Here is a 72089-nt window from a genome sequence, read left to right as displayed (position 1 = left end):
CTCCATCTACAACCAAATATTGAACCCTCCTTCTTCATTCTAATTCCCCTCCATCTGCAGCCAACTATCCTGCTCTCCTTTGTGCTGATTTTTCCTATCCCCCCTACAACAGTGATGTCCAAACTATGGGGCTCAGCTTGAAGACCAATTAGGATGAGATTGGGGGATAATGTCCATTTGCACCCTTAGATATACCTGAAAGCCCACCTTAAAGGTCTAGTAATAAGATTCATTGATACCTGTCCTTGTATAGCTATATATATTGCTTTCCTTTATGCAGCTAATTTCTCTAGCTCTGCAACCAAATTTACTGCTCTCCTTCCTTTCGGAGAATCATAGGAGTTGTAGCAGTGAGTCAGTAAGTTAGAAACCCAAGCCTTCTGTATGATCATGTGAAATTTTCTCTCTCATTGTTGTTATTACAGTTGGTACTTTGAAGTGGCAAACCGCAATGAAGCTGAAAGACTGCTCATGAGTCCTCCGAATGCCCATGGCTCATTCCTTGTGCGCCCAAGTGATAGAATCCCTGGGCAGTACTCACTATCTGGTGCGTTATTTCTCTCTCTGTGGGAAAAAGAATGTGAAATTAAAGGACCTTTTTTTTAACCCAGTGAGAAATAAAACTGCAGCAAAACTCCCATAAAAACCCATTCCTGCATTTCTACATACTGGTCACTTTGATTTATTATAAAATACATGTGTAAATTCTGCTGTTATTCTTGTGTGGTCACTTTATAGTTCAATCTGAGCTTTTACAGACAGGGATATTCAGTATTGTTTTGCTTAAGCCCACCTTTAAGGTCTAGTAATGAGATTCATTGTTCACTTACCCCGTGTACCCATTCTTTCTTTTACACCCCAAAAACTACAACAAGGCTGAAGAGTATAGAGGGACTAGTGGAGTTCGTATCTGATGTGCAGCTTTAATTAGGGCATATACATGAGTGCTATTAGCCCCTACATGCAGTTGGGGTGTGACGAGCTCACATTGCAGCCTTATTCTTTACAATGCGGGTGTGGGTGGTAATGCAAATATCCCTTCTCCTGGTGCCCTCAGATGTAAAAAGATGCACTGAAATGCCTAAGCCTCATCTGGGATTGATCCAACTTCACCCACCATTTAGAGGGGAAGTTCACCCTAGAATTACTGTATAAAAATATATTTTTTTCCATTATTTATATAGCCCTGACATATTTAAGCCGTGCTTTATAGAGATAATACATCAATTTCATCAGTCACGGCACCAGTAGAACTTATAGTCTAAAGTCCATATCCCACATTAGGGTCAATTTTATTCAAAATAGGACTTGGCATTTCAAGTACACAGAGGCCTAAATAGCCCCCCAGCCCAATAAATAGTGACTGTCTATGGCATCTAACATCAGCTCCTCTGTTATCTGCCAGAATCCACATATTGCCAGTCCAGGTCTGAAACCAAAGTACCAGGAGGAAACCCACATGGGGAGACAATACACACTCTTGCAGATCAGTTAGTATTAAACCCTTGGTCTTAGCTGTGCAAACAAGCAAAGTCTTCCCTCTGCACTAGGTTACTACATATAATATATATATAGTACAATTAAGACATTGATATGTTGAGATAACCTCCACCTTCTTTCCGTCTGTTTACCTACCCTTCTATCTGCTGCTTTGTAAACTGAAATGTAAGTGACACAAATCATAAAGCATATTCACCATGAGACTAGATCTCTGATTATTCTTTACTATCTATCTTTCTAATTATATCTCTTATCCTATATAAGTCAGCTCTGTTTGGTCATTTGCAGTAAGGCTGAAAACGGCAAAGAGCCCTACTGGCTGCTATGTGGTCCTACCTGAGTAAAACTGATGTGAATTCCAATCCCGCTAAGACTGACTTTTTTTTACTTTGTGTTTTCCATATACAGTGCGCAATGAGAACAAAGTCACCCACTTCCGTATCAGTGTCAGTGCCATGGGCAAGTTTTATATTCAGAATGAAAGATTATTTGCCTCCATTGAAGAACTCATCAGCTTCTATAAAGTAAACTGGAAAGTCATCAAAAGTCCGTTGGCCCAGGCTTGTGTCTCGGTGCGTATTGGTTCTTACTCCAGAAACTAATGTGTATTTATATATAAAGTTTTCCAGAAATATGTATTTCATTTACATCAATATCTTTTACAAGGGAGTTGCCTCGTACTCATGTGTCTATTTCCATTTTGGCAAAATGCTCATCAGTCCTACTCTGATTTGTTAAAGAAGCTATGGAGGCATTTTATTGCCAATAGATTAGCTGCAATAGTGCAAGCTAGAATGCTATATTTATTCTGTATAATGTTTTAATATACCTGAGTAAAAAGCTCAAGAAGCTCTCTGTTTGTTTAGGATAGCAGCTGCAGTATTAGCTTGGAGTGACATCGGTTCCTGCCCGAATCTCTCCCTGCTCACTTATAGCTCTGGGCTCATATTACAGCAGAGAAGGGGGGGAGAGGAGCAAACTGAGCATGCTCAGGCCCGGGGCAAGGAGGTTTAAGCTGAAAACAGGAAGTCTGATACAGAAGCCCATGAGTACACAATAGAAGGAAAGAAATGCAGTGTTTCTTTTGACAGAGGACTCAGAGCAGCATTACTTTGAGGGTTTACTGGTATATTTAGGTGGACCTTTCTGATGATAAGGCTTACTTAGTTTTAACCTTTCATTCTCCTTTAAAGGAGAACTATCACGAAAATTAAAATTGAATGTAAGCTTCCTCATACTGAAATAGGAAACTTTCTAAATACAATTAGTTAAAAATTCTGTACCGTTTCTGAAATAATCAAGTTTATCTTTACTATTCCTCTCTCAGTATCTGTTTCTCCTCATTCTGTCTTCATTCAGGAGTTGGGTGTCAGATGAATGATCCCATATATCTTATAGGGAGGCTCATTTTGCCTAGAAGATGTAGAGCTCACTCTATTAAGATTACCAGACATCCTGTCTCTCTACACGCAGAATTTGTGCAAAAGGCAGTTATTTTGTTAGATTTTGCTTGTACTGGAATTAGTTACTTGAGTGAGCTCTAATACATCTGGTAGGAGAAGATATATTATATCTAACTGTCAATGGATATCTGACACCCAACTGCTGCATGAAGAGAGAATGAAGCAAAACAGATGCTGAGAGAGGGATAGTGAAGATAAACTTTATTATTTCAGAAACGATGCAGAATATTTAATTGATTGTATTTAGAAAGTGTCTTATTTCAGTATGAGGAAGCTTATATAAAATTTAAATTTTTGCGATAGTCTTTAAGATATCTACAGTTATGCTTAGCACTAGCACAATTGTCAGGATACATGATAGTATGAGTTACCCTTATCTAAAATCTTCATTTAGAGTACTGCTACCTGGGGTAGTCTGCATCTAATTAAGTCATGTAAAGAGGAGGAAATAGGAGGAAGATTAATAGATGTGCCCCAGATCTCATAAAAAGATTATACTCTATAAGGTCAGATGACTGAAGCCCTGCATATCTAAATATTGCCAGCATATACAAGTTATATGCTGTATAATGTTATATATTTTTCGTGTAGTCGCAGAAGTAAATGTTTGTGTCTTATGTACATAGCTATGTGCAATATATCTAGAGGAGCTGCATTTATAAATCTCTTTTGTAGTCAATTGTGCAGTTGGTAGCTGTATTATTTATGAAGCCAGGGGGACAGAACATCTCAAATCTCATCTAGACAAAATTACAAGTGGATCCCAATATTTCTTTAAGAATAGGATCAGTATGAAGTACAGGTATGGGACTTGTTATCCAGAATACTCCAGATAACAGCTCTTTCAGTAATTTGGCAACTTAAGTGTACTAGAAAATCATGTAAACATTTAGAGGCAGATTTGAATTTTCACATTTTTTTAATGGTCAAAACTGTCAAATTCGACTAGGGAATTATCCAAACTCGACTGAAGTTTTTTTAAAAAATTCAAATTCAATTTTCGAGATTTATTATACTCTGGCCCATTAAAACTTTGAATTTGACTATTCGCTATTAAAACCTGCCGAATTACCGTATAAGTCAATGGGAGAGGTCCAGGGATCAATGTGGTGATGTTTGTAGCCTTCCTGACATTCAAGTTTTTATGTGAAAAAACTTGAATCGAGTTTTATATAATTTGAACCTAATTTCGATTTGGGTGTTCAAATTCATTCCAGTTTTAAAATTCAATTTTTTTAAAAATAAATTTCCCCCAGTCAAATTTCGAATTCAAGCAAATTTAAGGGATTTTAAAATAACTCGAAATTTTACCCTTGATATATGTGCCTCTAATTAATCCCAATAACATTAAATAAACCCAATAGACAAAGTGAGATGACAGAAAAGCATGCGACTGCATTACGGCAACCATGCTGATACAAGGACCTGAGTATGCACAAACAAGTGACCCCACTGAGAGAAAAGACTTGTGACAGTACTGCACTTTGGTGTCCCCTATACGGACTGGCAGCCTACAGGAAGCTCTGTTTGGCAATATACCTGTTTTTTATGCAACAAAAGCCACTGGTTGGGGATCCCTTCACTAAATAATGAATTTTAAATCTAGGCTTGGTGGGGTCATCCTTTCACATCTTCAATGGCAAAAAGGGTGTGGTTAATGAAGTGTACACAATTGGATTGAAGAGAGAATAGAAATATTTAAAAGAACAGGAGCCATGCACAATATGAATGTCATTGGATTGATGTTGATATCCTAAATTACCAACGATTTTGTGGATCAAAACATTTTGCAAGTGAGATCGGATGGACAGAGCCTGAAGGACTGGCAACCAGTTTGTATTTAATTCCCATACTATGATTTTGGTTTAAAGATATAGGAGAGACATTGGGGCCCATTTACTCAGCTCGAGTGAAGGAATAGAGGAAAAATAGTTCGAATTTCGAATGTTTTTTATGGCTACTTCGACCATCGAATAGGCTACTTCGACCTTCGACTACGACCTTCGACTTCGAATCGAACAATTCGAACTAAAAATCGTCTATTCGATAGTCGAAGTACTGTCTCTTTAAAAAATTCTTCGACCCCCTAGTTCGCCACCTAAAACCTACCGAGGCCAATGTTAGCCTACGGGGACCTTCCTAACAATTTTCTGATCGAAGGAATATCCTTCGATCGATGGATTAAAATCCTTTGAATCGTTCGTTTCAAAGGATTTAATCAGCGTCGGACTGGTACACCAGGGGCCCCCCAAAAATCGCAGACCAGGGGCCCACCATAAAACCTTAGACCAGGGGCCCACTCTCAGTACTAATATTCTTCCTCTCCTCATTCAACCTCTATTCTCCTAGTCTCTTTTCCTTACACACTATAATCTATTATTTCATCTATTTAGCCTCTTTGTTCTCATAGAAATAGGGAATGGCCATGAAATAGGCCAAAGTTTAGCAGCATGAGGGGCCACTGACACCTGGGCCCACCGGGAGTTTTCCTGGTATCCCAGTCCAACACTGAATTTAATCGTTCGATCGTACGATTATTCCTTCGATCGTTCGATCGTAGGAACATCGGTAAATCCTTCGACTTCGATATTGAAGGATTTTACTTCGACGGTCGAATATCGAGGGTTAATTAACCCTCGATATTCGACCCTAGGTAAATGTGCCCCATTGTGTACATACTGTTCCAGTACTTCTAAGGAGAAGAATAAAAAAGGGAGACGAACCAATGAGTATAATAGGGCAGATTTACATATGGTCGAATATCGAGGGTTAACTAACATTGACTTCGGTAGGTTTTAGGTGGCAAAGTAGGTGGTCGAAGTTTTTTTTAAAGAGACAGTACTTCGACTATCGAATGGTGGAATAGTCAAACGATTTTTAGTTCGAATCGTTCGATTCGAAGTTGAAGTCGTAGTTGAAGGTCGAAGTAGCCAATTCGATGGTCGAAGTAGCCAAAAAAATCATTCAAAATTCGAAGTTTTTTTTATTCTATTCCTTCACTCGAACGAAGTAAATGGCCCAACTTGTATGTAGGATCCAGAGTAGACTTGCAAGGATAGGTTTGATGAGAGTTGTGCTTGAATGAAGTAATATGTATATAAATAATGATGTTCTTGTAGGTTGTCTGTCAAATAGACGAGTGGGAAAGACCACACAGTGAGTTTAAGCTGGTAAAGGAACTAGGATCAGGGAATTTTGGAGTAGTTTGGGAAGGCCTCTGGAATGACAAATATGAAGTTGCCATAAAGACCTTGAAACAAGGTTAGTGCTTGGACTAATACATTTCTTGTCTTTCTACATCTTTTTGGATTACCAAGTGAAAAGAGTAGTATTTATCTACTAAAAAAAGGAAAGCTGTCAACTGTGTGATGTCCCTTGACCCCCTTTAAAAATTGGGAACAGTTTAACAATTTAAAAAAAAAATGTGGATGTGAGATTTTGAGTGCAGTATAAGTTCAGTACTATTGATGTATTTCAGTACAATAAGCATCTTTGGGGTCATAATATTTGTGCGATTCTCGATCTTGCAGACAACATCAATGAGAGTGATTTTAAAAAGGAGGTTGAAGTTCTCAAGGGCTTGTGTCATAGGAACCTGATCAAACTTTATGCAGTTTGCTCAATTGAAGACCCGGTCTATATAGTCACTGAGCTCATGTCTAAAGGAAGCCTCCTGCAGTTCTTGAGAGGTCAGTAGAAACACTCATTTTCCTCTAATAGGATAATATGACTTTTGTGTTCTGTCTATTTCTTTATTCTATAGACAGTAATGTACTTTAAGAGATCCTGAAAAAATGATTCTATATTGCAAATAAAAATTGTCACGCGTCAAAATTATTCGGGCGCCCATTGACTTTAATGTATTTCGACCAAATAGTCGCGCATATTGATGCTTGCATCAAAATTGACCAGTGTCAAAATAATTTTGACGCCCATTTCGAAGCCGTTTCGCGAATTTCGCAGTAAATTCACCCATCACTAAAGAAGACATGTTAGGTATCATGGTGCCACAATAGACCTTCCTAACTTTCAGTTTTCTGCCTGTGCAGGTGATGAAGGACATAATTTAAACAACGCTAAGTTCATGCACATCATCTCTCAAGTGGCAGATGGGATGGCATATCTTGAGAACATACATCTAGTGCATCGAGACTTGGCCGCTCGCAATGTGCTTGTGGGGGAGGAACTGTTGTGCAAAATTGCGGATTTTGGGTTAGCCAGACTACTTAAGGTCAGTCACCGTAGCCTCAGCCAAGCATAGTTGGGGCTACTGTCCACATCTGAAGAACCTAAAGGCAAACTACATTGTTTTCTGCTCAGTTGTACTTAGTATAAAACTTTATTATTCTATACTTTCTGATACTGTCTAGTAGAAAACAAACACAAGCCCCAAGTTACATCAGCACATGTTCCTTAGCCAAATGTGTCTTCTTGTAAGGGAATTTGGAGTCACAAAAAGTAATTAGAAGACATGAAGCTATAATCGGACTAACTAAACAAAATTGGTGAAAACGAAAGCCAGCTAAGTCATCACACAAATGTATTTTTATTACTATATATATTATTATGATATTTTCTAGCAACCTACCTAATTCATTTATTGTGTCAACTTTTTAGGATGATTATTACTTAGTGCAATGCAACAAGAACATACCAATTAGATGGACAGCCCCCGAGGCACTGACACATTGCAAATACTCCACAAAGTCAGACGTCTGGTCGTATGGCATTGTTTTATATGAAGTCTTCATGTTGGGGCAGCAGCCCTACCAAGGTGAGCATCAAAAGACAAAAGGAACCATTGTATTAACTCTTAAATCTTATCCTACGATCTACTTTTGGGGGGGGGGAAGATGAGCTTGTTGGTTACATGGTAGATCTTTCTTGTTTCTGAATTTCTATGTTTCTCCATATGGCTTTGCATATGGTAGAATATAACCATCAAAAAACAGCTTAATGGAGAAGGAATCTCTGGGATTGTTCACAGGGGTCTGTCTTGCATCGAAGTAATGGTACACAGGACAAGGAAACATTCATTCCAATCTTCTTCCATGCAAATATATTTTGCATTGGTGCCCATAGGTGATTTCACAAGGATGACAAAAGCAGGAGAGAACTAAAGTTGCCTAGGGCTGGCAGGGTTTGTTGGGGTGGGGCCTGCCTTGGTCACACATTTGTGTTAGCATGGCACTGTATTGATCTTCCATTTGTTTTTGTTTTTTTTTTTGCTTTAGATGTTCAACTCTGGGGCATTCAAATCTGAGTGATTTAGCAGTCACTCCATATGTCCCCACAAGTGGCCTTCAGGCTGGGAACCCTCATAACAAGGTTACAAATATATAGAAACACTGGGGTAATAGTCACCCTGCTATAGGGTACCCATGGCACAAATAGACACTTGCCCCAAATGTCACCCTAACTGGCCTTCAGACTGGGAAGTCTTAGCTCATAACAAGGTTACAAATATATATAAACATTGGGGTAACAGTCACCCTGCTATAGTTCAAGGAGTTCCCAGGGCACAAATAAGCTCTCACCCCTAATGTTACCACAATTTAGGTTGGGTCTCATTGGCTCATAAAACAAGGTTACACCGATTTGCAGATGTCAGCTGTGGATTCCAATGGTATTAACGAACCTCGATGATTATATAAATGCAACTGAAATTTTCATACTGCTGATTTCTATGCAAATTTCCACAGGAATGAATAACAATGACACGCTCGATAAGGTCAGATCGGGACACAGGCTTCCAAAGCCAGATCGATGTAGTAGAGCTATTTATAGCGTGATGATGGAATGTTGGGCGGAAAACCCTAAACAAAGACCAAGCTTCTACGAAATTGTGGAGAAACTAACTGCCATCCAGCGTCGCGTCCGATGACAATCATGGCATCTCTAAGTGGACGGCAATCTTTATTAAAAAGCAGTATTTGCACTTCATCCAGGAAAAAAATGACGTTAGTCTAGATTAAGTGAATACGAGAGCCTTGAAGAGCCTTGAAGATAAGGGAAGTAATGAAAGTTCTCTTCTTAGTCACTTCTTGGTCACAGTATTGGCACAACCTTCTAGTGAAAGAACAAATATAAAAAAGTGATGTTGAACTATTATCACTGTCACTTTATGCTAAGGCACATTTCTTATAAACCAGGGGTGGTTTTATTATGATTTTGATTTGCTCCGACAAAAGGGCACTGTCAAGACATCAGTAACTGGGTTTTTTTAGGGTTCCATTGGATGATTTCACTGTAAGCTTGAGCTTCTTGTCCATTTATACATAAAGCTGGTGCCATCCATTTATCGATATGGGGGCTTATGGATAAATGTTAAATGGCAACTGAACCTCGGTCATTCTATAGATGTGCCATTTTGTTCTGCAAACTCTTCATCTTTGTAGTGTAAGCTCTTTTGGGCACAAGGGAAACCTGCACTTAACACATACCTCCCAAATGTCCCATTTTTAGAGGGACAGTCCCTCTTTTGACAGCTCAACCTGCAGTCCCTCATTAGTACCTTTGGCAGAGAGACCAGAACAGCCACAGCAGCAGATAAGATACTTTGTAACAATTTTTGAGATAAGCAAATAAGTAATTGTAACAATATAAGATAACAGGTCCCTTGGGAAATGTTAGACTCACAGCTTAAAGGGCAATTCTCCTTCATTAGCAAAACTGTTATAACTGAAAAAAACACAGAAATATGTTCAAACTTTCATAACCTGGCAAATTTTGTAAAATGAACATGGTAATCAGGGGGTGTGGCAACAAAAATGGGCGTGGTCAAAAATTCTCCATGCTACGCACGCCAACTTTTTTGTCTCTCTTTTTATTTCCAAAATGTTGGGAGGTATATTATTAACATCGTAAGTAATTATTTAGTTAAGTGATTCCAGTTTCCTCTGAACCCTAAAACCCTTGTACATCCAAATAATAAACAATGTGGGGGTATTCCATGGGCTGCCCACATACAGCCACTGCCTGTATGGAAGACTGCCAAATGCACTACATATAGAGCAAGTGCACTCTATTGTAAAGGTGCAATGAGCTGTGCCATAGGGTGCTTTAAATTGCATAAAGGTTGCAGAGTAGGGCTGGCTGCACAGTCCAAGACTGGTACATGGAAAACAGGCATATTTACAAATACAAAATTGCACATATTTAACTGCTTTCACAAAGATATTTGCATTTGTACATATGCCTCATACCAAAATGGCAGTTGCTCTGAATAAGGTGCCAGCTGTAGAGTACAGAGAGAGCAATAACCCACAGACAAATAGACAGCGATTTGCTTTCAGTGGGCAATAGAAGGTTTGACACTTACACACCACGTTGGCCCTTATTTTTCACTCAACCTCAAACTCTATAAATGAAGCCGCTAGTATTTTAAACCATTTGTTGACTGAAATATGCATATATTTTGCTACCAATGAATGAATAAATTGTTTGCTTCCTCCAAATTCTGTGAGACTGACAAGCAGATTGTTTGAAAAATATATGTTTTTCAATTAAAATGTATTATTTGTAAAGTGGGATGTCTTGTTTATTCCTCCTCATTGTGACAACTGACCTGTTGGCTTAGGCTAAAACCCAGTAGGAGAATGGCTTACTGGGGAGTTCTATGTGCATCACATGGGAATGGAATGCAGTGTAAAATGAAAGGGATAGAAATATTACACAAGTCACTATTGTGGTTCTACCCACCGTCCAATAGGCAAGGGGAAGCTAATCAGGCCAAAACTCGTCTTATTAAAAGATCACGTGAAATGACTAATTATGTGTTATGGCACTAATAAAAACTAAAAAAAACACCTTAACCCATAAATAACAAATTGGAACAAACCGAGGGGAAGAGCTGAGAGGAAGAAAAGCGGAACAAACACACAATAAATATATATTTGGGCAATTCTTGCTAATTCAGTAGAGCAACACTCAGTGTCCAATATAAAGGCAATATAATAAATATCTGTAGAAATAAGTCAAATCAACTGGATTTGCTGTGTTTTTTCCTTGAAAACGTTTCACCAGTCATCCAACTGGCTTTCTCAATCCAGAATAATTTGTGAATAAAATCTTTTGGGAATATTTACTCTGGAATGTTGCTCTAATCAGCATAATCTGTTTATTATAATCCGCAATGATGTCATGAAGTTAGGCGTTGATTGTATTAGCATGATTGGAGGTTTGAGGTGTTATTAAACCTTCTAGAGGTGCCAAAACAGCATTGTATTTGCCCTGGAAGGTTTAATAACACCTCAAAGCTCCAATCATGCTAATACAATCAATACCTAACTTCATGACATCCTATCTGATTATAATAAACTGATTATGCTGATTGGAGCAACATTCCAGAGGATATATTCCCGAAAGATCTTATTTAGAAGTTATTCTGAAAAAGCCAATTGCATGACTTCAAGAATATACACAGCAAGTCCAGTTAGATATACCATGATCTGGATGAATGAGAATCTTCACAAACAAATATAATAAATAAGCAATAAAGTCCTTCAAACCTGGCTTCTCTCTTACCAGGTTATAATAAATGTCTGTGTTCTCTGCCCCAGGTGCCTAACAAGAGTGTGCGGGCCCCCCCACCAAAAACATTTTTGGAGGACCCGGCTCACATAAGTGCACCTGCTCAAGTCACATAAGTGGTAACCACCTTTGCTGCGTTCGCTCAGATGCGAGCGTGTCAATTAAAAGAAAGAAGAAATCGATGAGGAAGGGAATTTGAACGCTATAGTCGGGGGCTCTCCTTTTCACGGGGCCCCCCTGTGACCATGGGGTCTGCTTTCACTATAGTTTTGCCATTGCTCACCCCATTATAGAACATCAAAGCAATAACCTGGAAAGGCCCACTAGCAAATTGCAATCTCACCCAGGCAATAGTTATTGCTATTATGTTCAAGGCCACCATCAAGGAGGCACAGGGTGGCTGCACTTCCTGGATTAGCTGGGTCCCCATTGAGTACGAAGCCAAAGCCGCCAGAGGAGCTGAAGGAAACAGCCGCAGTCTTTATAATAGTTAATAAAGTACTGTAGATGTACAGGAAGTGCATAAAATATCCTTCCCAAACTGCCAGTCTGCTTTTGTTACATGAGATGATACTGGCCTCTTGTGGGGAAATGCATAATGCACAACTCAACGGATTCAACTGAACAATTCAACTGATGCTGAATAGTCTTCTATTGCCTTCAACATAGCCTGCAGTAATAATGATAAATCAACATCAAGTAATACACTTAGAGGCATATTAATTATGCTGTGTAAAGCAAAATTCGCCAAAAAAAAAACGTGTAAAAAGCTGTGTAAAATGGTATGTGTTATTTTTTTTATGCCATGCAAATGCTAGATTTGTCGCTGTTATTTTACATTGCTTCCGGCAGAAGTCACTAAGAAAAAGCGCGTACACATTTTACACCATTTTTTACACGGCGAAGCCTGGTAATGTGTGGTGTATTTTTTTTTTTATTATTATTATTTTTACACAGCATAATAAATATGCCCCTAAGAAAGGTGGGAGTATATTTCCTCAGATTCATATTTATTCAAATCCAAGAGACACTTACCTTGTGCAAGGATTTAATAGAACCAAGAGCAGCTCAACTGCAAGGACATACCCTGCTGCAAGTCATAGAACACTATGGGGTGTATTTACTGTCTGCCAGCACTACCAGGGCTGGATTTGCATCCACAGCGCCCTGAGGCCTCATGGTCCTAGCGCCCTCCGTCAGAGGCCTCGCGCTCCTAGCGGCACGGTCCACAAGCACCCCCCCCCACACGAGCCCGAGCACAGGAACGTTGAGTTTCGAATGCGGCTGGGCGGCGTGCCACCACCTAAAACTTTGCTGCCTTAGGCCTGGGCTTTTGTGGTCTGAGCACTACTCAAAGTTAGTCTGAATAACACACAGGTAGGATAGTGTATGCCTACTTATCTCCCCCACTTCCCCATATGCAGAGATTCCCAACCAGTGGCTCACAAGTAACATGTTGTTCATTCAACTCAACTCCTTGGATATTGCTCTCAGTGGCCTCAAAGCAGATGCTTATTTTTGAATTCCAGGCTTGAAGGCAAGTTTTAATTGCATAAAAACTGGTGTACTGCGAAGAAGAGCCTCCTGTAGGCTGCCAGTCCACCAAGGGTCTACCAAATGGTTAATCACAGCCCTTATTTGGCACCCCAGGGACTATATTCATGCTTGACTTGCTCTCCAACTCTTTTTACATTTAAATGTGGCTCATGAGTAAAAAAGGTTGGGGACCCCTGCCCTAATAAGTACAATGTTTTCAAAAGAAGGCAGCACTGTGTTGTACAGGTGCAGGTCCTTATGGTCCATTCTAAAGTGCAAAGATCTGTGTCTACAGGAGCTTGCTGTGGGTCAAAATTTAAACTGCAACAAACCATGCCTGATTGTGCCAGCTTTTTGCACTTTGTACCTTGCTTGGCCTATGATTGGTAAGTAACCCCCAATCGCTTTGCTAATCCTGCAGCCAATTACTAAGGAAACTGGCGAAATAAATCAGAAATAAGAAAAGGCTGATGAGAATTGTCTTTGACTGGGGCCCATATGGAGATCCATTGGAATGCTTGGCTGTTGTTACTATGCTAATGTGGGCATTTATAACTAGGGATGCAACTAATCCAATATTAGGGATTCGGCTGAATTCCGGAATCCTTCGTTTTTGATTTGGTCGAATACCGAACTGAATCAGAGCCCTAATTTGCATATGCGAAATAATAAATAAAGGAAAAAGTGGGGAAAAATGTTTTTACTTCCTTCCTTATATATTCAGATTAGGATTCGGATTCGGTTTGGCTAGGCACAAAGATTTGGCCGAATCCAAATCGTGCGGAAAAAGGCCAAATCCTGGCAGAATCCCGAACCAAATATTGGATTTTGTGCATCCCTATTCATAAAATTTCTTGGAGCTAATCTATTTTTCCAGGAGGAAGAAGATGAGTTTGTCCATGCACTACAGGTACGTGCATAGTTTAATAAAGTGAGGTTCTGCTTAAACTGTTCTTCATTTAGTCCATGTCATATAGGGTTACTCACTTAAACCAAATATCTCCCAAACATTGATCAGATTTAGGACAGGAACCAAAATAATATAGTTTCCAGCAACCAAGGGGGCATACTTGGCACACTCAGACGGACAAAATTCACATGTATAAAACTGATACTTTGCTGTCTGTCTGTCTTACAGAAATGAGAAGAAGGAGTTATGTACATCTGATTGTGTGCTGTGTTAGTTTCCTGTGCTTAGAGAATACACTGGAATAAGAGACAGAGAGTAGGGAAAGAGATAAGGAATTAGAGAGATAAGGGCAATTATCTTCCAGGAAAAATGGAGGAGTCAGCAGCTGAACTCTGAGCTTGGACGTGAGCTTCTTGTCTATCAGTGTCATGGCGCATAAGGGCATTGTAGTTCATGCCAGGCTTGTACAAGTGGCACAGTGGTTGGCATTACCCCCTCACAGCAGGTTTGATCCTGACAGGGTGCTGTCTGCATGTTAGATGAGCAACCAATAACACATTTATACAATGATGAATATGCTGGGGGGGGGTTATAGAAAGAATTGGAGGAGTACTATTAAGGAACCGTCTGCAAGAGCTAACACTCATTTCCACAACTTATGAGGTTATGCAAGTCTAGTCACCTATATCAATGAATCAGCAGGCAGCATTTACCAGTCACCTGTTTAAAAGCAAGGAACTTTTTTTTTTTTCATTTGCATTTTATTTAAACAATAATATATAACAGCAGATATATAAAAACACTGGTGTAACAGGCACCCTTCTATAGTTCCAGGGGTACCCAGGGGCAAAAAAGCACTCACCCTAACTGTACTTCAGGCTGTGCCACCTAACCTCACAACAATGTTACTAATTTGTGGTGGACAATTCATTTTAAGGGAGCAGTTGTGCACTGGGGTTAGAGTAGGCAAGTGCCTAGGGTGCAAAGCTGGGGGGGGGGGGGTGCCAGGCACGTACACAGTTGTGAGGCTGAGCCCAACCCTGAATTACACAGGGCTTGTGAGATATTTATAGCATTTCCTTGTTTTGTTATAAGTGAGAAGCTGTCAGTCACAGTTGTCCCACACCTTGTCCTTGTCACCGTCTCCCCACCCCTAATCTCGCCCTCTCAGGTATGTGCAGACCAGAGCGGGAAGTGAACTAATAAGGAAGTAAGGTGTTTCCAGCAGGTTAGACTCCATTCTCACATCCATTGAGAGGAAAAGCCCCACACAGTCCTTCTATCTATGTGATTCCCTCACTTCCACTTTCTTCTACTCCAACACCCAGAAAGTTGTAGCCAATGTCCTGTCTCTGAGTCGCTCCAGCCCACCTTGTCTTCTCCTAGGAAGGCAGAAGTGGGATGAGAAGGCTGAGATCCTTGCACTGTTATTCCCTGGGAACTGAATGGTTGGCTAATTCAAGATGAGCCATCGGCCAAAGCGTTTTGTTAGTCTCTGGGACTTCAAGGCCGAAGCTCCAGAGGAGTTAAGCTTTAAAGTTGGCGATGTCTTCGAAGTTTTGGACAGGAGCGGAGACTGGTGGCATGTGCAGAAACTGAAAGGTGATAGAAAGGGAAAGCCAGAGGTGGGATATGTCCCTTACAATTTCCTGGCAGAGGAAGGAACGGTGGAAGAGCAAGTGTAAGTATGGCATTAATGGGGGAGTACTTGTTAGAAGGCCAGGTTTTTGCAATCCATGTTAAAGCTGTAATAACATTAAAAAACAAGGTGCTTCTACTTACGTCAATCTCATCCTCCTAAAATGGTTTCGTATGTGTACACTAGCCTTCTGCTTATTCTGCCTTCTCCATTTGGAAGAGCATATGACACGTGGAAGATAGATTTGCCATCCCTTACTATCGACCAATGGGAGGAAGGGACAGGTCACTTATATAGCTTTTTAATTTCAGCTAGAGACAGGTTAATCCAGCATAAGTTTCTCTTGCGTACCTACCTTACTCCTAACAAACTAGTTCGAATGGGTAGATTGGCTGAACCACGGTGCCCACGATGTCGGGTATTGGATGGTTCCTTCTGGCACATGGTATGGACCTGTCCGACAATTGTGGGCTATTGGAAGGAAGTGTGTGTATATATTTCAGAAGTCCTAGAGGTGCCTAATATGTATAACCCTGAAAGCTGCCTGTTGGGGGTGGTAGAGGATCTACTGCAGGCTGCCCATGTTAGACTAACGGTGAGGACATTACTATTCTATGCAAAAAAAATGTTGGTGATGCACTGGATCTCCCCTGATCCTCCGGTTAAGAGGGAATGGATACAATATGTTAATAACATGCTTCCGTTAATAAAACTCACTTATGAGGCTCGAGGGTGTCCGGGTAAATTTCCGAAGTTGTGGGACTTGTGGTGTGATATTCACTTAGGGGCTTCTTTGCATTGATGTACTGAAATTTGCTGTACATTTGATTGTATGCTGACTGTGATATGATGTTATTGTACCTTCTTTTCTTTGACTTTCCCCTCCCTCTTTTTTTGCTTTCTGTATCCCTCATTTTGAAAACAATAAAAAGGAAACCTGTTAAAAAAAAAAAAAAACAAGGTGCTTATAAAGGAAAGAATATGTTCAGCGTATAAATAAAATTACTTACAGCATGATGTGCCAGAAGCACTGGGGTAAACTTTCCTGCCCCCCTCCACATAAAAATGTTTCAGGGGGTATGATTGCAGGAAGGAGAGAGGGCTCCCCTGAGGTTGAGGGGGTCTGCTAATAGTAGTTACCCCACTGGGTCAGGGGCAGAATAACTTTCACTTCTTGCTTTTAGCACATGATAGTGTCAGAACGTAGAAGTGTATAAGGAAAATAGCCTCCCCTATTTTGGACATACAAGCATATAGAGAAAATGACATTAGTGTATGTTTCGAATTTTACCCTGCTGTCAACATCTTGTCTTACTATGTCACTATAGTCCTAGCATACTTATCTAGCCCTTTTTTCTGCTCATCCTGCTTTATTGTTACCATCTTGCCCTACTGTTTCTACTTTGCCCTGATGTGCCCATCTGCTTTTGTCTCTCTGCAGTTCTCCTACCCTTCATGCTCAATGCATATATGATATGGGGGGTTACACTGTGACAGTGGTTGGGGAAAGATGGGGGTATATCTGTGCCTATATATTATACAGTTACATTATGTGCATATATGATATGGGGGGTTACACTGTGACAGTGGTTGGGGAAAGATGGGGGGTATATCTGTGTCTATATATTATACAGTTACATTATGTGCATATATGATATGGGGGTTACACTGTGACAGTGGTTGGAGGAAAGATGGGGGTATATCTGTGCCTATATATTATACAGTTACATTATGTGCATATATGATATGGGGGTTACACTGTGACAGTGGTTGGAGGAAAGATGGGGTATATATGTGTCTATATATTATACAGTTACATTATGTGCATATATGATATGGGGGTTACACTGTGACAGTGGTTGGAGGAAAGATGGGGGTATATCTGTGCCTATATATTATACAGTTACATTATGTGCATATATGATATGGGGGTTACACTGTGACAGTGGTTGGAGGAAAGATGGGGGTATATCTGTGTCTATATATTATACAGTTACATTATGTGCATATATGATATGGGGGTTACACTGTGACAGTGGTTGGGGGAAAGATGGGGGTATATCTGTGCCTATATATTATACAGTTACATTATGTGCATATATGATATGGGGGTTACACTGTGACAGTGGTTGGAGGAAAGATGGGGGTATATCTGTGGATATACATTATACAGTTACATTAAGTACATATATGATATGGGGCTGGAGGAAAGATGGGGCGATGTTTATGACCAATAATAATGACCACCTTTGCTTTATTCTTGTGCTCTTACAGATGGTTTTTTGGAGAAATGAGTCGCACAGAGGCTGTGAGTCTTCTCATGGAAGATGGAAATAAAAATGGATCGTTCCTGATTCGTGCAAGTGACAAACATGGAATTCTCTACGTGCTCTCAGGTAATGCTGCAGGTCAGGGATAATACACAGTGGCCCCTCTGCATGAAGGGAAGTAAATTTAAGAGCCAAGTGTCAAAGCAAATGATCATGAGGAAGGTGGGGTGTTGACTGCCAGATTCCCAGAACCTTTAAAGCAGGGCAAAATTGTCGAAGAGCAAAAAGAACTATCTATTTATGATGATGGCCTCAAATCACTTTTCCAACAGTGGATTGAAGATAAAGTTCCTTTTTTAGAAAATATTTTGTTTGTAAGAAGCAGTTAGATATAGATCTGGTAACCAATAAATAGAAATTAGTTGGTTTTTTTTGCATTGTCATTCAAAACAAGACAACAAATATGTACAGAAAGGAAAGAAGGTAGAAAATTGTCTAAAACCAGTGGAGAATGTATATGCGGGAGTGCAAAACTGGCTTATATAAAGTCTAGGATCTCGCCCCAATAATGTTGGTTGTGGGGGGCATTCCCAGGACACATGGTACAGGTATGGGACCTGTTATCCAGAATGCTTGTGACCTTAGGTTTTCTGGATAAGGGATCGCTCTGTACTTTGGATTGCCATACCTTGTCTACTAAAAAATTATTTAAACATTAAATAAACCCAATAGGACTGTTTTACCTGCAATAAGGATTAATTATATCTTAGTTCGGATCAAGTTCAAGGTACTGTTTTAGTATTATTATACAGAAAAAGGAAATCATTTTTCTAAAAAGGAAATTATTTGATTAAAATGGAGTAGGAGATGGACTTCCCGTAATTCAGAGCTTTCTGGATAATGGGTTTCCGGGTCCCATAACTGTATTCGGTCCCTACCTCCACCCCACATTTGTAACATGTTTCAGGGGTACCTGGATATATTTTTGGGGGGGAGCACCAGGTGTACTTTCCCTTAAAGGGGTTGTTCATCTTCAAACAACTCCAGAAATACTCAATTTTTATCCAATTACTTTCTATTTCCTATGTGTCACCGTTTTTCTAATATTGAGGTGTAAAGTGATATTTTTCACATTCTAAAGCAGCTCTGGGAGCGGGGGTCGCCGACCCTGTAACCTGTTCTAAATTCATACACTTAGTTGATCCATTTCTTATCTTTGTCCCTGCTGAGCAGAATCCCTGAATTTCATTACAAGCAGCTGTTAGAATTGATGCAATAGTTGCTGATACTCCAGAGATGCTGCTGAGAAATGGATCAACTAACATTGATAGTTGATCTGCACCTGAATTACTGAGCTGCCAGACTCAAACACAAGAGACAGGAACATTCAACTTTAAACTTAGATTTTGGAAAAATGGAAAGTAATTGAAAAACATCTTTATTTCTGGAGAACAATCTGAAAACAACTGGACTGAAAAAGTGTTTGGAAGGTTAACATCCCCTTTAAAAATACTGGGTAGTAACAATATAAATAATGTACCTCTAGCTGCAGCTTCAGGATATGTTTTTCTTTTTTTTCCCCCTATATATACACATTTATGGTTAATATTATATATTAGTTTTCTTGCCTTCTATTATGATAATATACTACCAATTTCATTCCAGACCTCTTTCTCAGATATATAATTAGTTTATTTTACTAAGCTGAGAGAAGCAGGTTTAATTTATTTGTTATTATTTGTTCATTGCTTATTCACTTTTGCATAGTAATTTTTAGACTTGAAATCTGCTTTGTGTTTCTCTTGTGTTACCTATGAATGTCTGCATTCTAAATATATGCTAAGTTATAACAAATAAAAATATTTGAAAAGAGAATATAGGCCAGGGCCTAGAAGCCATGTAATACAAGTTGTTCCATCTTCTCTTCCCTAGTGAGACACCAGGATTCCGTCCGGCACTTCAAGATCTTGAGGAACACAGAGGGAAAATTTCACCTGAATAACACCTCCTTTTTCCATGACCTGAATCTGCTAGTGGAGTCGTACTGCAAGAAACCAATATGTCCAGGGCTGAGCCTGACCAAACCATGTGTGAAGGTGAGTGGGGAGCAGTCTGAGCAATAGAAATGTGCCTACTACTGGTATAGGAGCAATGCTCTTCAGACTCTTCCATGCATGTATGTGTTTTTGAGAACATTTAGAAACACGGTGTGGTCCTTCAAAATGATATTCACCAACTGGCAGGTATTACTGTCTGTATATCCAACAACAAGGTTGGACTGGCCTGCCATAGTACCAGATGATGTCTTAGTGGGCCAAAGCAAAGCTCAGTTCCCATCAGGGCTTTCTTATTTTTACCATAGCTAAATATCACACCATTACATATTATCTAATTGCACTATCCAAGTACAAACCATCATGTGATTCTACAGGCAGATCCTGCAAAAGAAGATTGATATGTTTAATGGAGAGAACCTATTGTCTAGAGATGCATAATGAGAGAATATAGAGAACATAAAGAACAGGAACAGACACAAACACAATAGAGCAGTCAGTATTGTTGTACTGGTGCATTGAGCAAAGTTCACCTGGCATGAATTTTCGGCAAATTCCCGCATTTCGCCAGCCGGCCAAAATATTTGCGAATTTCCAGCGAAAACTCGCCGGTGAAAATTCACCAGCGTCAATTTCCGTTTTTTTCGAAGTGCTCGATTTTATATTGAAAACGTTCGAATTGCTAGATTTTTTTGTGAAAACGTTCGAATTGCTAGATTTTTTCGTGAAAATTGTTGAATTTCACAATTTTTTCGGGAAAATGTTTGAATTTCGCGATATTTTCGTGAACTTTCAGATTTCACAATTTTTTGAGATTTTTTCGCCGTTTCGCGAATTTTGCAGGAGATTCTCAAATTTAAAGGCGAATCGAAACGGGAGAGATTCATCCATCACTAAATATAATGTTTTCTTTTTCTCTCTCTATCTTCTCCCTGTATGAGGCAGAATGAGCCAGTGGTCAGTGACCTAAGCCCAGTACCCTTGGATGAATGGGAGAGACCAAAAGAAGAGTTTACCCTTGTCAGGCAACTCGGAATGGGGAACTTTGGTTATGTGCATGAAGGACTTTGGAAGGGAAAACTAAAAGTTGCTATCAAGACAATAAAACGAGGTAAGAAGAACAGTAATACATTGACTTATTTGAGAACATAAGTACTAAATTGCGCATGTGCGGTTTCCGGTAACAATCAATCTCTGCTTTCATTGCTTTCATACTTTTTGTTTTTTTGGTTGTTGCTTTCATACTTATTGACAGCTGCTCTTTGCACCTATGTTCATAAATCATCCCCAAATATTATAGGTATCCAGCCGATATCATGATTAATCAGATTGCCTATAGGTCGACTGTGTAATGAAACTGTAAAAAGCTATTAAAAAATACCACTAGGTGGAAGAATATGGACAGGAAACACAATATGGATGAATAGTTCAATCTGTCAAGCACCTAGAATAGGGAGCAGTTTGTCCCTTAACAATTAGCAACTGTAAAGAGATATATATATATATAGAATGACCCCTGATTTTTGTACCCCTTCCAGGCTTAAATCTACATTGGGATCAGTGTCTGCCAACTTTAGGGCTCCCATCCCCCCTCTCTACCAACTTCAGGGTCCCTCCTCTATAAACCTCCTGTGCCAGGCTGGTGGGAGTGGATCTCCCAGTCCCTGTCCGACCTTGAATGGGATTGCTGCCATACTACTTTTCCATTTCATGCTCCATTTCTTATGCTCTATGGCAGGAGTGCCCATACTTTACTAATGCAGGGTCTACTTTTAGTAATGTTGTCCCATTATGATCTACATCCATAATATCACTGTTAGCATTCTGTTCCATGGAAAATATTATTTAAATATTATATTGATTTATAAGAGAATTTATATTACTATATTTAAAAAAACAACTATTTCTTATGTAATCTTAACAGAATGAATGAAAAGAATAAAAATAGAAGGGTCATTCAGCTGTTTGGTGACAGTGTCTTGAGTTCTACTGATCACTAGGGATGGGCGAAGTGAATTTCGCGTCAAAAATTCGCCTTTCGGCATGTTTCGCAAATTTTTTGTCGTGTGACGCGAGCTGTGATGCCGAGAACGTGCATCAAAAAAAAAGACGCGCGACAAACTGAACGTCACCCACAGCAGCCAATTAGATGTGAGCCATCCCACTGTCTATATAAGGAGCTGCAGAGGCGGCCATTACTTGTGGCGTTTTTGGTAGAGGTAGAGAGAGCAGGATAGTGAGAGATTTGTGTGCGATTTAGCTAGTGGAGTTTGTGTAGAGAGCTTTTTTTTTCTGAGTCACAAGTGGAGGTTGTGTTTTCCCTCTTCTGTTTGCCTGCTCACCACCACTTTTTAGGGCTAACTGTCTTTGTCTTTGTCTGTGCTTGTGTGTGTACTCCTTGTGGGTACACACTTCTGTTGAGGGGATTTAGTTGAGGGTTTTATTTTTTTCTCCTTTCCTTCCCCCAAAAATCCAAACCCCCCCTTATTTATATATGATGGACCGTGGGAAAGGGGGGAGGGGTGGTGGTGGGAAGAAGGGTGGGATAGGGAGGGGCGGCCAAGGAAGAGGCCGTGGTGCTGGCCATGGGCATCCAACCCCACAACAGCCCAGCCCATGTGCCATGCCCAGTCTGGGCACTGTAGCGCAGAACAAGCTGCCATCAATGCAGCTGCCATCACAGCAGCAGCTGCAACAACAACAGCAGCAGCCGCAACAGCAGCAAATGCCACAGCAGCAGGTGGCTTTGGGTCACAGTGGGGCAACTGGCACACGTAGGACTGTGCCAGATTTTTTTGCCACTGCTTTGCGACCCATATACTCGCAGCAGGCAGAGGCGGTGGTAGACTGGCTGACCCAGGCTACCTCGTCTGCAGCGGGCACCAGTGAGCGGCAGGAGGTGGCACCACCTGCTAGCTCAGTGTGGGATGACACCCCATCCCTCTTATTTGATCCTGAGGTGGACTTGGGCCCAGGATCTTTTTGATGATCAGGCAGGAATGGGGGGGCATTCATGTCTGATGAAGAGGAGGAGGTCATATCACAGCCCACATCAGTAGGGGATATTGGGCAGGGTCCCCTTATGGCAGGGCAGCAGGTTGCTGGTGTGGGGTCAGACACCAGCATGCTGGATGTGGGTATCGATGCCATGTATGAGGCAGGGTCTGGTCTGGGGGAGGATGATGACAGGGACAGTCCCTGGGAGCTGGCTCCGGAGGATAACAGCAGCAGTTCAGGGGGGGAACTGTTTGTTGTTGATGAGGATGAAGAGCTGGCTCCACCGACCACTGCTAGGGGGGGCAGGCAACAGGGCAGCACTGCGCCTCAGTCCAAAGCCTATGGGCGTATGGGTGGGGACCATCCCCAACCCTCCACAGCAGGCAAGGCAGTGGCCCGCACTTCAGCAGTGTGGGTATTTTTCATGTGCCAGGCAGAGGACCAGGCAGTAGCAGTGTGTTAGCTCTGCCGGCAGAAGGTTCGAAGGGGCAGGCAGGGTCACATATGGGAACATCACCTTTAAGTTCCCATATGAAACATCATCACAGGATGACGTGGGAGCAGCACCAAAGTGGCAGGGCACCGGGGGGCAGTGGTGCTTCCTGTCCACCTCCTCCCATTCCTCAGAGAAGAGGTGCTAGCTCCCCAGACCCTGTAGCAAGGGAAGAGGATTCTGGGACTCACAGTCGGAGGCAGCCACTGTGTAGCTCAGCCTCTTCTGCAGCCTCCTCCTCCTCAATGCGGCCCCTGTCCCGCCAGGTTTCCCTCCCCCAGTTCCTCACCCGCAAGACACCTCTCTCCCCCAGCCACCCCCAAGTGCAGAGGCTTAATGGCTGCCTGGCAAAACTTCTGGCAGTGCAGCTGCTGGCCTATCAGCTAGTGAAAGCAGCCCCCTTCCGACAGTCGATGGCTTTGCTGCCCCTAACTGGCGGATCCCCAGCCGCCATTATTTTGCCAGGAAGGCCGTCCCTGCCCTCCACCAGCAGGTGGTGGAGAATGTGTCCCTGTCGCTGGATCATGCTGTCGGCGGCAGGGTGCACTGCACCACTGCCACATGGACCAGCAGGCACGGGCAGGGGAGTTACATAACCTATACTGCACACTGGGTCACCCTGATGAGTGCTGGGGAGGGTGCAAGCAGTGGCGCTCCCCTCAGGCTACAGGTGCCTAACCGTGGGGTACAGGGCAAACCCCTTCCTCCTCCTCCTCCACTATGGATGAGCCACCCCTGAAGCATCCCCGCAGCTATGCTTCAGTGCAGCACAGGCGATGTCAGGCTGTGCTGCAACTCCTCTCCCTGGGCGAGAGGAGTCATACTGCACCTGAGCTCATGGCTGCATTCCAGACTCAGGTGCAGCGGTGGTTCACTCCCTGCCAGCTCCAACAGGTAACATTGTTTGGGACAATGGTCGTAACCTGCTGGCCGCCATCCACCTAGGCCACCTGACCCATGTGCCTTGCTTTGCACATGTCCTCAACCTTGTGGTGCAGAGCTTCCTCAAGAGCTACCAAGGGTTGGGTGACATGCTGGAGAAGGTACGTAGGGTATGCGCCCATTTTCGCAGGTCCCCCACCGCCAGCGCGTCTTTGGCATGGATGCAGCGGCAGCATAATCTGCCACCCCTCCGGCTCATCTGTGACCTGCCGATGCGCTGGAATTCCACCCTGCACATGGTGGAGCACCTCGTAGAGCAGCGCTGGGTGGTCAGCAATTACCTGCTGGAGCACAGTGCCAGGGGTACTCAGGGGGCAGATTTAGGGTACTTTAGTGCAGAGCAGTGGCAGCAAATGAGGCAGCTCTGCCAAGTACTTGCCCCCTTGAGCAGGCGACACGCTTTGTTAGCAGGGACAATGCGTGTCTTAGTGATGTGATACCCCTGATGTTCCTCCTCAAGCACACGTTGGATGGGCTGCTAGAGGAGGGTGACGTGCCTGAGGAGGAGGAGGAGAGTAGGCCCCGTAGGCAGGCAGAGGGGGCTGAGGAGGAAATGGTGCCCAATGAGGAGGATGAGGGAGAGTAGGAATGGATGCCTACGCAGCATGGGGAGCAGGGCACATGCCACCCAACCACCCCAGCTATTGTCCGCCGCTGGGAGGGTACAGAGCAGGGGCAGGTCGAGCCAGATGACCTGCTGCATCTGAAGGGCAGTCAAGAAGAGGTTGGTCGGGGGCACCTCTTTTACATGGCTGCCCATATGCAGACTTGTCTCCAAAGCGATCCCCGGGTCTGTTCTATCAAAGACCGGGAGGATTCTTGGGTGGCTACTTTGCTTGACCCACGGTACAAGGGAAAGGTGAGGGAGTTCCTTGTACCCAGCCAGAGAGAGAGGAGGATGGGTTAATTGAGGAGGGCTCTGTGCTCAAAACTAGTGGAGGCCTTCCCCCAGTCTGACACTTCTCAGGCCTCCACTACTCCACACACCCAGCAGAGACGGGGGCCTAGCAGCAGCAGCAGCAAGGGCGGCGATCTCATGGGTGTGTGGAAGAGCTTTTTCGAGCCTCAATGGCCAGCAGCAGGCCCAGTCAGCACCCAAAGCCACCACCAGCAGCGGGTGGAGCATATGGTGGCTGACAACATGGGGTCAGTCAGCGTGCAGGATGCCATTCGCCCTGATGATGACCCCATGCATTATTGGGTATCGAGGCTCGACCAGTGGCCAGAACTGGCACAGTATGCTCTGGAGGTGCTGGCTTGCCCCCCTGCCAGTGTCCTGTCAGAGCGTGTCTTCAGTGCCGCAGGTGGGGTGGTCACTGAGAAGCGTGGATAAGCTGACATTTATTAAAATGAATGAGGCATGGATAAGCGGGGATATCGAAGTGCCCATTGCAGACAGCAGAGACTAGCCTCCTCTCCTCCCCCTCTTCACAGATTTAGCCTCCTCTCTCCATTGCTGCCCATACTCTCCTCCTCAGTAGTATTGCCCATTCCCCATCTGTCTGCACCTGCTGCAGCCTGCTACTAGCCCTAGTAGTACTGCTGCTGTGCTGCATTGTCAGCAATTTTTCCTACTGGTGTCGCTGACACTACTGCTGCATTGTCGGCAAATTTTTTTATGGTGGGGCCTATTAAAGCTCCTACTGCTATCGTAGATACTACTGCTGCATTGTCAGCAATTTTTTTTAGTATATTGAGGCCTAACATGGCTTCTAAATATGTTGCTTCTATTTTTGCTGCTTAGTTGGCTAATTTCTTCTGGTTGAGGCCTAATATGGCTTCTAAAAATGTTTCTTCGAATACTGCCGCATTGTTGGCTAATTTCTTCTGGTTGAGGCCTAACATGGCTTCTAAATATGTTGCTTACAGTTGTAGGAGTGCAGTTGAAAAATGGCAGGACCAGGTATGGTGAGTGAGGAGCAGCTGCGGTACTTTATCAGGTACCTGCCACAGTACCTGCTCTGGAGCACTCTCAGAGTGCTCCAGAGAATCTGGAGCGATTTGAAGAGGCGCCACTGTGCATTCGTAGAAGAACTGCGCATGGAGGTTGAAGGTAGTGTTATTTAAAAAGAAAACATCTTATAATGATTTAAGTGAATACTGTAATTAGGATTGGAACAGTTGACTTTGACTGACTGTCATAATTGCAGACAAGTAAGATTACAAGTAAATGAGCTGTCAAATGGAGATTATTTAAACAGATTATAATAGATTTATTTAAACGGAATACATGGGTTTCCAATCTTAACTACAATAAAGCCACTTGATTCTTATTTATTTTGGTATTTTGGAGCAAATGTGTGTTTGTTTAGGCCTGTGGCAAGGCTAATATGAATTTTACTTCACATAAAGGTAGAGTTATTTAAATGGAATAAATAGGTTTCCCTTCTTAACGACAATAAAGTTAATTTTCCTGTAGTCACAACATGACACCTTATCCTCTATAATTCATACTGTACAAATGCAATTGCTGTGTTACTCAAGTTGAAATTCATTCATTGTCAGCTGAGTGGATCCAGGATAATCCTGATGATGATGCAGCAGCACCACCACCTGACCAGGCAGCACTGCCAGCTGACCAGGCACCACCACCTGACCAGGCAGCACTGCCAGCTGACCAGGCACCACCACCTGACCAGGCAGCACTGCCAGCTGACCAGGCACCACCACCTGACCGGGAAGCGCCACTACCGGACCGGGCACCACCACCTGACCAGGCAGTGCCACCAGTGGACCAGGCAGCACCACCACCTAACCAGGGGCTCAGTGTAGGCACTCAGACTGGGAATGCCTTTTACGACCACACTGAGCTCCTGGTCACCCTGGTCCACCAGGTGAATGCCATCAGGCAGGATCTGGCGGAGGTCAGGGACATAGTGGAGTCCCTGCAGAGGGTCATTGCTCCTCCTCCTCCTCCATTGTAATTTTATTATATTCATCTGTTGGCCTAGCACCGTTGTGCTATTTTCTTTATTAAAAAAGTTTTTTATATCTCTATATTTGGAGTTCATTTTTCGTTTAACTAAACTAATACTCAGATGGTACTTGAAATTGTTTGGATTCTAATAACACAACGATGACTATTCTTAATCGGTGTCATTAACATTACATTACATAGTATTTCAGAATCATTACAATTACATGATGTAAATATAAGGTTCATTCACATAAACTTATGGTTTATTAATTTTTATCTGAGATACAAAGCATCCAGATAATATCTGTTCAGATTTATTAGTTGTACTTGTGTTAGTAATCTACTATTAGAGATATAAAGTACAGATGGTACTTTTTGGTTAAACAGCGATATAGAATAGTAGTAGATACCATTACCAGTTGACCAGAGGTAATGTAAAAAAATCCACAAACGTTAAACGTTTAAGAAACTTGCAAAATGGGAGCCATTTTTTTCAAGATAGGAGTCCTCTAACAATGCAGGGCATGTGTGTAGCAGTATACTAAGTGAAACACGCGTGTGTATTGGCCTTCCCATTGAGTCCAATCCAATTCAGCACATTCAGACACAAAGCAAAAGATACCATATTCATTTATCATCACAGACTACAAAGCTTGAAACCAAGGGAACATTTTTTATTCGTAGCCCCAAAGGTGCAAAAAGTTTATACAAACAAAACACCCATAGAAGATGGGTTTCAACAAATTGCACTGCGCGGCAAAAATAACGTTGCACGCCAAAATACGATACGCGCCCGTGACAAAATTATTTTGACCCGCAACAAAATCAGGCCATGCGTCTCGTTTCGGGAATTTTCCGCCGTTTCGCGAATTTCGCTGGAAATTCGCAAATTATTCGGCGAAGCAAAACGCCACAGATTCGCCCATCACTACTGATCACCAACTAAAGATCTACCTTTTTGACACCCCTGCTCTATAGATTACTTAAATTTATTAAATAGTTCCATGGAAAAATGAATATAAATATATAGAAAGCAGGATCTTAAACTGCTGGAGATGTAGAACAAAACCGATTTATTTCTAGGGTGCTATCAGTTGTAATGTTCTGTTCCATCCACAGATGTGACTAGCCAGGATCTGTTTGTGAAGGAGACAGGATTTTTGAAAACCCTACACCACAAGAACTTACTGTCACTGTATGCAGTGTGTTCTGTCAGTGATCCTTACTACATTGTCACTGAGCTGGTACCCAAGGGAGATCTACTCAAATATCTACGAGGTGAGATGGGGTGGGGGGGTTGTATACTGAATATGGGGTACCCTCACACATGCAGGTAATGTGGTGCCATCTCTTAGATACTTCCTACTGTTCTGCCTAGCTTATTCCTGTTTCTGGTACTAATTGGCATATATGTTCTACTAAATGTTCTTCCTATATTGTCTCTCATTAGCTATCCTTTTCAGACAGATGAAAAATTTTCCTTATTCGCTACTATCTTCGAAAATTAATCTAGACTAGAGCAATTTTCAGATTTGAGCAGACACATTGGGAGATTTGGTGGCACAAGACTTACTGAAGCCCCAGAGAGAGGGGGAGACATACAGAAGAGGTGTCCAGTGCCCCCTAACCATAGCACCCCAGGCTTTTGCCTCTTCCTCCTACCCATAGTTCTGGCCATTCTTCTGGGCTCCTGAAGTGGGCCAGCACCAAAGTCTGCTTAAAACTAATCTAGACTTTTGACCTGGCATACATACCTGGTCTTGAAATAATCTTTCAAACTTCATTACCTCAGGCTACCCAATACATTTAATGGAATTTCTCAATTTGTTAATGGTCTTTTTGACCTATTAAATTATGACAGACCACACAAATTGTAAAGAGAAAGCTGTCACTAAATAAAAAAAGTTTTAGGCAAGTCTGAAACTGCCAGTTTTGGTCAGTAAGATCTTCACAGAAGCTAACGGAAAACAAAGCAAGAAACAAAAGGAATGTTTACAAAACATTGTGTAGTTCCTCTTCTCTACTTTACAGTGTGGCTATTAAAATTACTTTAAATGCTATCCACCAGATTCAGAGGAAGATGAGTTGGATGTTGAAGGCCAACTGGACATAGCAACCCAGGTGGCAGACGGGATGCGATATCTTGAGTCACAAAATTGTATTCACCGGGACCTGGCAGCCAGAAATATCCTGATGGGACGAAACAACATCTGTAAAATAGCTGACTTTGGGTTGGCCAGAGTTATCTTGGTAAGGCCCTCGTTTACCATTCTTTAAGTGACAGTTTCCAGAAAACCTAGGAATCCTTCTATCTTGGGAACAGACTCTTGGTCCCCTACCTGGTCTCTAGACTAAATGAGTCTGTTCTGAGTATCTATTAAATTAGTTTATTCTAAATAGGGAGACTTAGAACCTCAGCAATGTTTACTCCTTGGCAATGTTCCCTGTTTTTGGGAGATGAGAAACAAGCTCTTCTATCAGTATAAGCTATAGGGTGACACCTCCAAAGGTGGGATGGTTAGAAGTCACTCATTAAGAAGAGAATAATCGCTAACACCAGGGAGAGCTAGAACTATGCAAATCCAGGTTTTCCCAAACTTTGAATCTCCAACTGGTCCAGGACATCCTTCATATCATTCCAGCAACTTAATATTACACAATGAACTAAAACAATATTTTATTTGGTGGTCAAATTACCAATCCTGCCTTAATTTAAAATCCCCCAAATTCTACTCTTAATTTCATGGATGAAAAGCTCTCAGAGACAGTTAACATCTCATCTGATATCTTTCCATCTTCCCCCTGCCTAATATAGGATTCCTACTATGTGTCAGCCTCCAAGGAAATTCCCTTTAAATGGACAGCTCTAGAGGCTTTGGAATACGGTCGTTATACTGTCAAGTCTGATGTCTGGTCTTTTGGTGTTCTGTTGCATGAGATCATGTCACGGGGCATGCAGCCATACCCAGGTAGGTCTTGGCATCATAAAAAGGTTTAAAACCACTGGCAAAAAAATTAAAACTAGTATAGCTGAATGTTAAATATATACTGGGCATTACATTTCCTACCAAGTTTTTTAACCAGGAAATGTTGGATAGTCTTGGATAGATGCCCTTCCTTCCATTACTGAAAACTGGCCCAACTGCTCAAAGATCCATTCCCATTATGAAACATCTGATATGCTAATGTGATTGGTCCCTGCAGCACTTCACAACCAAGAGTTGATCGAGTTCCTTAAAGGAGGCCAAAGGATGAAAGCTCCACCTAAATGTTCCCCACGAGTATACAATATAATGTTAATGTGTTGGTCTCTGAACCCCAACGAAAGACCAAGCTTCGAATATCTCAAGACCATGCTGGAGAACTTGTCAAACTATGAAGTTTCAGAAGTCAACCCCATACATTCTAAGCCTAAACCGGTCACGAGGGGGAAAAGATAAAAGCTTTGTGAGAACCAGCAATTCCAAGGAAAGAGGAAAGAGTGTCATCGTTTCCACAACTTGCCAAATAAGACTGCTAAACCTTTTTGAAGTTCAGAACATTGTGTAATTTCCAATCTTTTGATGCTTCCATTGAAAACCAAAGTTAGGAATTCGCTGAACCAAGTAAAGTAACCCCAAAACTTTTCATATATACATTTAAAAATGTGAGGTCTTTGTATTTCAGTACTAAAAAAATGAAAAGATTATGGTTACAGAGAACATCCAGGAGGCAAAGTTGGGAAATATTGTGTTTTCTTCATTAAAAATAAAGGAATCCGTGTCCAAGGATTTGTACTGTAGTAGTACAGAAGGCTTAGTCAAAGCACACACTCCATAATTGAGTGCTGCAAGTTATAATTGCTCCATTATTGGCTCTTTTTTCATTTTTTTTTTGTTTATATCCAACTACAATTCTACCCTAAGCATAAAGACCATGTGTAAAACCAGACATACTTTATTATAGCAAGGTCCAGCTGCTTTACAACATAATTTCCCAAGATGCCCTCTCAGTTAAAGGTACTGGAAGCTGAATTTTATGAACCAACGGAAGGCTGCAGTTTTAATGTTGGTGATGTGTGCTTATTAGGCAGTTATCTCTGGGAAAGGTCTGTAGTAAATTACTGGGCAATTTAGGCTTTTATAATGTCCTAAGGAGTATCAAACCTCCAATATAATCAGAGGTTGCCAAAATGTGTCCATCTTCCCCCCAGGACCCTGCTTAAATAGTGTTAGGGTGATATTGATGCTCATTTGTTCTGTATATTGCTGAAAGTCCAATTACAGACATGGATTTTTCCCATCCTAGTTATATCTTTGCACACCAAAGAATGCATTGGGAGTGGGTAAAAACCTTATGTGCATTGTTTACTTTACTGTATAGGAGTCCAGAAAGGGTTTGCACATTCCAGTTGAACTCAGGACATTCTGGGAACCAGAGAAATAACTCAGAGTCCTAAGCAAATTCTTGGAATAATCTAATGCCGTATGTCGTTGCTGCCCCATGTTACCCCTTCAGGAGGCCTCTCTGCCTATCCCAGTGTCCCCAATGCCCTCACCCCTCCCAGGCTCCTCTGCACCCAGCTGCACATGAAACTGGGACAAAGGTGACACAAAGACTGGAGGACAGCCAGGGACAGACTGAGGCCTCGGGCCATGTTTGCTAAACAGTGTTCTGCCCTGTACAGTTGTTCTGCCCAACGACAAACAAGTTAATTGTGTTTATTGCTGCAAGAAACGGATTGGCCCAGAATCAGGACTACAGGGAAAACAAGGGAACAGCTCTTTACAGAAACACTGCAGGGACTAAGGGAATGGCCTGTTAGTTAAAGGGGAAGTTCATTCACAATCAGTTTTAGCATATTACAGAATTAGAATTCTTTCTAATTATTCTCCTTGTAGGCAATGTTTTGCATTGGTAAATAATTACACTCTTACACACACACGCACACGTTAAAGGAATTAATCAATTAAAGTTATTAAAGGGATCCTGTCATCGGAAAACGTGTTTTTTTCAAAACGCATCAGTTAATAGTGCTACTCCAGCAGAATACTGCACTGAAATCCATTTCTCAAAAGAGCAAACAGATTTTTTTATATTTAATTTTGAAATCTGACATGGGGCTAGACATTTTTTCAATTTCCCAGCTGCCCCTTGTCATGTGACTTGTGCCTGCACTTTAGGAGAGAAATGCTTTCTGGCAGGCTGCTGTTTTTCCTTCTCAATGTAACTGAATGTGTCTCAGTGAGACATGGGTTTTTACTGTTGAGTGTTGTTCTTAGATCTACGAGGCAGCTGTTATCTTGTGTTAGGGAGCTGTTATCTAGTTACCTTCCCATTGTTCTTTTATTTGGCTGCTGGGGGGGGGAAAGGGAGGGAGTGATATCACTCCAACTTGCAGTACAGCAGTAAAGAGTGATTGAAGTTTATCAGAGCACAAGTCACATGACTTGGGGCAGCTGGGAAATTGACAATATGTCTAGCCCCATATCAGATTTCAAAATTGAATATAAAAAAATCTGTTTGCTCTTTTGAGAAATGGATTTCAGTGCAGAATTCTGCTGGAGCAGCACTAATCACTGATTCATTTTGAAAAAATATTTTTTTTCCATGACGGTATCCCTTTAAATGAGGCCATCAGGGCAAATGTGTGATTGGTTATGACTCCTAAGCATCATATTGCTGCCTCTCGCTCTACACTGTAGAATATGTACTCTGGGATTCCAAGGTCCCCATTAAGGCTGAGGGGCAAGATGGTTTTAATACATGAACTCAATATATTCATTCATAGCTAATTTATGTGAATGGATTGTGATCTTTTTGGGCTAAGTTGTTCTCTTTCAGTTTAGGAGCTTGCCAGGGATTTCATTATAATACAGAGAGAAAAAGGACGCGTAGGGCACACAGTGTTTGTGATACCAGCTGGGTGCTGTAGTGACCCGGGTCACTGAGTTGTTTGTAGTAGTGAATACAAAAGATCATATTATTTTTTGTACATGTGACCTATATTCCCAACTCAGGTTTGTGTAATTTTAGCTGCTGACCTGAATTCTTTCCGAAGCAACTGGACTGTGCTGAAACAGTTAAAAGGGGACTTGAGTCCCTGGTAACAATCCCCCCAACACTTTGGCTGTTTCAATCATCTCTGACATCTGTAGTAGAGTTTTTATATATTTTTTTTTAAAGCGGGTGATAAATCTCCATCTTATGTCATTGCCCTTTGGGATGATAAAAGGATGGCAACACAGGCACACATTTACTGCAAATTTTAGGGTCTGTTTCTTAACTGGGTCCCCAAATATTGTTGGACAACTACCAGTATTCCTTAACTCTTAATTATTTGTTGAAGAAAGCTTGGAGGTGCAGTCCAACAATGTTTTGGGTAAAAAGGCCTAATCATTGAGACCAGGGCCTAATCTAAAGAAAAGCCAAGAAAAATGGTCTAAAATAGAATAAGGCTAGAAATGCTGTATTTTGTATACTAAACATAAACATGCATCACCAGCCTAATCAAACAAATGATTTATGCTTTCATGGTTGGCCACAGGGGATCACCATCTTGTCATTTTGTTAAACATCTTTGCAAGACTGTGCACATGCTCAGTGTGGTCTGGGCTGCTTAGGGATCGTCATAAATTATCAAAACAGCACAAGTCAAATAATACCTGCCAGAAGCCGATACAGCAAGACTGATTAATAATCAGAATATACAGATTGCACTGGGTCCTGTGTTGACATGTAATCTAATGTGGAATCTGCAGAACCAGTGGCTGCAGCAAAATAATCCTCCAAATAGAATCCCAGTTTTAAAAGTTTAAATCTAGCTCCATGATCTTTGTCCCTACAGCTGGAGTTGGAAACAGTAAAAGGGATGTAAAGGCAAAAATAAAATCCAATACAAATCTCTACATAGTCGCCGACTGCTCTACAGGGAAACAAACAAAGCTGCTTGAGTTCTGTATGGCTGGGAAGTAAGGCGGGGGCTCCCCCTGATGTTCATAAGTATGATGGTTTCCCTGCCCAGCAGTTAGGGACCGTCTAATTCCTATCCACAGCAGTAAACGAAGGGAGAATTTCACTGCATACAGTCCCGTTTCTTATAAAAATGGTACACATTTTTTAATTAAAATATATTGGAGAAAAGTTTCTCATTTAAGTAAAAATGGGATTTTATTTTTTTGCCATTACATGCCCTTTAACTCACACGCTGGAGCAGGTTGTCCCAGAGACAAGCTTGGAGGAGATGTAGGGGTCAAACAGTGGCATAACTAGATATTACTAGACCCCCATAGCAAGTTATTTTTCAGGCCCCCAAAATGTCTAGAGGCTTTACCAATATGTATTGAAATTTTACATGAAATAGAGCCTCCTGGGGCCCTTATACCTCCTGCACCTCCAAGGTCTGCTTCCTCTGTAGTTACACTCCTGGGGCCAAAGTCAAGTTGGAAACTTAAAGAGCAGGTGAGATGTTTTTACATTTAATCATTATCTTGCTTGTTTGTTTTGGGAAACTATTGCAGATGGCCTTGTTCTCTCTGCACAAACATGTTCTTCCCATTGGCACTCACATCAAGACAAAGAAGGAACCTAGCAGCCTGGCAAGCATGGAGCTGGCAGGGACTTGCATTTACCCTTTAGAGGGCATTTAAATAAGGTAGCACATTACAAAGCTATAGAATTACCCAACACACCAATAAGCACTCATCCTAAATGGCCTCCAGGCTGGACCCCCAAGGTTACAGATAAACATTAGGGTAACAGTCGCCCCAATGCTATAGTTCCTATGAGTACTCCATGAGCAAGCACACTAAGTGAGCACTTAAAATCAGTTTAGCAAGAACCTCTGCATTTATTATTTCTCGGTTTTGATCCAGCCACTCCAGTATTTCTCGAACATTTGTTTTTACACATATCAGAGGATGGTGCCAAATTGTGTTCCTCAGACAATATAGTGAGGGAATGGTTTTAGTCAGCCACCCATGCTAAAAATACACTAGTTTCCGCAAGATTACCAATAAAGCCATCTTGCCTGGTTTGGCCAAAATATTGCTGGTCCAAATATCATGAACAGCTCAAGTTTTCTTGAGAGAATGGTTGCAATGGAATGATTCTACCCTCTCCCAGTATTTCATTTTTCAAAAAAGTTAAATTAATGTCATGCCTCTAGACCAGTGGTCCCCAACCTGTGGCTAGTGAGCAACATGTTGCTGACCGATCCCTTGGATGTTGCTGCCAGTGGCCTCAAAGCAGGTCCTTTTTTTTTTAAACTGGTTTTTATGTATAGTAAAAATCTTTGTTTCCAAAATAGAGATCTTTAAAAAAAAAAAATTGATAAAGATTTCGGTAGTTATTTCAACATTGCATAATAACATTTCTAACTTTCAGCTTGTCTAAAGTTCTTAGAGAATTATGTTTGATAAGAAGCCAATAATATCAGTTTGAGGACTCCTGGGGGTGCGTGGTCTGATTCCATGATCAATGGGTGGTCTCTTAATTAGGGATGCACCGAATCCACTATTTCGGATTTGGCCGAACCCCCGAATCCTTCACAAAAGATCGGCCGAATACAGAAGCCTGGGGACCCCCGCTCTAGACCATCATTTTTTCCCCAATACACTGGTCAGGCAATCACAAGTGTTTGAGCCGCCAGAAAATACTCTGTATTATTACATAGAGAAGGATAGTTCTAAGAGTCTCCTCACCAGAAGGATAAACTGCACAAATCTGCCAGGACCACAGAATCATTTTTCAGGCTGCCCAAGTTTATTAGACAAATACAAAATAAAAAAGGTATAAGGCAAGAGAGCAAACTAATAAAGAATGTTCCATTGTTACGAAATGTGGTAAAAACGGTTTTGTTTTTTTACATTTTATTTTTATATTAAAAGAAAAAAAAAATTTAAAACTAAATCTACTTGTTGGGCGGCCTATGGGGGAGGGGGCAGGGGTGGGCTCCGCCACCTAGCGTCGTCCATGTGAGGAGGGAATGATTGGTGCTTCAGGCAGAGGGGCTGGAGTCAGACTTTGTGTCACCAACTTTTTGCTTCAGCACAGACTCCTGAACCAGACCGCATGGAACCAGTCCACTGGTGATACGGAAACTTCCTGAGCTGGAGAGAGAGAAAGAGAGAAAGAAAGAGAGAGAGAGAGAGAGAGAGAAAGAAAAAGAGAGAGAGAGAGAGAGAAAGAAAAAGAGAGAGAGAGAGAGAGAAAGAAAAAGAGAGAGAGAGAGAGAAAGAAAAAGAGAGAGAGAGAGAGAAAGAAAAAGAGAGAGAGAGAGAGAAAGAAAAAGAGAGAGAGAGAGAGAGAGAAAAAGAGAGAGAGAGAGAGAGAGAGAGAGAGAGAGAGAGAGAGAGAGAGAGAGAGAGAGAGAGAGAGAGAGAGAGAGAGAGAGAGAGAGAGAGAGAGAGAGAGAGAGAGAGAGAGAGAGAGAGAGAGAGAGAGAGAGAGAGAGAGAGAGAGAGAGAGAGAGAGAGAGAGAGAGAGAGAGAAGGAATTAGTATTGTAGATACCACCAGTTTAACACAAACCCAGTCTTAACTAAGGACAGAAATTCAAGCCTTGCTTTCTGGGCCAACATTTGAGACTATGCTCATAATGTTGGAATGGAATGTAGAAATGTTGGGGCAACAGTCACCCTGCTATAGGTCCAGGGTACAAACAACAAGTGTTCCTATACTCACTTCTCAGGGGACTCTGAAACCGTTGTCATGACAGGATGGGTGGGTTTTCCAAAGAAGAAGCTGGCCCACCAGTGACCAGGATCAGATTTCGGGAGACCTGTTGAACAAAGAACAAGTGAGGAACAGGAGCCGTCATTCCAAAACTAGTCTTCTCTGGAACACTAGGACCACCACTCTAGTCTCTATCATTGAACCCTCATCAGCTGAGATGTGCAGTTTCAACCTAGAAGCAGAGGTTGGGTTTGTGAATTAAGACACAGGAACGGGGTCAGCAAGTTGCCATACTGAATGGGGGTCCATAAAGGACAGTTATAACTACCTGGGTGGTGAGGGATGACTTCTCCAGAGTAGTCCACACTCCCACATGAGCTGTTGCTGGAAGTGGATCCCAAGCGTCCTGCAAAAAAAAAAAAAAGCTTAAGACAAATAACTCCCATACCCCAGTAGATCTGTCCAGGCCCGGACTGGCAATCTGTGGGTTCTAGCAAATGCCAGAGGGGCTGCTTTAAGTTGCCATAGACAGTCACTATATATTGGGTTGGTGGGAGGCTGTTTGGGCTGCTGTGTGGCCTGTTTGGGCCTCTGTGTACCTGAAATGCCAGGGCCTATTTTGAATCTCAGTCCAGGCCTGGATCTGTCCCAGTCAACATGGCTAAATGATTATTATCTTTATATTAAAATAAATAAATAAATAAATAAATAAAATAAACACTATTGGTGTAGAATGCAAACCATGGTAACAAAGCTCAGGATTCGAGAAGTATTATGGGATGAAATTAAACAGTACAGAGATGTTGAACAGCCATTCTGTTGAAAAAGCCAGCACCTCACATGGTTGTAATGTGGGGGAATTGTTTATGCTATGGGCTTTTGTTGAATAATTCCAAAAAAATAAAGCCTACTGAGCTGTGAGCACACAAAGAGCAAACCTTTGGCCTCATGGTGCTAAACTCACGTGATGTTTTGTTATGTTGGAGTTAGCCCCAACTAGTTAATGTTCTTACAGTAAGTAGGAGCCCATCTGTTAGTCTAGCATTTAAAAGGGATTTGGTCACGAGAAAACTTTTTTTTTTTTTCAAAAATGTATCTGTTTATAGTTCTGCACTAACAATTCTGCATGGAAATCCATTTTCCACAAACAGCAAACAGAATTATTTTACATTTATTTTGAAATCTGACTAGGCATGTTGTCAGTTTCCCTGGTGCCTCAGTCATGTGACTTGTGCTGCGATAAACTTCAGTCACGCTTTACTGAAAGTTGGAGTGATGTCAACCCCTCACTTTCCCCTAGCAGACAAAAATAAATAAAATGCAAGAAGGTAAGCAGATAATAGCTCACAGACACCTGCATTGCTGTGGTAGATGAGAATAGCACTCTTAGTTACATTGAGCACTAAAAACAATCGCTTATCTGAAAGCAGTTCCATTGTCAAGTGCAGACTCTTTCTGAAAGCACAGGATCAGGTACAATGACCCCAGATGGCTGCATACACTATTACAGCTTTAAAAAATGGTTCAGGAATGAAATTTTATATGGTAGATTGAATTATTTGAAACCGTGTTATTTAGAAATAAACTACACCATAAAAATCATGACAGAATCCCTTTAAATGTTCTACCCCGATTCAATAGGATCTCAGTTAGCCATGTTACGACTGCCAATTGCCCACTCCATTTCATACAAGAACATGGCAGAGAACTGGCCACCCAGGATACTCACTGCGGTAATAATCATGGGTTGCGACAAGTGAACCACTGGATGGAATGGCAGCCATGTTGAAAACCTTTTTTTGTACTCAAGATGATGAAAAACCCTGAAAGCAAAGAGGAAGGTGGTCAAGCAGGAGAAAACACATCTACATATACACAGCGAGACACAAAACAGTATGGAACATCACTACAGACCCATACATTTTCATACCCCCTTGACTTGTGTGAAGAACCTTTAATGGATTGCCTTCATTTTTTGAGTTCTGTCTGGCTTGTTCATGAGCATTTAATGCAGTGTAATGTAGGCAGCCACTCCATATAATCTCAAGACACATTTGAAGTTTGGGAAATCCCTGCAAGCAACAATAGCAGTTCCCCAGTGTGCCCACTCCCTGGCCTGAGGGCTTGTGTCCACAATCTAGTTACAGAACAATCAGCTGAGCTGGTGTCCAGAGAGGGCAAGGTCAGCCGTTATATAACCCATCTCAAAGGAATGGGGAGGGGGGGGGTAGAGGAGGAACGACGACAGAAGCCAGATAGGACAACCAGAACCAATGCTCTAGAATTAGAAAGACCCACATCAGCAGCTTAATATGGAGACAAGACATTACAACCAACATGCTGACCTGTACAGGGTGAATAACTGATCAGAACTCGCACAACTGATCAGAACTCTCATACCCCAGGATGACCTGTGTAGGGCTGCTGGCTGAATAGTAAAACGGGCCTCACATCTTGCTCCCTAGGTCCAGAACAATCCTGTTTATAGTGATAAAGCCTGTTTTTATACTCACTGCATGGGTCCCAGCAAAACAGAAAAAGAACATTTTTCTCAGTGTCAACAAGATAATTATGTGATTATGTATGCGCAGGGAGGGGCCTACTGGGGCCACATCAATGTCCTCCTGTAATGAGTACCGATAACAGCACTAGGGTATTAAGCTGTACTTTAACTTTTCATAATACTATCACCCTCAGACACTGTAGGTCCAGTCCAAAGCAGGTCTATTAAGATTCTGTTCCGGTACAGTCACATCCTATCCTGCTGATCCAAACATGGCCATTTAAAGCCATAGAGCCAGTTAAAGCTGGGTTCTGATGTAGAGGGGGCTGTTGGCTGCATTTATGATCAGTTATACACTCCTCACTTATATAATGCCCATAAATGTATTCCAACAAATAATTCTGTAGCACAGTGGTCCCCAACCAGTAGTTCGCGAGCAACATGTTGCTTTCTAACCCCTTGGGTGTTGCTCCCAATGGCCTCAAAGCAGGTGCTTTTCTTGAAATCCAGGCTTGAAGGAAAGTTTTGGTTGTATAAAAGCCAGGTGTACTGCCAAACAGACTCTCCTGTAGGCTTCCAGTGTATATAGGGCTACCAAACAGCCAATAGCAGCCCTTATTTGACTTTCTCGCTTGTGTTGCTCTCCAACTCTTTCTTTTTAAATGTGTCTCACAAGTAAAAAAGGTTGAGGACCCCTGTTGTAGCAAAAGAACTTAAGCAGTAGCATGGTTGCTAGGGCCCCGACATACCCTAGCAACCAGGAGTGTTGTGAACGACACATAAGAAGATAAATAGAAGAAACTTAAAAAAAGATAGCTAAGGGGATCTTGTCTCAATCTGCTGCATATAAATGGTGACCCTTTATTAAAAAAAGTATGTGTCCAGTTGCAATTTCTCTGATGATCAGCAACTACTTACAATCTTCCACTAGGAAAGGCATCCAAAGAAATTGAGAGCTGGAGACAATCTGTAAATGCTGCTATGGAATTCATTACACCCCTATCTATGCCCCAAAAATGTATGGAGTCTGGAAACACACACACACAGTCTGTTTAACCCTCCATAAAACACAAGTGTTGTCACCTTTTGGCAAAGATTCAGTGTAGTATCTGGTTTTATCAATGGGAGTGCATCCTAGGTAAAGAGACAAGTCTGGAAAACCGGTCTCGCTCTTGAAAGCCTTTAGCTGTGGCAAAGGAGAGGTTAAACGATTATATTGCGGGCCATTAGGGCGGGTGTAGGGGCGATTTTTGGGATCACATCTTTCCTAAGTTGAGTCTAATGTCACCCCCTCTGTGTTTTTATGCACATTGGGCAAAATTGAAGCTTTTTTTTCCCTTTTTGTTGTTTTTAAATAAAATAATCAAAACATGCTCACAGGGCTGGAAGAAGAAATACTTTAGGGTTTCGGAGTCACTGCACAAGTCATGTAGGGGTAATGGGGGTAGGGTTGCCACCTTTAAAAAAAAAAATATACCAGCCTTGCTATATTGTTGCTATTTTTTCCCCCCATTAATAACATTGGCATAAAGCACAATTTTTACAGGCCAGGTCGGTAAAATACCAGCCATGTGGTAACCCTAAATGGAGGTGATGCATTAAAGTGGCCACAAGGATTCCTCTGCTCCTTGTTAGGGAGTTACATAATGAGATTAATTGTTAAACCCACTGTGTCAGGAAGATTATTTTTATGCACAGGGGCGGAACTTGGAATTTCTTTGCTTATTGTGCATAATACAGGGGTCAAGCCGGGTCCCTTTTCCAAATACTGGTGCCCAAGACTCTCAATGCCTCCAAGGAGCATACATGGAAGTTCAGTTAACAGTAATGGCTTTAACAGGGAGGGTATAAAGAAGCAAAGGAGCAGGGGGGGGAAGGTTCATCTATGGTTGCTACCTTTGCTGATGGCAAAACCCGAACACGGGGAGACAGGGCAGATGGCATTGGGTTGGGACAGTGATGTAGGAACAGGTATTATGACATCAGAGGATGGCACAATAATGTTGGTGGAGTTATGACACCGGGTGAGTCTATTGCATCACTTAGGTGCTACTGGCAATGTTTTAAAGTGTTGATGCCCAGGTCAAAACCACACAGGTGGCAACCCTATCTATATGCCGCTTGATGAGTAAGCCCAATCCTTTAAGTACAGGTATGAGATCTACTATACAGAAATCACTTCTCCAGAAAGCTCTAAAATACAGCAATGCTAATTTAGAAAAAATAAAATCTTATTTTTGATTGATTTGCTTTTTCTGTAATGATAATAAAAAATTAATAATAATAATAATAATAATAATGCTAAAGTATTTAATTATTTCATGTATTGGCCAGACTATTGTTCAGGTTTCAGAAGGCTGAAAACCGAACAGAAAGTCATATGCACAGTTAATACCAGAGAAACCAAATATAAATTGTCTGTATGAACAGAGCAGCCAGAAGTGCAAGGGTTAAAGTGGTTTTAGCTCTTCTGCACTAGGAGAACTGGTTTGAACCAGCTCCACCATATCACCCCCTCCCTTTCCTCTCCCCCCCCCTGCAATTGCACAAACAGCTGTCTGAGGGACAACAGGCTCCACTGCTACATTAACCTCTTCCCTGCCTAAGGAGGTTGCATTTCCCAATACCCTATATGTCAGCAATATGCCAGGGGAAAGGCAACAAACTGGCACTCGTATGCAGATAAAAATGGGCAGGCTACATGGAGATTATTTCTAACATAGCCAGTGCCCCGGGGCCTAAATAGTGTCACTTGTACTGCACTACTCTATATGCTAGTGCAATATTAATACACAAAATGGAAGTATGGGAAAGAACAATGCAGCCTGGTAATGTACAGTATAAGCAAGAGGTGCCAGTTATTTGTATACAGAATATTATGATAATATAAAGGTATTCAGATGGCACACACACAGCAAAACGTGCTTATAATTTGATTTGTATACAGAATATTGGAGCATAAGCTCTGCAGCCCAGTCCCACTGTAAGTACATATAGTGTCCGACTGGCCAAACGGATACCAGGAAAACTCCCAGTGGGACCAGGTGTCAGTGGGCTCTTGTGCTGCTAAACATTTGGCCTATTTCATGACCATTCCCTGTTTATATGAGAACAAAGAGGCTAAATAGATGGAATAATAGGTTATAGTATGTAAACTAAAAGACTAAGGGAATAGAGGTTGAGTGAGGAGAGGAAGAATAATAGTACCGAGAGTGGCCCCTGGTCTAAAATTTCTTGGTGGGCCCCTGGTCTAAGGTTTTTGGGTGGGCCCCTGGTGTCCCAGTCTGACACAGAGTACATAACTATTTGAGAACACCCTTGCCAACACCAGTGACGTAACTAGAGGGGGGGCGGGCCCTGGCGCCGGACGCGCTGCCGGTCCCCCACCCCCCTCTGTACTCCCGGAACCGCTCGGGAATCGTGGCTCGTGAGCTGCCGGGGGCCCTGAGGGGGTGCGGGCCCTGGCCCAATCGCATCCCCGGTAGTTACGCCACTCGCCAACACAGTGCCATACAGCTTCCAGTTTAGAATATGTCCAGTCAATGTCGGTCTGGGACACAATGGGCCCACCCAAAACCCTTAAAACCAGGGGCCACTCTCAGTACTATTATTCTTCCTCTCCTCACTCAACCTCAATTCTCTTTTATTTATATACTATTTTTTCCAGCTACAGTATTTAGCCTCTTTGTTCTCATAGAAATAGGTTATGACCATGAAATAAACCATATATTTAGCAGCAAGAAGCCCACCAGTAGTTTTTCTAGTATCCCGGTGGGCCAGTCCGACATTGTGTCCAGCCAGAAAGTTGAGTATTAATAGAGCATGGGGGGGGGGGGGGCGCAACTCCAGTTTAAGTGAATCTGTCATTTTGACTGAAAGCCATAATCTGGTAGGTAATGCTGGGGTTTGTAGTTCACCAGCTATGAGCAACACAGGCTGGCGACCCATGAAGGCATTAATAACACGAATAATGGAGTTTTACTCACATGAACCAACAGAGCCGACAATCAAAAGGTTGAGTTTGTAGCTGTAAGGGGTATCCCTAATGACACAAAGTAACAAACACGTGCTGATGAAAGGAGGATGGTAAGTCAGCCTTTATACCAGAATCAGTCTCAAGAGCTGACAATCTAGAGAGAAGTAAGAATGCCAACATGCCACGAAGTGAGCCCCCCACAATGACATACCGACAAACACAGTAGGGTCTGAAAGCCCTGGGTTAAATCTCAGCCCAATCCTGGAAAACACTAAGGGTTAACAAGACCCCATCCCTGCCAAAAAGCCCCCTACCTGTATTCCGACTTATTGGTCCTCAGGAGCCCGGCTCAAGGGGGGTGAGACGCTAGGCGACGGGGCCCATTTGTAAAGGAGAAGCTGGGAGTTGTCTCCACGACACGCGATTAGATCACTGAGAGTATTCTGAGGAAAGCGGCTCAGGCTGCGACTATATAGTGTCGGACGCATAAGGGGAGGGGCCTGAGTCTGAGGGGGCGGGGATAGATTAGTCAGGGAGAGATGCAGCAGAGACAAAGCTGTTAGTGCGACACAATGTTACACACAATGTTTGAGTGTTTCCGGGCGAAACAATTATGTATCAGTTCCTTTTCTGAGTCGCTGAATTGTCGCCCTGCCGTTTGTCGCATAGAGCCCATAATTATGGCAAGATCTGAATATCACTATCCCATGGAGTTTATATTCTTTACAATTGGGTGGGTCTGTGTTTCACCCCTCAATCCCAAAATATAATCCAGCCCACACTGGCTGTTCAGTTGCTAAAGCTTTACTTTAAATCTGTGTTGCCAGTTAGGGCCTTAGTGTACTTGCACATGCCAGGGGGTGTGACTTACCAAGTCAAGTTCTGTCCTGCAGAGCTTGCATTCTACCTCAAGTCTAAAGCTGGCCATAGACGCAAAGATCCGAGCTAGGATTTGTACGATTTTCAGACCGTGTGGAGAGTCCCGACATTTTTCGTCCATGGAGATCGGTTGTTTGGACGATCGGGCAGGTTAAAAGATTTTTGTCGGCAGACGATAATATCTCTGCATGTATTGGCGATCTGACGATATCGCTGTGAGCTTCCCAGTAGAATTTGTCGGGCATACTTTCGCACGATTGCTGTGACGGGCTGGTTTGTTCTCTTTGCTGCTTTATTTATCTGAATGGTTAGTGGCAGGTTGGGAAAGGGCACTGACCCATCATTCTGCTCATCTATGGCCAGCTTAAAGCTGGCAATCAGGCCTGGACTGGCAATCTGTGGGTTCTGGCAAATGCCAGAGGGGCTGCTATAAGGTTAGGTCCCATAGAAAGTCAGTATTTAGTGGGCTGGTGGGGTCTGTTTGGGCCTCTGTGTGGGCTGATTGGGCCTCTGTGTACCTGAAATGCCAGGGCCTATTTAAATTCTCAGTCCGGACCTGCTGGCAATCCACAGGCAGATTTTGTCACCTGTGGATCTTATCAGCTGAGCAACCTTTTTAACAAATGGTTAATGATATTGCGAGAAGAATTTTGTCATATTGGCTGCAAATCATACATGTATTAAATGATGGCTTTTGATAACTTTTGCTTTTAACCCAACCCTTCAAAACAAAGGCATGCACAGTGAACGTTTGTTTAACAATGATTATCTGATTGTCCCATCCACTGACCGATTTCATTGCTCCACGACTAAAATATTGAAACCCATTCGATCAACTTTTTGGACGATCCATTTCTGAACAATCCTAAATTATTTTAATCGGATTGTACTGAAATTGGTCATTTCACACAACAAAATCTGCCTTTGTATGACCACCTTTGGTCCAATTATAAATCAGAAAATATTGTCCAGCATCTGTATATAAGTAGCAGTGATCCCTAACCAGTCGTACGTGAGGAACGTGTTGCTCACTAACACATTGGATTTTGCTCCCAGGGGCCTCAAAGCAGGGGCTTATTTTTGAATTCCAGGCTTCGACACAAGTTTTGGTTGCAGAGCCTCCTGTAGGCTGCCAGTCCTCAATGGGACTTATAAATGGCCAATCACAGCCCATATTTGACATCCCCAGAAACTTTTTTCATGCTTATGTTGCCCTCCAACTTTTTTTTACATTTGAATGTGGCTCACAGGTAAAAAAAGGCTGGGAGTCCCTGCTCTATAGGCTGTTTATTGATACAGAAGTCTGTGGTTGGGGGCTTTTATGAAGCAGTTTAGTACCCCAGTGTTAGAGCTTATGGGTCTGCCCCACTTGATTCATTTTATATCCACAATGTTCCATTTTGGAGAGGAAGGAAAACATTTAAAATATATTTTTTAGCTCAATATACACGGTGAGATCAGGCCTGGATGTGTGGAAAGGCCACCAAGGCCCGAACCTATGGCAGCAGGATTTTAAGGGTCGGCAGGAAGCCCATCCATACCCGCATTGGTTCGGAAGCTCTGGGGCTGATCACGAGATACAATAGTTTTTTAATTTCCCATGCACCAATCCCCAGTGCTCCTGACCTGATGATAAAAATGTGTGCGTGTGCACAAATGAAGGGGGCAGGGGTGATGAATGGCAGCTGGCCTAGGGGCACCCGCTATGTAAATCCAGTCCTGGGTGAGATCTGTTTATTTAGGCAATAAAGGAGAGGATCTCTGACTGATTTTAACTAGCAATGATGTAGGCCAGGGGTCCCTAACCTTTTTTTTACCAGTGAGCCACATTCAAATGTAAAAAATGTCAGGGAGCGACACAAGCATGAAAATAGTTCCAGGGTGTGCCAAATAAGGGCTAGGATTGGATTTTTTGGCAGTGCACCTGGTTTTATGCAACACAAACATGCCTCCAAGCCAAGAATTCTAAAATAAGCACATGCTTTTAGGCCACTGGGAGAAAACATCCAAGAGGCTGGTGAGCAACATGTTACTGGCGAGTCATTGGTTGGAGAACACTGCTCTAGGCGTCGATCTGGTCAATGGTCAGGTTATTATGCAGGTGGAGAATGCATCAACATGTTAATGGTTTTTTTAACTGATGGGATTTTCAACCTGTAAAAACACTGAGCAATATAAATACTGGCAATAGCACTTAAATGGCAGATGCTAACATTTTATGTATTGGTGTACTTTAGGTGATCTGGCAAGGGATGGGCATTAAAAGAGGAGCAGAGAATGAAAGGGCTACAGAGATCCAATTGCTGTTGCATATAGTGAGATTAATGTTATTATGGGACTGCAGGGCCCCTTAAATATATGTTTGGCTGGGGGCGTCTTACATACATGTTTTTATGGAAGCTGTGATTATCTGTTGTCACATACTGGGTATAAGAAAGCTCAGCGAACAGTAACAGGTTCTGATACTTTCTTTGGTAAATTTAGAGCTGGATCCACTTCCTTTGTTTTAAATGTTCTTTCCAGACATAATGTGGATATGCATGGCAGGCAAGTGGTTAATCTGGTTAGTTTTATTTATAGGGATATTTTAGATAATCTGGCAAGGGACGGGCATTATAAAAGGAGCAGAGAATGAAAGGGTTACAGAGATCCAATTGCTGTTGCATATAGTGAGATAAATGTTATTATGGGACTGCTGGGAGGGGGGGGGGTCTTAAATGTAGCTGTGATTATCTGTTGTCACATAATGGGGATAAGAAACCTCAGCAAACAGTAACAGGTTCTGATACTTTCTTTGGCTGACTGCTTTTCTTCTGTTACTATGGCAACAGCAAATCAAAATTCAGCCGGTTCCAGGCAGCTCATGGAGAACTGCTGGTCCGGGCGGTACTGTGTATTACAGTAGCCCCTCTCCCTACCATGGGGTTCTCATGCACCCTCTCAAGACACCCTATGGGTAAGACATTTATATAAGTGCTGCCCAACTCATGGACCCTGATTTGTGACACAGTGGGGCTCATTTATAAACACTGGGCAAATTTGCGCCTGGGCAGTAACCTATGGCAACCAATCATTGGTTAGCTTTTTTCCATCAGCTGCAGGTTAAGCACCGAAAGCTATCATCTGATTGGTTGTCATGGGTTACAGCCCAAGAGCAAATGTGCCCACTGTTTATAAATGACCCCCACTGTTTTATTACACCATCACTGCATTGGGAGCTGCCATGTCACTTCCATCTGCAGAGGGTTTCTCTGCCGCTATTCAAGCTGCCACTTTAAAATGGTCACTTGGGGGTATTGTGAGGAGGGGAAGGGAGCCAGCCGTAGTTGGCCAGATGCAATATATTTTAATATATGGTCAAACATTCCCTGTTTTGTTTAAAAGGGAGGGCATATTTGGTAGCTTAATGTGCAGAATATCTTAATGTCATTAATATATTGATATTGGGAGAGTACAGAGGGTCTTGTCTTTGTCTCTGGAAAGAGTAAAAACTGCACAGATTTTCTGTTCTCTCTAAAGCAGTAATCCCCAACCAGTGGCTCATGAGTAACATGTTGCTCTCCGACCCCTTGGCTGTTGCTCTCACTGACCTCAACGCAGGTGCTTGTTATTTAAATCTAGGCCTGGAGGCAACATTTATTTGTACTTCCATCGGAGCCTTTTGAATGCTGCAAATCCATGTAGAAGCTACCAATATATCTCAATAACAGCTCTTATTTGGCACCATCAGGAACTTTTTGCATGCTAGTGTTGCTCCCCAACTCTTTTTACATTTGACTGTGGCCCACGGGTAAAAAAAAAAGGTTGGGGACCTCTGCCCTAAAGCAAATGTGGCACAAAGGTGATTACCTCAAAGCCAGACTCCTGCCTTGTCCTTCTGGGACCTACTCAGACTTCTTAGACTGTGCAACCCTCCTACCAGCTGTCTGTGGGACTCATTTATAACCAGAGGGGCCCTTGCTCAGTGGAGCCTCCTAAAAACATATCTGAAGTTCAGCTCACTGAATATAAGAAGCAAGGCTTGTAATTAACTACAAGTTCAACTGCACCTTTCGGTGCCTCCTCATCAATACATACAGTATAATAAATCAGTTAAGGGTCACTGCGCATATTCAGATCTGACTTGTACCTATGGCTGAAACAGTGCCCACTGTATGGAATCCCATGCCCAAGCAAACGAGAGTAATGTTGCAACACCTCCTTCTGTTGTATCAATGAGATCTCTGGCTCCTCTTCCTGTTAAAACTGGCACAGTAGCAGGCTCATATTATAATAAATACAATTAATAAGTAGAGATGCACCGAATCCAGGATTCGGTTCGGGATTCGGCCAGGGTTCCGCCTTTTTCAGCAGGATTTGGATTCGGCGAATCCTTGTGCCTGGCCGAACCGAATCCGAATTTGCATATGTAGATTAAGGGCGAGTAGGGAAATCACGTCACTTTTAGTCACCTATTAATAAGTAAAAATATATAGAGATTAAAGGGGTGGTTCACCTTTAAGTTAACTTTTAGTATGTTATAGAATGCCCAATACTAAGCAACTTTTCAATTGGTCATTATTTATTTCTGATTTATTATTCTTCCTCTGATTCTTTCCAGTTTTCAGGTGGGGATCACTGACCCCATATAGAAACAAATGATCTTTAAGGCTACAAATGTTATATGTAAATCGTTATTGCTACTTTTTATTACTCATCTTTCTAAACAAGCCTCTCCTATTCATATTCCAGTCTCTTATTCAAATCAATGCATGGTTGCTAGGGTAATGTGGACCCTAGCAACCAGACTGCTAAAACTGCAAACTGGAGAGCTGCTGAATAAAAAGCGAAATAACTCAAAAACCGCAAATGAAAAAAATGAAAACCAATTGCAAATTGTCTCAGAATATCACTCTCTACATCACGCTATAAGTTAATTTAAAAGTGAAGAACCCCTTTAAGTGCCATGTAGCATGAGAGACAGTAGGAAGGAGTTCCCTGCCCTGCAGAACTTACAGTCTGATTGTGAGTACTGATAGAGGGGCCCCTGGCCTTTATATGATGTACCAGGCTCATATGAGTCGGAGGACTGATTCAGTGCCCCAGTTTGCTGGATATAATGTCAGGCCCATGTTAGTGTAATAGTACTTTTTCAGCAGGATTCGGATTCTGACGAATCCTTGTGCCTGGCAGAGCCAAATCCTAATTTGAATATGAAATTAGGGGCGGGTAAGGAAATCACATCACTTTTCATCACAAAAGAAGAATTTTTCCCACTTGTTCCTTTCCTGACCCTAATTTGCCTATGCAAATTAGGTTTCGGATCAGTATTCAGCCGAATCTTTCACCAAGGATTCGGGGATTCAGCCAAATCCCAAATAGTGGTACATCCCTATGTTATAGTGACTGTAATACTGCCCTAGAAGAGGGTTTGTCTGAGTTTTCTCACTTACAGTGTCTCTACAGTCCCTTTCTCTGACTGCTGATGCCCTAGAGAAGGAGATAGTTATTATATCTCCTTCTCTAAGGAGAATTTCCTCCATGGGTTTCATCACTAGGTGAGGCATCGCATTCGCAGACTCTGATAGCTGTCTCTGAATTCTGTCCTATGATGCACTTTGGTTCTGCCTTAGACTAAATCCCTAGGGAATAAAGTTAGTTACTAAATAAAACTCTGTTCCAGTTGTCCGTGGGGTATTTCTCTGTTACTGACCTATGTGGGGTCTCCAAGATGAGGATTCAAAGAACATTCACATGCAGGGCATACTGATGGTTCTAAGTTAATGTGCCAATGTGCCATGTAATGTTGTGATTAGTGGCACAATTTTTTTTCTGTAGGGAGATACCAAATCTCACTGACACCCCTATATGTTTCACCTAATGAAAAGTTTTTTTCCCCCCACACTCCATGTTTGGCTCAGGGCTCTGAGGAGCTAATCTTAGCATTAGGGAACATTCAGGATCTAATTCCCAAATACACGATAAGCCGGGCAGTGCCAGTAAATATGTATGAGAGATGCCAGTCAGCTCTTTGTCACTAAGGAGAATACCATCTCCTGCTTTAGCTCATGTGTCCCTGTAATCTGAGTCAGAATTAGAAAAAAAGCCCAGGACTAGGGTCATTGGCATTTCTGCTTTCATTCTGCAGCCATAACCCACCTCCCATGAACCATATTGTGAGCACGATGTGATCATGCGCTGCCCATGCCAACCAACGCTGCCTGGTAACGCTAAGTGAGGCTGCCACCTGCTGGACAAAACAAGAAGCATCCTTTAAAGAAATATTGTCATCAGAATAAAAAATATTTGCTGAAAATATAAGGGATGTGCCACAATTTTGGAGGGTAGATCCTGAGATTCATGTGATGCATTTGTTAATGGTCTCTTTTTTATTAGAAGAATATCTTTTTCCAGATAATAAAAGCCTTAAAATCTAACATGTCTTTCTATCCATCTATGTATCTATTTATCTATCTATCATCTATCGGTCTGTCTAGTAAAGCAACATTTTTTTCTTTTGACTAATTTCCTTTTATATATATTATAACTGCTAATTACAATGACTATATGATTTTAATAACTATTCAATACAATGCACAGGCCATTGTAGAATGAGCACTTTACAAAAAAATAACAAAATGTGAGACACTGCCCTCTGGTGTTCAGAAGGAGTGGGGACAAGTCCAGAAGGCAGCTGTACAGAACCATTGTTGTGGATACAGGCCTGAGCCAATTACAAAGCAGCTATCGCCTATCTCTGAGAATAAGGCATTAGGATAGGCTGGACATGGAGATCAAAAGAGCAATGTGACTTCACTGATTGGGTATCTTAATGTAAAGAACAAGTTCAACACTGGTTTGGTGGAGACTATGGCAATCTGTATATTGGTCCTAATTTTTTTTATAGTGGTCAACTTCATTTATTCATCTTCTGCTTCATTTAATTTTGGTTGTCAGGCTCACTGACCCCAGCAACCAAGCTTTCATGTAACAGTAAAACTGAAGGAGGAATAGGTGAAGGGTCTGAATAGTAAAACAATAATGAGAATCGGAATTCGAGCACTTGTCTCTCGGTAAACATGTTATATATATACAGTTTGACCTTATATACACTTACATCACTGCTGCCTGTGATAGACTGAACTAAGATAGTAAGACTGATAAGGAGGAGTTGCTCAAGCAGAGCAAGCAAAACCATTGCAAATAAGTGAAGTCAGACTTGCTGTCAGCCCAGTGCAGATATTTGTTCCCATAGAATTATTTCTAAACTGCCATCAGAACCCTACATATTGGACATTGGGAGGGGGGAGGGTAAATACAAACAGTGTAAGAATAATCATCTGTGAGCACCCTGGCCACAAGAGTTACCAGTCTAGATTCTAGTGGATGCCTCCTCTTGTATATCACTGCTACATTCACATGGGAGTATTTGTAGTGCCCAGTCATACAGCTTTCCATTCTCTACTAATACCAACAGGAAAGGATGCAGGAGACTCTCTGGGAGGGATTTATCAAAGTGTGAAAATGAAGTCTAAAGCGGCACCCCTATTTTCATCCTTTGATAAATACGTGGGTAATGTTTTCTTGGGAATGTGTAGTAGCCAATCAGATGTGGCTCCAGTGTCGGACTGGCCCAGGAAAACTCCCAGTGGGCCCAGGTGTCAGTGGGCCTCTTGCTTCTAACCATTTGGCCTATTTCATGGTCATTCCCTATTTCTTTATGGGGACAGAGAGGCTTAATAATGGAAGAATAGAGTATAGTAAGTAGAGAAAAGAGACTAGGACAATAAAGAGGTTGAGTAAGGAGAGGAGGAATAATAGTTTGGAATGTGGGCCCTCAGCCTAAAGTTTTCTGGTGGGCCCCTGGCATCCCAGTCCAACACTGTGTGGCTCATCCAGATAAGTATAAAGACTTGCAGTAGCATAAAGAGAGAAATCTGGGCCACCGTGCCCCTCCTGAGACTAAATGGTTCCCAAGTATTTATTGTTCTGAACAGAGAAAGGAGGACACCCAGCACATATATAAGTGGCTTTTATAGGGACAAAGACAAGGGGAAAGTGTTGGAAGGGTTACTGCCTGCTCTCATTTCTCTACAGAAGTAGAAATTGGTCACAATAGATAGGTTTCCCAAATAGGGACAAAAACAAGGGAAAGTGTTGGAAAGGTTACTGCCTGCTCTATTCTCTCATTTCCCTACAGAATTAGAAACTGTTAGCAACAGATAGGTGCCTAATATATAGGAACAAAAACAAGAAAAAGGTATTTAAGGGTTACTGCCTGCCCTGCTCTCTCATTTCCCTACAGAAATAGAAATTGGTAGCACATGATAGGTGCGTAATATATAGGGATAAAAAACAAGGCTAAGTGTTGGAAGGGTTACTGCCTGCTCTGCTCTCATTTCCCTACAGAAATAAAAATTGGTAGCACAAGATAGGTGCTTAATATTTAGGGATAAAGACAAACGGAAAGTGTTGGAAGAGTAACTGACTGCTCTGTTCTCATTTCCCCTACAGATATAGGGTCTAGTAGTACAAGATAGGTACCTAATATAAAGGGACTAGATAGGTACCTAATATAAAGGGACAGAGACAAGTGTTGGAAGGCTCTCATTTACCTACAGAAGTAGAAAATGGTCCCAATAGAGGTGCCTAATTAGGAACAAAAACAAGGGAAAGTGTTGGAAGGGTTACTGCCTGCTCTATTCTCTCATTTCCCTACAGAAGTAGAAATTGGTAGCAATAGAAACAAGTGTTGGAAGGGTTACTGCCTACTCTGCTCTCATTTATGCACAGACATAGAAATTGATAGAACTAGATAGGTGCCTATTATATAGGGAAAAATATTATAAGAAAGTGTTGGAAGGGTTACTGTCTGCTTTGATGTCCCAACAACATAAACAGTTACATTAACCCCCCCTACCCCCAATAAAAACCCAACTTATTTACAACTGCAGACAGGTTAGTCTCCCTTACTGTACTGACTTATCCTGTTACAGTGGTATAATGATGTATACAATGACACATATATTATTGACTGTCACGCACAGTACTGATACACTTACACACTCCCATAGTGGTACAATAACACAATGACACAAAGTCACACACACACACAGAATACAAAAATTAATCCACACAATAACACAATGACACAAAGTCATACACACACACACAATACAAAGAGTAATCCACACAATAACGTAATGACAGAGGCGAATGTCCCGGTTGACATGAGCTCATCCCCGGGGCTGTCCCCTCCTCCTCCCTCCGCTCTGTGCTCCTCCTCCCCCTCCCCAGCCCGGTACCGCATTGCTGTGCTGCAGGGGTGACTGCATTGCGCCGGGGCCGTCAATAGGTGGACCCCTCCCGGAGAAATAAAACTGCCTGATCCGGAGCCGCCAGCCCCTGCTGTCTGAGAGCTCGGCTGCAGGTAAGAGGCTAAGCGCTGCCCTTCTGCTCCCCTTACTAAATGTCTGGTTGGTACCCGACCCTCTTTAGGGTGTCCCTATTGCTCCCCACACTCCCAGTAAGTTACCCCATCCCACCAACTCCCTGCATGGTGTCCCTACCCACTGTGTGAAGCATCCCCATAGGTACCTTTGCCCCTACTTTACCCTTACCCCCTGTGTAACGCCCCTTCTTACTGACCTTTGCATGGTGCCCCACTTTCCATCTCTCCCCTATGGTACCCCTACTTCTCTATGCAACCCCTTGCTTCTTACTTCCCATCCCTCAATATAACCCCACTCTGCACCACTCCCCCTATTTGTCTTTATTACACTTTACCCATAGCTGTCTGTTAGGTACCCAAGAGGTGCCCCTTCCATGACCAAGTTTATACACCCCCGGACCCAGGAATGCCCCCCCCTTATCTCCCTGCATGCCCCCCCCCGAGATATATTATCCCAGCCTTTAGAATTAATATGCAGGGTTAATACCTTTTGAAAATACTGCCCTCTCTGCTCCTTCTTTCTGCCCCACCCTGTGCCATGTTCTGCCACCACTTCTATCTCCTGTGCTATTAATGTGCCATGTAGGGGCCTGCATGGAAGTCTAGTTGTGCCCACACTGTAATCACCTTGCCTGTACCCTTGCTGAAATCTGGTTTGTACCTCTTATGTGCCCACCTTGGCAAACCCCTTCCTCCCCCCTGTATTTTTTTAATACACACACACACACATATATATTTAAAAGGAAAAAAAAAAAAAAAAAAAAAATATATATATATATATATATATATATATATATATATATATATATATATATATATATATATTGGCATGCAGGGGAACAGAGGACATTGCTGGGCAGGGAGCATTTTCAGTTGTTCCGATAACAGGGACATTGTATCTCATGAGTGTGGCGTAATGTGAAAACCATCGGAGGCAGGAATGGGAGGGGAGCGGGCACAGCCAGACACTGATACCCAGGTATAAACAGTGTCAGAATGCAAATGCACTCGCAGCTGTACATAGTGCCAGGGCACAGACACACACATAGCATTACGCAGTGCCATTGGACAGACACACACAGATATATACAGTACCAGGGAACAGGCACATGCAAATAAACAGTGCCAGGGGGCAGGAACACAGACATGCACATAATGTGGTGCATAGGGATAGGGTACAGACACTTACACACAGCTAGCGCAGAGCAGAAGTGATCAACAGACTGGCATCCAACACTAATTCTGGGCTTTAGCTAAAGCTAAAGCTGGACTGATCCTGTGCCCGAAAGGAAGTCACATGATTAATGCCCGTGGAAGACAGGTCGGCCATTGTAAGAGTTGCCCTGTGCCAGTCAGATTTGCTTTGTATCTGCAGTAACAGTAATTATATACAATGTGAGTCTTAAATGTGTGAGCTACCTGTATATAGTGAATAAAGTACCCCCTCTTGTAAAATATAAGGATATTATAAGTTACCGAGGAGTTGCATGACCATATAAAAGTACGAGGCCGAAGGCCGAGTGTTTTTATACAGATCATGGAACTCCGAGGTAACTTCTAATATCCTCATATTTTGCAACTGGGGGTACTTTATTTATTATAATACACAAATTTAAGTGAGTCATGTGACAGAAATGACATCAGAACTCTCCGTTTATAACTGATGACATCAGAACTCACCGTTTATAAGGATATAATTTACAGGATATTCATGGCTTTTGTGTATTATAAAGTCATACACAATTCCCTGCACATACACCTATCTGTATAACTGGCCTGCACACAATGACATATTGGGATTTTCACTCACATCCAGCAGGACCAGTCCCAGAAGCCTCTGTAAAGGCAGAACATTCATACTTGGTAGAAATGATTCATTTTCTTAAGGGGTAGTCAATACCAGGAACAGATCCTCTGAAAAGTTTATATCTGAGAACATGCAAGATTTTAGAAATAACTTGACTTGCTTTTTGTTACTGCTCATGCACTTTAATGGCTAATTGTGTTTGTTGCACCTGATTTGAAAGTGTTAAAGGTCAACATCAAATCAATAAAATTCACAAAATATTGAACATCTGCTAAGGTTGTGGTGCCTACAAATGATACATGATGTTAGGGTGAAACCAAATAACTCATATTGTCCTGGTGTCACCAATGTCATGGTCTCATACCAACAACAACAACACTCTAATACTAATGCTAAAATGTATCATAATAGTCATGGCAGCAAGCAGATATACTTGATACAGTCATGATAAACCATCTTACTCATGCTGTCTAGTACAACTGAGTTCTTTTGCAGCACAACCAACTGACTCAGGGTTCAACCAACTGGCTCACAATAGGGGATTTTGTCATGGTTACAACCAAATGACCTATGTGGTTATGACACCCAAATGACTACCACAATTTTGATCATCCAACTAATATAGTGCATAGAGTCATGGTCAAAGTCAGAAGAGTCCTACTGCCTTGGTGCCCCAACTCAATAAGAATCATGTCCAGTGTGTTTATAATGTGATGTCCCAACTGGGCATCAATGAAAACAATTGTTAAGTTAAAGGGATACTGTCATGGGAATTTTTTTTTTAACAGATCAGTTAATAGTACTGTTCCAGCAGAATTCTCCACTGAAATCCATTTCTCAAAAGGGCAAACAGATTGTTCTATATTTAATTTTGAAATCTGACATGGGGCTAGACATATTTTCAGTTTCCCAGCTGCCCCCAGTCATGTGACTCTGATAAACTTTAGTCACTCTTTACTGCTGTACTGCAAGCTGGAGTGAAATCACCCCCTCTTTTCCCCCTCCCCCCAACAACCTAACAACAGAACAATGAGAAGGTTACTGATAACAGCTCCCTAGCACAAGATAACAGCTGCCTGGTAGATCTAAGATCCAGGTCCCACTGCGACACATTCAGTTACATTGAGTTGGAGAAACAACAGCCTGAAAACAGTTCCAGCAGTTCTACCCTTGTTGGTTCTTTCTGAAAGCACATGACCAGGCACAATGACCTGAGATGGCTGCCTACACACCAATATTATAGCTAAAAAAAACCTTCTTCATGAAAGAAATGTTATATTGTAGAGTGAATTATTTGCAGTGTAAACAGTGTAATTTAGAAATAAATACTACACCATAAAATTCATGACAGAATCCCTTTAAGGAAGTATCTACATTATATGACAGTGACAGGCTGAATCAGGTGCTATTAAGTTAAGTGTAAGTTCCTATCACGCCAGTGATTGCCCCATTATCCTAGCTTGGTACCTTGGCACTGTTCCCTATCATTGTCTCTTGTGACTGGGTGATGTTCTTTCCATTCCTTCTCCACAGACTTCCTTGCACTCACGGCAGTGTCACCCCCAAGAGGATGGGGAAAGAGAAGACACACATCAACATCGTGGTCATTGGCCACGTGGACTCTGGCAAGTCCACGACCACTGGCCACCTGATCTACAAGTGTGGAGGCATCGACAAAAGGACGATAGAGAAGTTTGAGAAGGAAGCAGCTGAGGTGAGGACTTCTTCTCAAACCCAAGTACCCAAATTTGTCCTCTGTGTGTGAGGATGCCATTTAGAAATGTCATGTCATACAAAGATGTGTATGGAGTTCTTTAGTAGTAGGCAATAAAATTCGATGTTTGGCTGCATCTGCAGCCTATAGTTGGATAGTCCTGCTCTTGAATTGGTAACCAGATATCACAGCTCTAAGGCCGTAAAAGATATCCAAATGTACTAACATAAGTCATTTACATAATCCATAGCTTAGAGCAGTGGTCCAAAACCAGTGGCTCATGACCAACCCCATGAATGTTGCTCCCAGTGGCTTTAATAAAGGAGCTTAAGGGTAGGCGATTTGGGGAGATTTAGTCGCCTGGCGACTAATCGCAGCGACTTTTCTCCCCGAATGCCTCCCCTCACTCTGCGCCTGGATAAAATGAAAAGTCGCCGGCGCTAATCACACACGGCGATTCGTTTTCCGAAATCGCCCGAAGTTGCCTCACGAGGAAACTTCGGGCGACTTCGGAAAACAAATCGCCGCGTGTGATTAGCGCAGGCGATTTTTCATTTTATCCAGGCGCAGAGTGAGGGGAGGCATTCGGGGAAGATTGGTCGTGGAAAGTCGCGGCGATTAGTCGCCAGGCGACTAAATCTCCCCAAATCGCCCAGTGTGTCCCTACCCTAAAAGAGAACTAAACCCTAACAATGAATATGGCTAAAAATGCCATATTTTATATAGTGAACTTATTGCACCAGCCTAAAGTTTCAGCTTCTCAATAGCAGCAATGATCCAGGACTTCAAACTTGTCACAGGGGGGTCACCATCTTGGAAAGTGTCTGTGACACTCACATGCTCAGTGGGCTCTGAGCAGCTGTTGAGAAGCTAAGCTTAGGGCTCGTCACTAATTATCCAGCAGAAAATGAGGTTCCCCTGTAATATAAGCTGATGCTACAGGGCTGATTATAAAATTCTGATGCCAATTGAACTGGTTTCTGTGCTGCCATGTAGTAATTATCTGTATTAATTACTAATCAGCCTTATTTTGTGACATTTCTATTCTATGTGTACTGTATATTGTGAGTGGGTCCCTAAGCTCAGTAAGTGACAGCAGCACAGAGCATGTGCAATGAATCAGCAGAAATGAAGACGAGGAGCTACTGGGGCATCTTTGCAGACACAGATCTTTACTGCTTATGGGTTGTGTTGCTTTGGATTGGTACAGAAGCCCAAAACATAAAGTGCAATATTTCTACCCTATTTCTTTAGTTGAGCTTTACTTCTCTTTTAATTTTGAATTCCTTGGAGGCAAGTAGGAAAAAAATTGGTGTCCTTCCATAAAGAGCCTGCTGGGGGCTGCCTGTTCATAAAAGGTCTACCATATAGCCAGGAACTCCAGGAACTCAATGCTTGTGTTGCTCCCCAACTCTTTTTACATTTAAGTGTGGCTCACAGGTATTATAGTATAGTCACAGGTATAATAGTTTGGGGAACCCTGGCTTAAAAATGTGGTTATCTTAAAGCAAAAAACTGAGTTTCTTGCTTGTGTAATGTGTGATGTCTCCTACATAGAATGGGTATGGTAATGAGTGTAACAATACAAAGAGCACTCCATGGCCTCAAAGGGCACAGGAGTAAAGAGGTCCCAGTGGGGGTACTAATAATGTCACTATACTTGTGGAGCTCAGTTATGCCACGGGGTTGGGGCACCACCCGCTGAAAGGAATACATTGTGTTTGTGGAGTCTATAGTGTTCATTGTTCATTTTAGGGGGTGAATTTGGGAAGTAACAGTAACGCTCTTATGAATTCCCCTGGAGACTTCTTTGTGTTGTTCAACAGCAGGATAAGTCCCAATGATATCTGAGATCAGCTGGTAATGGAAGCCTGAGAGAGAGAGAGAGAGAGAGAGAGAGAGAGAGAGAGAGAGAGAGAGAGAGAGAGAGAGAGAGAGAGAGAGAGAGAGAGAGAGAGAGTCAGAATCTCTGCCAGGATTTAATTATAGCTGCTGCGAGCTGGCAGACTCCATTTTATGTGTGCGTGCAGAGGGCAAGTTGTCCTCTCATGCTGAAAAATGGACATCTTGTGAGTAACGTTCTACTGCCCTCCTTCTTTCTACTGTCCTCCTGATCTTAAACATTCAGGGTAAATGCACCTTCAGTCAGTTATGTGCAGCTGATGCGAATTAAACCTTCTGTGCTTATAGCCTTCTGATACTATTAAAGGGGAAGTCATCCTGTGCAATCCAGCACATAGCATGATGCAGATGCTTGTAGTCTGCTGATCCTGTTGGCATGCACACAAATCCTGATTACCAGTGATGGTAACAACTCAGTAGCAGTGCAAATAGCAATATTTCAAGAGCATAACATTTTTTATAAAGTCTTGGCTTGTTTCGTACCACTGTTAATAAGATAATGATACTGTTTGATGTTGTTGACAATAAGTACCACCTGTCCCAACAATTAAAATCAATCAATTTAAATACTACATGTTGTAGATACAATTGAAGCTACATTGTATCAGTATATCACTTACAGTCAGACTCTTATTCCCCGATGGACTAAACAATAAGTTACTGATACTTGTTAAAGTAAAACGTTTATATTATTTTATAACAAACCTGGTCAAGTTAACGTCCACTCAAGTTTCTCAACAAAAAGTGTAAGTGACCACCAGAACCGCGTTAACATTCAGGTATAGAACGAAGTCCAATGCTTATTAAGCTTTCAAGCATATCTGTATATATTTCTTTAGATGGGAAAAGGTTCCTTTAAGTACGCTTGGGTTTTGGACAAACTGAAGGCTGAGAGGGAGCGAGGAATCACCATTGATATCTCCCTGTGGAAGTTTGAGACAAACAAATATTATATCACCATCATTGATGCACCAGGACATAGAGACTTTATCAAGAATATGATCACTGGAACCTCTCAGGTAAGAGAGAAAGAGGAAGAGGAGAGAAGTCCTTACCAAGGTTCCAATGGGAAGTTCTAAAGCTCCACCAAAGGCTAATATCATAATATAATGAGAAGGGTTTCCCTGTTGGGGGGGAGATAATTGTTTCTGGTTGTGATGTCCCTTGTTTCTAACTTCTATCCCTCTCCTCTTCCCCAGGCAGACTGTGCAGTGCTGATAGTGGCCGCTGGAGTGGGTGAGTTTGAAGCTGGCATCTCCAAGAATGGACAGACTCGTGAACATGCCCTCCTGGCTTACACACTTGGAGTCAAACAGCTCATCGTGGGAATCAATAAAATGGACTCCACTGAGCCTCCCTACAGTGAGAAACGTTATGATGAGATTGTCAAGGAGGTCAGCGCCTACATCAAGAAGATTGGTTACAACCCAGCTACTGTCCCCTTCGTACCTATTTCTGGCTGGCATGGAGATAACATGTTGGAACCCTCTCCCAATGTAAGTGGAATTTTGTGTATGAAGGAAGGGAATAATGAAATTAATCTGCCATAGTTTTGGTTTGACTTGGTCCCAGGTCCTAGTTGTTATGTGAATGTGATGGTGGAGGTATGTGTAAACCATTCAAGTGATGGTGGAGCTTTGTAGAGAATATTCAAGTAACAGGAGAACATACAATGATGTTTGTGGAGTCCAGTGACTGGAAAAACTTACCAACATTCATATCATCATAAAAACATAATAACAGTTTAGTCAAGGCTGAAATTCATTCACAAAGTATAATGCTTTTATTTTCTAGATATAGAGGACCCCTCAGAAGGGAAACATTCCCTTAGGACACTCTTATTGCTATCAATATAAATGCTCATATCAAAAGTATTTTCTCACCCAGTATTCAGGTATCCAACCCTTTCTTGAAATGGTCTATTTTTGTATCTGCCAGCTTAAAGGGATACTGTCATGGGAAAAAAATTTTTTTTCAAAATGAAGCAGTTAATAGTGCTGCTCCAGCAGAATTCTGCACAGAAATCCATTTCTAAAAAGAGCAAACTGATTTTCAGTTTCAATTTTGAAATCTAACATGGGGCTAGACATTTTGTCAATTTCCCAGCTGCCCCATGTCATGTGACTTGTGCCTGCACTTTAGGAGAGAAATGCTTTCTGGCCGGCTGCTGTTTTTCCTTCTCAATGTAACTGAATGTGTCTCAGTGGGACATGGGTTTTTATTATTGAGTGTTTTTCTTAGATCTACCAGGCAGCTGTTATCTTGTGTTAGGGAGCTGTTATCTGGTTACCTTCCCATTGTTCTTTTGTTTGGCTGCTGGGGGGGAAAGGGAGGGGGTGATATCACTCCAACATGCAGAACAGCAGTAAAGAGTGATTGAAGTTTATCAGAGCACAAGTCACAAGACTTGGGGCAGCTGGGAAATTGACAAAATGTCTAGCCCCATGTCAGATTTCAAAATTGAATATAACAAAATCTGTTTGCTCTTTTGAGAAATGGATTTCAGTGCAGAATTCTGCTGGAGCAGCACTATTAAAAAATGTTTTTTTCCCATGACAGTATCCCTTTAAGATAGAGAATTTCACAGCTTTACTAGTCTGACTGTAAAAAAAATCCTTTCGGGACCTTAAGGTGAAATCTTTATTATTCTAATGTCAGCAGATGTCATAGTGTCCTTATGGTTTTCTTTTGAAGGAACTTTCTGATGAATAAGGCATCAAAGAGGTTATTATGTATATATCCATTTTATATTTATATACATAGTAATTATATCCCCTCTTCTTAAATGTGTCTAGGTCACAAATTGACCAGTATTTCTTCATAGCTGAGATTCTCCATTCCCTTTATCAGCTTAGTTGCCATTCTGTGTACACTGTTACATAGTTATACATAGTTACCCAGCATCCATACACACACCCCTACCTACTTTCACATAAATTCTATATACCCATATCTATACTAACTATAGAGTTTAGTATCAGAATAGCCTTTGATATTATGTCTGTCCAAGAAATCATCCAAGTCCCTCTTATAGTCATTAACTGAATCAGCATCACAACATCACCCGGCAGTGCATTCCACAACCTCACTGTCCTGACTGTGAAGAACCGCCTACTGTGGGTTCATAAAATCTATGATGTGTCTATAACTCTGTAGCCAGTGCTTTATAAACTCTTTCCTTCCAGCAACCTGTCTTTGTCTTTAATAAGAGGTGGAAATAAGGCTACCAGGACAACAGAGCTAAAACCATTGTTGCTTCTGCCCTTTATTATTACATATTAATGAATAATGGCAAAAAGACTGAGAAGAGTTTTGGATTGATATTTGGTGTTTTGGAACTGGCTGGTGTTTGTTAAGAATTGGAAACTGATGGGTTTGTGTTTATTATAAGGCAAATAGTAGTTGAGGTTATGCAGATATTTCTAAAGCTGAATCACTATGTACTGCTTGGTGCAGGGTCAGACTGGGGGGCCCAGGGCCCACTGGGCTGCTGTCTCAGGGCCTCCCTCTGACCCACCCATACCAGAAAGCCCCCTCTGGGGCCCCTGCCGCACGTACACACCCTACCCCGCTTTTGTACCTTTCACCTTTCGTGACCTGGACCAGGAGGTTCATGGCTGCGGTGACAGGGAGCAGGTCTGGGCTGGAGGGGCCCATGAGAGCCGTGGCCCACTGGGTTATTTCCCGGCCCAGTCCGGCTTTTGCTTGGCGTATAAGGTAAACCCATGCCCCACCCACATGTAGGCCTTTCCATCTCAGTCGCAGCTTGCACCCATCTGTGAGCAGTTTAATAACCAGTGATGATCTTTGGACCTTTGGTATCTGAGCTAAATGTGGTGGACCAATTACACTGGAATTCTGAGAAGAAATGTTGCATTGTGGGTAAAGAATATGGTAAATTTTTTTCACTATGTACTCCTTTAGCAAATGAGACATTTAGTCTGGTATAGTGTATATGAGTCTTACACACATGGAGTATCTTCATGCAGGTTCTGCCCAGCAGTGAGACCCAGTGTAACTGTCCTGCATTAGGACTGACCTCCCTTGCCAGTATTGGGTGCTAGCTAGGAGTGTTGCTCCTGGCTTAGGGATGTTCACCCCCTGCCTCCATCTCCATTTAGTAATCTGTGACCGTGAGTCATCAGGTCCAAAAATTCTGTACTCATCAGATGCTATAAAACCCAGTTATAAAAGGACCAGGGCTGTGAGCCAGAAGACAAGAGTAGCCGGCCAAACATGGCCTTTCCATCGAATCCCCCTAAGCAGTTTTATTAGAATTTTAATATATTGCCCAGAAGGCTTTGTGGCTCATGGCATTTAAATCAATTATTAGCATATTAAGATTTATGCAATCCCAATGGTGATGTCATGTCATCTCAGTATTGTCACAATAAGAGGCCAATTATTTCAGAAACCAATATTATGCTTGAGGTCACCATATCAAAGAGAGTGGCAGTCAATATTTAAATATTGGTGGGGGACATATCTTATATATCATGTAACAAACCCACTTACTGAGCTCTTGTTCTTAGAATATCTGTATTATGAACATACTGCATTAACATACTGTATGTTTCAATAGGGTGCAAGTTATTGCAGTTCCCAGTTCGCTTCCTTCAGCCTGGGAAGAATCCCTGAAATGAATATTTCTTCCCTTTTTTTGCCCTTGTTATATAAATACAATTTGTTCCCTGCAGATGGCACCCTGATTGAGTCAGTTGTACTTCCACTTTGATCTGTTAGTTCCGCTCATTAATATGTTGTTCCAGGTCCGGACAGAGAATTAAAATAGGCCCTGACATTTCAGGTACACAGAGGCCCACTCAGCCCACATAGAGGCCCAAACAGCCCCCACCAGCCCACTAGATACTGACTTTCTATGGCACCTTATAGCAGCCCCTCTGGCATTTGCCAGAACCCACAGATTGTCAGTCCGGGCCTGTGTTGTTCCTTTCAGAAAAGAATCCATTTGGTGGGGGCAGGGGCGATTGTGTGTCCCTTACTACACTCTTTACTAAATCCTATTCAGTTCTTTAAGATTGTGGCACAGTTATATGGGAATGTTTTCCTCACTTCACTTTTATAGTTATCAGGAACAGATATACAGTAGGTCTCTTTTGCTCCCTCCTCTGTATTTGCAGTTTTACCTCCCCACTCACTCACCTTGCTATCCATGCACCTCTTCTTTCTACCTCTATCTCACTTTCCCTGCATGAAACTCTTTCTTTTACCCATAACACAACTTCCATTCGTGCACTTCTTTCCTCCCCTCTCTCACCCTCATACCTGCACATCTTCCTTCTCCCTCTAACTCACCTTTCCTACCTGCACCCCCATCCTGCCAGTCTCTTGGATGCAAATGCAGCTGGTACCACTTAATAATCTTTTCCATCTATTGTACACCCCTCTTTCCACTTTTCACCAGCAGTATGTTATCCTTTTTTTTATTTTTCTTATTCCTTCCATTATTTTGTCCTCATCCCATACACACCTTCAGCTCTTTTTTAACCCACGTACTTGGTGTACAGCTATCTTTTTGCTCTCCTACTCTGCCTCTTCGACAACCCCTCATTCTATTCTAGTTACTAGTCACCCTAATTGTGCTTCTGTCCTCTAGATGCCATGGTTCAAGGGATGGAAAGTGGAGAGGAAGGAAGGCAATGCCAGTGGAGTTTCCCTGCTTGAGGCTTTGGACACCATCCTTCCTCCATCTCGCCCAACAGACAAACCTCTCCGTCTTCCCCTGCAAGATGTCTATAAAATTGGAGGTAATTACTTTACTTCTTGTGTCTTGCCTCCCCCTCTCCATTTTGCTGAGTTGTATTCCTAACCTACTCTGCTGCACTGTCAGGTATCGGCACTGTTCCAGTAGGTCGAGTAGAGACTGGCATTCTAAAGCCAGGCATGGTGGTGACCTTTGCTCCAGTCAATATCACAACTGAGGTAAAGTCTGTTGAGATGCATCATGAGGCTCTGAGTGAGGCTCTGCCTGGGGATAATGTTGGCTTCAATGTCAAGAATGTGTCGGTCAAGGACATTCGCAGAGGCAATGTTTGTGGAGACAGCAAGAGTGACCCTCCCCAAGAAGCTGCAGGTTTCACTTCTCAGGTAAGAAATTGTGTAGGGCTAAAGCCCATCATCAGTCTACAGATGTGTCTCACTATTCTTACTGAGAAACCCTTAGCTACTCATCTGCCACACAGGGTACCACAAGTGTTTATTGAGATAAATAGACAAGGACATATTGAGAAAGGATGGGGGGTCACCAGAACTAGGGGACAGGCATAGGTCCATGTAGCCTGCCACTGTAGTACAGTGTTGAGGCTCCATATGCTGAGGACTCAGAGATCAAAGCCACCTATAATAGGCAATGAAAGTTAGAGTGCTCTTACCCATACAGGTGTGATATCCATCCGGTGTGATGGTAGGTTTCTTGCTAATAGGTCTCTAGCCTGCACCTGGAGACGTATTTGTAGTCACACTGAAGAATTTAGCTGTCTCTACTCTATTAGTTGTAGTCAAAGTGAAAAAAATATTAAGTGCTGCAAAAGGTAAGGCAGACAACGTTTTGGACCCCACTGGGCCTTTTTTCAAGCTACTTTTCACTTTGACTACAACTAAAAGAGTGCCGCTAAATACTTGAATGATTACATAGAACCTGTGATTGGATATGATAGTGATATATACAAACATTTTTATTCCTTGTCCTCAGGTGATCATCTTGAACCACCCTGGTCAGATAAGTGCTGGATATTCCCCAGTCATTGACTGCCATACTGCACATATCGCCTGTAAGTTTGCAGAGCTCAAAGAGAAGATTGATCGCCGATCTGGCAAGAAGCTTGAGGACAACCCCAAGTCCCTGAAATCTGGAGATGCTGCCATTGTGGAGATGATTCCTGGGAAGCCTATGTGTGTGGAGAGCTTCTCCCAGTACCCACCTCTTGGTAAGTATCACAGACCCTATGGCATGGGATGAGAGAACAATATAATTTAGTTACAGTTGGACATTGTTTGGTGCACCAAGAAGGGGCAGATATCATGGCACAATATTAGCATTCTTCTTGGGAAGATATGCAGGTACATTTGTTGTTGCATCACCTTTTTATATAACTACCAATCATTCTCTTAAATGTTTTCAATGTAGACTCCAATCTGAATAAGTTCTTCAACTGAGCCTACAACCATTGAGTCATTGAATAAGATGAAAAATTGAAAGCTAGTGTGAATGTCTTGCCTTTAATTGCATGGTGAGATGTCATTGTCACCTTGTCACCCCTCTCCCTCTAGGGCGCTTTGCTGTGAGAGATATGAGGCAGACTGTAGCGGTGGGAGTCATTAAGAACGTGGAGAAGAAAAGCGGAGGAGCCGGCAAGGTGACCAAGTCTGCACAGAAAGCCCAGAAGGCTGGAAAATGAATTGCCGGTTCCCTTCGCCTGGCGCACAAGCCTTGCCCCTCTGAGAAGGTCCATCCTCTTCCTTTTGAGGTGCACGCGAGCCCATCTGCTTGTAAAAGCCTGTACGTCAACGACTGGATGCTCACCATTAAAGTCCAGTGGAAGTTCTTTAAAAGGAAAAGCATGCTCCTGCTCTGTAATCTTTAGTGTCCATTTTACCAATTAAACTTGTGCAACATTCATAATGTGACATTGTGGGGTTCTTTTGATGGTTTGTGTGGCTGTTGGAGACTTAGGAATCACCTAAACCAAAATGTCTCAAACTTTGGAGCTGGCCCTTGGGTGGGGGTCCAAAGCAGTGAATTGTAGGAGCTAAGCCTGGAAGTCAAATTACTTTTAAATTATAGGGCTTTAAACCAATAAAGTCATAAAAAACCTCTTCTTAAAGACTTTGGCACATGGAACAGTGTGAGAATTTGAATGGCAATCACATGCCAGGGCTTCTTATGGCATTTATTGAGTAGAAAGCGGCCTATTGCACACAGTATTTATTCTAAATGTGCTATAGAGAATTAGAATGCTGTACACAAGCACATATCAGGCTGCTAAAAGACTATATTGGGGTTCTAGGGGATAGAGTCCATGTATTTTGCTCTAGTTTCTAGTTGTCATTGGTCAGAACAACTTCTATGTGAGAATGGTTGTGCAACATGTCCAGGAGAAGGGAGTGCTGTTCGGTGTCAGTTTGATAGACTGCCCTTCAATATCCAGGGGTTTAGTCTATTTATTTTCTTGTGACACTATGATGCTGGTCTCTTTGCTCTCAGGAGCCAACAGTGGCATTGGCTTAAAGGTACCCAGTCTCTTGGCTGTAGATTGCCCCTGCAAGGAAATATTCCAGGACAGAAAACCCCAATAAAACTAGAATTTAATGTCCAACTCCCATACTGTGTTGTCTAAGGTAAACAGTATGACAGCTCCCAGAAACACATATATAAAAAGTATATCTGGCCACACAATAAGTCATTCAATTATACTGTTCTAAGGAAAACAATAGGGCAGTTCCAATATGCAAGTATTAATAATACACAGAAAAGGAAACTTCTGGGCATTACAACAGCTCCAGGGACTGGTCCAACTGCCCTTTTTAAGCAAATTGGATACTTAGATATATTTTTCTTTACATTTTAGGTAGAATTAATTGGGTTAAATAATTTTCTTCAGCCTTAGCTAAACAAGGTATGTTCTACCAATAGATGCCTATTAATTTGGAAGGGGGCAGAGTTCCTGAATATAAAGCAACGGTTGTGTGTGTCTGTGTGTTGGAATTAACAGATCAGCGGTCTTACTTGGATCATTTATCATGTTCTGACAGGTCCTTTGGGTAAGAACTGTCATACTCTATACCTATAACTGTCCAAAGTGATTTATTTTCAGGAAAGTCACATACATATAGAATACTTATATCCCGGAGGATAGTTGTCAGTTGGAGGCTTGGCACCATCACCTCTACAACTCAATGAATGCCAAAGAATATTTGCAACTTAAATGATAACTAATTAGTATTACATAATGTGAATATTATAATCTTCTTCTTCTGTCACTGCTCTCCATACATTCCCCCATTCTCTTCATCATTTAATTCTGTAGCCAGGGCATGGGGATGAACATCGGTTCCCCCATTCTGGGGCACAAACAAGATTCTGAGATGATGCAAGGCTTGTCTTACTAACAGTTTCCACAAAATGCCTGCTTGTTATAATTATGAGTTCCCAGACTGATGGAAACAAGAATCAAATAATTTATACAGTGTAATTAAAGTTCATTTTGCTTGACTAATGTGATAAAATAGGATTTTGAATAGTTTTTTTGGGTGACGGGTCCCCTTTAAGCCAAACACGAATCCGAAAGGGACAATGCAATCTAAGGGATGTCAAAATTCTTTTTCCTGTCAAGAGTGATGTGATCAGTCAGTTTCACTGGGTTAATGTTAAATTGTCTTTTCCAAGCCCCCATCCCAGTGTATTTATCATTGGGCCAGACACATAGGCTTTGTTCTTATCATTGCTGCCTGACTTTAGTGCATGAGAGGGAATTAGTGCAGAAAGCTGCCCGCTGTGTTTGCTTTACTGCAGCACAGGGAATAAAGAAGGTGAGTGTAATGGAGTCACTTGAGCTGAGACCCAGCTGCATTACAGGATGAGCACTAAAGTGGGGACTTGCTGGTAACTGAAGCCAGAAAGGCAGAAACTCATTAATAATGCACCTTAATTCAGAGGGTGACCTCGCCGGCTGAGTGCATCACCTACATCTTAGAGCAGTCTCTGTTGAGGAGGGGGTAGAAGGAGCAACTTCTGTAGGCACTTTGTTCTTTATGAGGCCTGCTGCTGGAGTGCTGGTCCATTTTGAACTGTTCTGTGGAAATTATATTTTGACCGTGCACTCACCATTGACCAGTGTATGAGTGCAGGTACTTTCGGAATCTTTATATATATATATATATATATATATATATATATATATATATATATATATATATATATATATTAGAGATGCACCGAATCCAGGATTATGCAAATTAGAAATGGGGAGGGAAATCAGACGACTTTTTGTCACTTAACAAGGAAGTAAAAGATGTTTTCCCCTTCCCACCCCTAATTTGCATATGCAAATTAGGGTTCGGATTCGGTTCGGTATTGGGCCGTTCCTTCGTGAAGGATTCGGGGGTTCGGCCGAATCCAAAATAGTGGATTCGGTGCATCCCTGATATATATATATATATATACAACTCTGAGTGTATATAATAAGGCAAAATGTTGTCAGTAGTTCATAGTTAGGGCTATCCAACTTGTAGTCTCCATCTAATGCAGGTTTTATACCCTTTTCACAGATTAAGGGGCCACACAGGGGCGTAACTACAGAGGAAGCAGACCCTGCAGGGGGGCCCAGGAGGTATAGGGGGCCCCATGAGGCCCAAATCAAGAGCAATTTCAACATATATTGGTAAAACAGGTCAATCTCTGGGTATGTTGAGGGCCCTAAAATTAATTTTCTGTGGGGCCCAATAACTTCTAGTTAGGCCACTGGGGCCACACTTATTTTAATTTGTCTTGGACACCATCAGTTGTAAAGGAAGGCAGTGCAGAGTTGAGTGATTAAATTCCTTTTATAGTTTGGGCTGCCAACATACTGGACCCAGTCGCCCAGTATATATGCAGCAATGAATGAGTTAATGCATGATAGTGCACATGTATTCACTTGTAGGAATCTCTAGAGGCGGCAGTGACTGAGAGCAATTACTACAGGCTAGGGACATTGGAGGGAAGAAACCATAACAGGGGGAGGGGGGGTCTGTCACAGACAAATGATACCCCTGTTCTCTTTCTCAGTCCCTGCCTTATTACCTCCATCTCCGCCTCTCTCTCTCTTCTTCCATCTCTCGATCTTTGCTTCCATCTTCCTATAAACTAGAGATCCCCACTCCCCAGAGAGGAGTCACTGGGAGAGAAATAGTTAAATAAAAGTAAATAGATTGTGTTTTTTGACTCACAAAGAGGTTGGAGGTAAGGGGATCAATTCTCATTATGTCACCAGCTTGCGATACATATGTGTGATTCCCCTAATCTAGTTTGTTTTGAGAATCCCCTCTTATCAATGGGTCACAACCTCTGTCTCAGAGAAAAGGGCTCAAAATCCATTCTCTGCACATCCATATTGTTGCACCCAGCACCACTCAGTCCTTCCAGTCTTCTGTTCCAAATTGAATGGAGAATGCTTATTGATGTAGGTGAAACCTGGAGTTACCACCACCTCCACCACGAGATGGCAGTAACTACAGGGTTCCCACAGTGGCCTATACATCAGTAACAGTATGGAGGAGAGAAGGGTACAATATGATATATTGATTGATAGATAGATAGATAGATAGATAGATAGATAGATAGATAGATAGATAGATAGATAGATAGATAGATAGACAGATAGATGATGGGGGGGTATATCTGTGCCTATACATTATACAGTTACATTATGTGCATATATGATATGGGGGTTACACTGTGACAGTGGTTGGGGAAAGATGGGGGTATATCTGTGCCTATATATTATACAGTTACATTATGTGCATATATGATATGGGGGTTACACTGTGACAGTGGTTGGAGGAAAGATGGGGTTATATCTGTGTCTATATATTATACAGTTACATTATGTGCATATATGATATGGGGGTTACACTGTGACAGTGGTTGGAGGAAAGATGGGGGTATATCTGTGCCTATATATTATACAGTTACATTATGTGCATATATGATATGGGGGTTACACTGTGACAGTGGTTGGGGAAAGATGGGGGTATATCTGTGCCTATATATTATACAGTTACATTATGTGCATATATGATATGGGGGTTACACTGTGACAGTGGTTGGAGGAAAGATGGGGGTATATCTGTGCCTATATATTATACAGTTACATTATGTGCATATATGATATGGGGGTTACACTGTGACAGTGGTTGGAGGAAAGATGGGGGTATATCTGTGTCTATATATTATACAGTTACATTATGTGCATATATGATATGGGGGTTACACTGTGACAGTGGTTGGGGGAAAGATGGGGGTATATCTGTGTCTATATATTATACAGTTACATTATGTGCATATATGATATGGGGGTTATATTGTGACAGTGGTTGGGGGAAAGATGGGGGTATATCTGTGCCTATATATATATATATATATATATATATATATATATATATATATATATATATATATATATATATATGTGTATATATATATATGTGTATATATATATATATATATATATATATATATATATATATAGGGGTTACACTGTGAAAGTGGTTGGGGTTGGGGGGGAAATGAGGGGGGTATTTCTGTGCCTATATATTAGACAGTTATGTTATGTACATATGTGATATGGGGGGGATACACATTAAAACCACTGCAGTATATGTCAGAGCTGGGACTGTAATGCAAGGAGGTGCAGAAAACAAGTAAACAACTCAATAAATGGGCTGTTCATTTCTGCCACAAGGGGGTTCTATATGTGAGAACTGCTGGTTGGAGGGGCATATAAATCTGTTTTATGCCGAGTGGGACCAACTGCAGGGAAGACTGAGGTACATTGCTAGTAACTAGTGATGGGCGAATTTGGGGCGTTTTGCTTTGCCGAAAAATTTGTCTCATTTTTGACGCCGGCATCCGTTTTTTGGACGCTGCCGAATGTTCGCGGCGGTTTCACGAATTTATTTGCCGGAATAAATTCACCCATCACTACTAGTAACAGCTGTAGTATGTCTGATTCCACATACAGAGATCCATTTACATCTGCAAAACCCTATATGTATGTCTGAGGAAAACATCACTGTTACAGACCTGCAGGCTGGAAACTTAGGAGCCAATGAATATGACAGAGATGGCCAAGTCAGTGGAATTCTGAGAATTGTAGTCACAATTCTTGAGGAGCCGTACCCTACCTGGGATAAGGGCAAATAAGCCTCTTCCAGTTCCTATTGCCACTTGAGTAAACCAGGACCTATGCTGGG

At 42.1% G+C, this 72089-nt stretch overlaps 4 protein-coding genes across 4 annotated transcripts in view; 3 read left to right on the top strand and 1 right to left on the bottom strand.

Moving 5' to 3' along the window:
* Nucleotides 1-8847, top strand: part of LOC108701781 (tyrosine-protein kinase Srms) — a 9393-nt gene extending 546 nt beyond the window's left edge. The window contains exons 2-8 of the mRNA XM_018236805.1: nt 426-547; nt 1909-2072; nt 6083-6224; nt 6494-6652; nt 7013-7194; nt 7581-7737; nt 8666-8847. Of these exons, the coding sequence (XP_018092294.1) occupies nt 426-547; nt 1909-2072; nt 6083-6224; nt 6494-6652; nt 7013-7194; nt 7581-7737; nt 8666-8847 (1108 nt within the window). The remainder of the gene's footprint in view (nt 1-425; nt 548-1908; nt 2073-6082; nt 6225-6493; nt 6653-7012; nt 7195-7580; nt 7738-8665) is intronic.
* A 6262-nt stretch (nt 8848-15109) lies between these two features.
* On the top strand, nt 15110-31020 carry LOC108702042 (protein-tyrosine kinase 6). Its single transcript, XM_018237050.2, has 8 exons — nt 15110-15622; nt 17855-17976; nt 19783-19946; nt 20850-21015; nt 28373-28531; nt 29322-29503; nt 30069-30222; nt 30458-31020. The coding sequence occupies exons 1-8, from the start codon at nt 15405-15407 to the stop codon at nt 30691-30693; spliced, it is 1401 nt and encodes a 466-aa protein (XP_018092539.1). The 5' UTR covers nt 15110-15404; the 3' UTR covers nt 30694-31020.
* A 4955-nt stretch (nt 31021-35975) lies between these two features.
* Nucleotides 35976-43798, bottom strand: ppdpf.L (pancreatic progenitor cell differentiation and proliferation factor L homeolog). Its single transcript, NM_001096856.1, is given in 5 exon segments — nt 35976-36342; nt 36916-37012; nt 37235-37312; nt 38636-38729; nt 43700-43798. Coding segments are annotated over 4 exon segments (342 nt in total). The 5' UTR covers nt 38691-38729; nt 43700-43798; the 3' UTR covers nt 35976-36230.
* Nucleotides 43799-53582: 9784 nt separating this feature from the next.
* eef1a2.L (eukaryotic translation elongation factor 1 alpha 2 L homeolog) lies at nt 53583-66754 on the top strand. The gene is made up of 8 exons (XM_018237045.2): nt 53583-53673; nt 57035-57215; nt 59957-60136; nt 60317-60613; nt 64735-64885; nt 64969-65225; nt 65830-66064; nt 66408-66754. Exons 2-8 carry the CDS (start codon nt 57072-57074, stop codon nt 66533-66535), a joined length of 1392 nt encoding a protein of 463 aa, XP_018092534.1. The 5' UTR covers nt 53583-53673; nt 57035-57071; the 3' UTR covers nt 66536-66754.
* The last annotated feature ends 5335 nt before the right edge of the window (nt 66755-72089 follow it).

This window comes from Xenopus laevis, chromosome 9_10L (assembly GCF_017654675.1).
Source record: "Xenopus laevis strain J_2021 chromosome 9_10L, Xenopus_laevis_v10.1, whole genome shotgun sequence".
Classification (NCBI taxonomy): domain Eukaryota; kingdom Metazoa; phylum Chordata; class Amphibia; order Anura; family Pipidae; genus Xenopus; species Xenopus laevis.
The sequence above is the reverse complement of the archived record's forward strand: the minus strand, read 5'-3'. Positions and strand labels throughout refer to the sequence as shown.

What these genes read in the sequence shown, in the direction of transcription:
- LOC108702042 (XM_018237050.2), top strand. Translation starts at nt 15,405, where the DNA reads ATGAGCCATCGGCCAAAGCGTTTTGTTAGTCTCTGGGACTTCAAGGCC. An exon ending in GGAACGGTGGAAGAGCAAGT is followed by an intron (nt 15,623 to 17,854) that starts GTAAGTATGGCA and finishes GTGCTCTTACAG; the next exon opens with ATGGTTTTTTGGAGAAATGA. An exon ending in AATTCTCTACGTGCTCTCAG is followed by an intron (nt 17,977 to 19,782) that starts GTAATGCTGCAG and finishes TCTCTTCCCTAG; the next exon opens with TGAGACACCAGGATTCCGTC.
- eef1a2.L (XM_018237045.2), top strand. Translation starts at nt 57,072, where the DNA reads ATGGGGAAAGAGAAGACACACATCAACATCGTGGTCATTGGCCACGTG. An exon ending in TGTTGGAACCCTCTCCCAAT is followed by an intron (nt 60,614 to 64,734) that starts GTAAGTGGAATT and finishes TCTGTCCTCTAG; the next exon opens with ATGCCATGGTTCAAGGGATG. An exon ending in AGATGTCTATAAAATTGGAG is followed by an intron (nt 64,886 to 64,968) that starts GTAATTACTTTA and finishes CTGCACTGTCAG; the next exon opens with GTATCGGCACTGTTCCAGTA.